The sequence below is a fragment of the Rattus norvegicus genome, chromosome 13, assembly GCF_036323735.1.
Source record: "Rattus norvegicus strain BN/NHsdMcwi chromosome 13, GRCr8, whole genome shotgun sequence".
Lineage (NCBI taxonomy): Eukaryota > Metazoa > Chordata > Mammalia > Rodentia > Muridae > Rattus > Rattus norvegicus.
Window position 1 is genome coordinate 49929868 of NC_086031.1, and position 71258 is coordinate 50001125.

Sequence of the window (71258 nt, forward strand, 5' to 3'; positions counted from 1 at the left end):
CTGATGTAGGAAGAAAGTTTCTCAGTGGCTCTACAACTTTGTTGGAAGGAGGCAGACTCAGAAGGAGGAAAGTTATGATTGGGGCCACCAGGCACATACATACTTCCTTTACGAAAGCCTGAGGAGAGAAGCTAGCAGCAGCAAGGAGAGATGGGTGTGGCTCCCTGCCCCAGCTGGGAGCCCTGGAAGGGACAAGATGGAAGTCCTGTCCAGAAGCCAAGTCACACCCTTCTGCAGGTTCACATTTTCATCAGAATCTTCTCAAATCACTGTCTCCTAGCTGGCCCCGTCCAATCATACGCTTGTCCCCTGTCGCTTTTTGTCCGAATTCTCGCCTTCTCAGGGAGACGGAGAGAGAATTCCTCTGCCTGCAGGTTCATCTCCCAGCACCCAGCACCGCACCCCCGCCCTTCTACAGAGGTCCTGGATCCATTGCTCACAGGGAAAGTTGGAAGCAGTCAAGGGCCAGTTGCAGAGAGGGGATCTGGGAGCACAAACGGAGCTGTAGCCATCCCAGATGACAGGGTGTAAGCCACCAGCGGCTTGGGGAGGCAGGCTGGGAGCCGTGTCTCATCGCTTGGGAAGCCTAGTGCAAGCACCAACAGCTCCCTTGACGCATGCAGTGTGTGTGTGTGTGTGTGTGTGTGTGTGTGTGTGTGTGCACGTGTGTGTGTGTTTAGGGGGTAGTGTGTGTGTCTGTGTGTAGGGGGGGTAGTGTGGGTGCTACTGCCAGAGAAACAACCACTCATACTTGGGAATACATTCCAGCCCCTACTGTGGACCCTCCTCAGGCCAGCAGAGGGGAGGCCAATAGCATACATACCACACACCTGGTACATTTTTCCTGGGAGTCCAGGTCCTGTAAGACCCTGGCCTGGCCTCCTTCTGAGCAAGGAGTAGTCCTTCCTGGCTGTGTCCTATAAGGCCTCCTGGGTGACACCTCCCTGGGGGATGCCAGGTTTCAGGTAGGTCTACTAGATACAGCCAATAGAAAACAAACCACACCACACCTGTGTTATCTGGAACGGGTGAGATCGCCCCTACTCTGTCCTTCCCGAGCCAAGCCCATCTTCTGCCCTCCCTTACCTCTCATAACTGCTGTGACGAGGCATAGGTGGCCCTGCCGTCTGCCCCTTTATGTGTTGTCCTGCAACAGCGTGGAGCTCAGCCTTCCCAGTTCCTGGAAGGAGGCCATCATGATACAGCCTACATGTTACACTGACCTACATAATACAGCCCACTATAAAAGAAATGAAGGAGCTCATGAGGTCCCCAGCTCCTAGACGGAGGCCAACACTACCCACTTCCATGGTGAGACCCACCAGGGAAGGTCCAGAAGGACTCAGAGGGATTCCCAGCTCCTGGATTGCTCGGTGAATTGGGCAGGATCTGCAATGCTGCTAAGGTGAGCGATGGGGACCAGAGCCTTGGTTACTAACAGCAGAGCACAGTTTCCAGTGGGAATCTGAAAGGTGTCAGCTCAGCAAAGCTGGGGACCTTTCCTTTTCTGGCAACAGGGACAGCACAATACTAAATGGAGAGAGACTAGACTGGACCTCCAGGAGCCATCTTTGTGCGCTCACATGCCACCCTTTTCTCTGTGGCATCCCGCCTCTGTCACTGTCCCACAGTTCCCAGGTCAACACACTGGACTCTGATTTCGGGGACTGTGGCTGGGCTGCACCAGGCGACACTGGCATCAGAGATGGCACGGGACACTGGTGTGGAGGGCACCTGATTGCTCCGAGGATCAGGGTCTGCTCTGCAGCCAGAGCTTGAGTTGATTCTCGGTGCTGTAATATATCTTGGTGATGGGTCTCCACACCCTACAGCATAAACCATGACTGCCTGTGAGAGCTGAAAACTGGAGGTAGACAGGCCCTGACTGTTAGTTCCTGGAACTGGAAGCAGGAGGTGAGGGAACAGGGCCTGAGTGTCCTGGGTTGGGGGAAGGTCCACAGAGAGGGAGTTATCCATTGAGAACTGCCAGGGGTAGCATACAGGATGGTTGGATGTAGCTCTGATTAGTGGCCTATGGGACTAGGAAGGGCAAGGGAAGACAGGAGATAGTAGAGCCAGCCAAAGGGGCTGCCCTGAGCTGGCATTGGCCTAACCCCCTGCTGTGAGCCTGCAGCTCCCAGCTCAGCTGCTCCACAAGGACCGCTGGGGCACAGCTCTCCCAGCCTCTCCCTTCGGCCCCTCCCTCACCAGCCTGCACCCAGCCTGTGCCCCACATCTCAGGCACCTCACCCAGGACATCACGTCCTTTGAGTATGACAGAGCTGCTGGCAGCGGAGGCCGCACCCTGAGGTGTCTCTCCGTTCTCCTGGCCAGCCCCACCAGATTCCCCAGGCTGAGACGGGCAAGGAGGGATGGACTAACCCGACTCCATCTTCCAGGGAGAATGTCTTTTCTGGGAGTCCCATGCCAGCTTCTAGCCAGAGCCCCTGGTTAGGCCTGGCTTCCTTCTCACTTTCTTTTCTAGTGTCGTCTTGTCCCTTGATTGGACTCCACAGTCTCATCTAGGTCAACTGAACTGAGGTTCTGAGGGAATTCCACTCTTATTGGTCCCCAAGAGGGACCCTCCCTGACCCTCAGAAATCCCCCCACCCCAACCCCCAGCAGCTCTGGACCTTGAATAGAAGAGATGAGGAGATGATGTGTAGAATGTGCCTCTGGTCTACTGTCTTCTCCACACTGTGTCCAGCAGAAGTAGAGAAGGAAGTCTAAAATCTGCTTGGGATCCCCTAGGGAAAGAAGCAGAAAGGAGGGATTTCAGGGGAGACTATGGAGAACTATGCAAATGTATGGGGGTGGGGTGGCGAGCAGGAAAAGGAGATGGTGCCAGGCTGTCTCAGAGCTTGTCTTCTGTCCCGTATTCAGTCCCTTCCGGTAGACACTCAGAACCAAGCTCCAACCTCCAGAAGACCCCAGAATGAGGGGCTACTCAGACAGAGGACTACAGAAGGCAAATGGGCAGGAGCTGAGAAAGGAGACATCTCTTTCCGGACCAGAAACAAGCCCCGTGGGAACTGCATGCAATTCTCCCCAGAGAGGCTTATAGAGAACAAACAGCGATCTGTGGGCACCCACAACTCCAACCTTACCTCCACATTGCTCCCCTATCTTCAGGCTGTTTCCACATCTTTCCCCTCTATCTGTCACCTTAGAAATCAAGAACCTCTCTATTTCAACTCTAAGGCCGACAGCACCCCCTGGTGGCACACCTGGAACAGCCCGTGATACACGACATTGTCCTAGGAAACCCAAGACCCCGGCCTCCTCCAGCTTTGCCCCACCGCACCCTTCCTCTGTTGCTCGGGCCTCGTGATAACTGCGGCCTGGTTTGGCAACTTTACATCAGCTCCAGAAGCTCCTCCGTGATAGCAGAGAGCAGGGCCACACTGCCCTAAGCCCGCGCGCCCCGGGATGAGGAATGGGGGTGGGTGGGCGTGGCATACGAGATTTAGAAGTAACAGTAGTACCTTGACAGGAAGGCAGCCTTGATACTCACAGAAACTCTAGGAAGATTCGACTAGGAATGGGCTCAACAACTAAAGTTAACTAACTTTCCCAAAACAATGAGACCAGCCCCAATGGAGCCAGGATTAACCAAGACGTCCAGGGAGCCCTGAGCTAGAGATGCCCGTGGAATGCATAGCCGCAGATATAGCATAGCTTGGAAAAGGGAGGTGTGTTCTGCTACTTACTCACTGTGGGACTCCAGGCAAGGACCCCTCTCTGGGCCTTATTTGCTCTCTGAGGGAGTTCGACTACCCTGTTTCCATGATTGTCCTGAGAGCATGCCTAAATGTAGACTTGCCAGGGCCAGGGACCAACAGCTGCCCCACCATCAATACCCACCGAGGACTGAGTGGGGCCCTAGAGTCTTAAGTGATCGTGTTTAAAGCGAACCGACAGACTGTAGGTTAGTGGTCAGGGAAGCAGTCTTCTTGTTCCAGCATTTATTTCCCTTGAAGCCTTGAATCCTTCAGAACCTTTTCTCGCGCCTTAGAAGCTTCAGTTCCTTCTTGGTCACCAGAGGGCGCTCTTACCTACTGCCTCAAGACTGCCCTCCAGGCTTTAGCCAGGACGTGCTTTACTTCCTGTGTCTTATGGCCTCGTGGCTAGAACTGTCCCCCAAGGTGAAGACTTTGGTCTGTGCTCCTCTCAAGAGGCCACCCATCGGCTTTTGTACCAAGTAGGGCCTGATGCTGCCTGGGGCATGCACATAAACTAACAACAAACAAATAACCTAAAACCTGATAGTTGTGTTAGGCTCTGTGAGAGTCTGCCCCTGTTTGATTACCACTGAGTACTGGCCCCAGGCACTGTTTACCATTTTCCTGCCCTGTGTAGTTCTCCTCTCTTGAAGGCATGATTTTGTCACACACAGGCTGGGAAGAGGCTGCTGCTGGGTGGTTCTCATGACCAGTTCCAGATGGTCTGGGTGGCCACCAGATTCCTAGGTCACAGGCATCCTGGGGAAGGTGCCTGCCACAGGGCAGTAGGTAAGACCATGCCAGCTCTGGGCAGGAGGGCACATACTTAGGAAGACAGACTTATAAAATGTTGCGGGGAGCAAAGCCCAGTCCCAACACAGCCACAGTTTCAGAAGCAGAACAAGCAGGGAGAAACCATGTGTAGGTCTAGTCCAGAGAAATAAACAGACACAGATTGGGGTGGGAATTTGGCAATGTCTCTCAGATCTCAGGTCTTGGTCCAGGGGTATAAAAAGGGGTTTCCATGGAGACAGGAGGCCCTGACTTACCTCCTAACATGATGGAGTCTTCTGAGACCAGAGCCACTGACTAAGGATTAGGATGAAGGGACAAAGTGGGTGGGTTGGCAGAATGGGGACCTGCTGTACATTTTCCAAGGTCAGTTACCTCTCTCTTCCAGCAAACCGAGGCTGGCCCCAAAAGAAGCGAACCCTTCACATGGGCTGCCTGTCAGAGGGAGGGGTGTGCTCTGCATGGTGAGAGGTAGGAAGGGCTCCATCTGCTCCTTCAAAGTGTTCTTTAAAGAAAGTTAACATTCTCCTTAGTATAGAGAAGAAAGGTGACCTCGCTCTGAACTGTGAGGTCCTCTAACACCATTGTGGGCAGGCCTAAGGCTCCTTCCTTTTGCTTACATTAGCTCACCCGGTCAGTAGGAAGATTGATCTGGACATAGATTGGGAGATTCATCTTGACCAACATGTCCTCCAAGGCTCAGGTGTCACCTCCTTCAGGAAGGCTTTCTTGATTCCTTAATGTGAGTTAGATGTGCCACAGGTGCTTTCCCATAATCCCCCTGTGCTTATTCAAACCACCATTGACCCAATTGTCCTGAAACTACTTGGTCACTGGCCAGTGGGTCCTGAGGTTAGGGCCATCTAGGTCATAGGCTAAAGCGTTCCCACAACAACCAAATGGGGTCGTAAGTATTGTGTACCCACTGCTTGAGGTAATCTATAAATTAAGGGGACAGTTTGGATGTGGGGAGGGCTTTGAGGCTGGGCAAACATCCACAAGGCTAGAAGTGAGCCTGACCTCTAAGTCTCTTCTAGTCTGTCAGAACTATCGCCACTGGCATTTGCATGGGTAGGGCAGCACAGAGGGTCTCGGGGAGGCCCTAGTTCAACCCAAGAATACTCATCCTCAGAGCATAGTGGGAAGGCAATGCAGGGCCATTCCTGTGGGAGCAATAGCTCTCATTTCTGTTTGAGCCCCAGATGTCTCCTGGGCCTCACACTCCTCAAACCAGAGGCTGGAGTAGAGGCTAGAGGTCAGAGACCAAGTTAGACACTCCAGATAAAAGCTTAATGTCTTTGTCAGTATAACCCAGGGCTATATAGCCTCTGGCTCAGTGTAAGTAGACTTGGTTCTTCCAAAGGACCTGGGCTTGATTCCTAGCACCCATGTAGTAGTAGCTTACAAGAGTTTGAAATGTCAGTTCCAGGAAATCTGATACCCTTTTCTGGCCTCTGCAGGCACCAGACACGAGTGTGGTACTCAGATATACATGCAGAAAAAACACCCATATACAATATATTCCAGCCTCTCTTCTCTATAGAGATGGCCAGTGGGCTTAGCAGCTTTATTCTAGCCCAGAATACCAGTAGCCATTTGTTGAAGAAGTGGTTGGCTAACCCTGTGACTTTTAAATTTGGGCCTGAACCATCTGAAGCTCAGACAGATTTTTATCCCATGGCTACAAGCCACAGCTTTGAACTCAGCAGACCAGGAAGTTACTTTCCTATTTAAGAAAGGTCCCGGGGTGCCAGAGAGATGGCTTGGTGGTAGTTAAGAACCATCTTGCAGAGGACTTAGGTTCAACTCCCAGCACACACATAATGGCTCATAGCCATCCGTAACCCTAGTTCTAGGGGATACAACAGGGACACCTGCATGGATGCAGGCAAAACAGCTATACAAATAAAATAAAACAAATACTTTTTTCTTTTTAAAGGAAGAGAAAGGTCCTACAACATTGCTACATTCCTGCCCACTTAGAGTTACAACAGACACACCACCTCCTCCTGCTAGACTCAGGGACTTATTTTTGTAATTTTGTAATTCTTACAGTCCTTTGAAAGAAGTGATAATTTTGCATCCCTTTTCACTGGTAAAGACGTCCAATCTCAGAGAATTGAAGTTGCTTACTTAACACTGCACAGCTGGTGACTTGGGGCATCAGTTTGACTCTGAGCTTATGTTAGTCATGCCGTACTAATTAGTTGTTAATTATTTGGCTATCTAGTGTATTGTGTTTTATAGAAATAAGGAGGAGAAGGGATATGTTTGCTGGAGGTGCAGTAAGGTATGGCGGGAAGGGGATGCCCCTGCCAGCCCCTGCTGAGGCATTCCTTCCCCCTGAGGGACCAGCGACAGGATGGTGTAGTATAGAATAGAGTTTATTCAGGGAATGGGGAGAGTTGAGAGGGTAGAGACAGAGAAAGGCAGAGAGGGGGGGGAGAGAGGGAGAGAGACAGAGAGAGAGAGAGAGAGAGAGAGAGAGAGAGAGAGAGACAGAGAGAGACAGAGACAGAGAGAGAGACAGAGAGAGAGAGAGAGAGAGAGAGAGAGAGAGAGAGAGAGAGAAGAGGAGTAGAGGCTGGCCATGAGCACATGGAGAGAGACTGGGGGGGAAGTGGAATAGAGGGGGGGTATAAGGGGCAAGAGGACAGAACAAGAGCAAGAGAGCAAAAGAGAGAGGAGGGAACAATAGCACTTTTTACAGTGAGTCAGGAACACCTGGCTATTGCCAGGTAACTGTGGGGTGGAGCTTAGACTAAATTCCAACATACTGTGTGCCAGGCACTACTTTGGGCCTGGAAACAGAGCAATGATCGTGCAAGACAACAACTGATGGAACTAACTGGCGAATTTCCACGAAATAACACACTGTAACAGGTCTCTCGTGTCTTCTTTCTTATATCCTGATTTATATTTTTACATTCCAGATTTTATCCCCCTTCTGGTCCACTGTCTGTTTTACATCCCATACCTCCCCCGCCCACCATCTCCAAGAAGATGTCCCTAACCCCTCCCCCAACCCCATTAGACTTCCCCACTCCCTGGGCCCTCCAGTCTCTTGAGGGTTAGATGCATCTTCTCTGACTGAACCCAGACCCAGCAGTCCTCTGCTGTATATGTGTTGGGGGCTTCATTTCAGCTGGTGTATGCTGCCTTGTTGGTGGTCCAGTGTCTGAGAGAGCTTGGGGGTTAATTGAGACTGCTCTTCCTCCTACATGGTCACCCTCCTCCTCAGTTTCTTCCAGTTTTTCCTTAATTCAACCACAGGGGTCATCAGCTTCTGTCCATTGGTTGGGTGTAAGTATCTGCATGTGACTCTTTCAGCTGCTTGTTAGGTCTTTCAAAGGCAACCCCATCCCTTACTCGATGCCCTGTCTTTCTACTGGAGGTGGGCTCTACAAGTTCCCTCTCTGCACCATAGGACATTTCATCTAAGGTCCCTCCCTTTGAGTCCTGAGAGTCTCTCACCTCCCCAGTTTCTGGTACATTCTGGAGCATCCCCCCTCCCACCTCCTACCTCCCGAGGTTGCCTGTTTCCATTATTTCTGCTGGCCCTCAGAGCTTCAGTCCTTTTTCCCCACCCAATACCTGATCATGTTCCCCTTTTCCTCTCCCTGTCCTCCTTCCCTCCCAGGACCCTCCCTCCTTCCCTCCCCCTCCTGTGATTGCTTTCTTCTTCCTCCCAAGTCAGATGCCTCATCATGCCACAGGGGCACGTGTTCCACTATGTTCATAGCAGCCTTATTTATAATAGCCAGAAGCTGGAAAGAACCCAGATGTCCTTCAATAGAGAAAATGTGGCTCATTTATACAATGGGATACTACTCAGCTATTAAGAACAAGGACATCCTGAGTTTTGCAGGCAAAGGGATGGAACTAGAAAATATCCTGAGTGAGGTAACTCAGACCCAAAATGACATGCATGGTATATACTCACTAATAAGTGGATATTAGCCAAAATAAAAAGTACAGAATACCCAGGATATAGTCCACAGAACTCAAAAAGGTTAACAAGTCGTGGGAGGTTTATTAAAAGGAGAAGTAAGAGGCTGCCTCTGGGTGGGGGAAGCGAAAATAGGGTGGGGGGAGGAAAAGCATGCCTACTCCACCCCCACCAGGGCACACGCTCAGGAGGATGTGTGCTGGAGTACCAATGGGACTGTGTTGCCTGCCTCTGGGCAGCTATTGTTGACATGTCTTATTGTTACAGGATCCCTTGGGGCTGACCATGAAGGTGCCTGATTGCTAACATTGTCCTGGGGTCCCTTTGGGCTGGCCATGGAGGTCCTGATTGCTAACATTGTCCTGGGGTCCCTTTGGGTTGGCCATGGAGGTGCCTGATTGCCAACAACAGCATGTTCTGTGGCTCTGTAGTTCTCACTGAAGGAAGGAATTACAATGCAAACTAATAAAAAAACAACTGTGTCATACTGTCATGGATGTGTGGAGGAAGACACATTAGGGAGGTTGCTGGGAAGAGAGCTGTTGTTTTAGATAAGGTAGCTGAGAGGGGCCTCCAGGAGAAGGTACCATTAGTTTATTGACCTAATGGGGATGTATCAGCCACTGGGTTGTCTGGAGGGTGAATGTTATGAACAGGAAATAGCAGAGAGAGCTGTGTAGCTGGAACAGAGACAATCAAGATTGAGGGCTGGCTGAGAGGGCTGAGTAGGGCCCAGGACAGCCTTCCTAAGATAATGTAGCTGGATATAGCACCAACCTATTGGAAGACACCAATGACACAAATCTCCAAATGTCTGCTCTATTGAGAGTGGGCTTATTGGGCCCTACTTTGGGGTGTTTCCCTTCCCCCTCACTGAGTCTTTCAGCCTGCTATGGCAAGAAGTTGTTTACACCCTTGGCAGCTGCTCTCTACCCCTGGACTTGGGACCAGGACTTTCCAGGACACCTTCCCCCTCGCTGAGCCTTTCTGCTTGTTGTTGTTAAGAAGTTGTTTGCGCTCCTGTTTTGGGGCTGGGACTTTTCACTATGCAGATTTCTCCTGTTTTCTGGTTGGGAATTTACACCTGCTTTATTGTTTTTCCACAGCTTTTGCCTCTGGTATATAAGGAGATTTTAGTAAAGCCCGGACGGCATTCTTTTAACATGAATGACCCGAGTATGTGTTTCGTCTTAAATCTCGCAGGCCTTACGCCCGGTTTTCAGTGTCGTGACATCGTCAGGGCTTTTTTCATCCATCGTGTTATTTCTTCCACCCAACCATGGCAAGCTATGGGTGTGAGGGAGGGACTGTCCGTTCTAACTTAACAAGAATGGAAACTGGGACCCAGAGAGCAGAGTCTGTGGGAAACAAGGTCAAGTGCAGAACTGCGTTCTCTGAGAACTAGGCTTCATCCTGTTCCTGGGAATCCTCTGGCCCATGAAGTCTTCAGACTTTGGGTGGCCCCCTTGGCCAGAGAAAATAGTGGATTCTCCCATTAGGATGTCTGTCCTTTGCCTTCAAAGAGTCAGGGGATGGGAGTGGAGAAACCAGAAAGAAATGAGTTGCTCTTCTTGTTTGCATAAGCTGTTCCTACCCAGAAGTTGTGTTTCTGCCAGTGCTCCCCTCTTTAGAAAGTCCCAGTGCTCCCCTTAGAAGGCTCCAGTGTTCCCCTCTTTAGAAAGCTTCAGTGCTCCCTTTTAGAAGGCTCCAACGTGCCTCAGGAAAAGGTGCCACAGTTAAATGTCAGAGGAGGGAAGGCTCCTGGAGGCCAGGAGCCACAGAGAATGACAGCCAGAATGCCACTGGAGTACAGAATCGCCTTTCAGGATCTCGATCTCACTGGTTATAGAATCTCGATCTCACTGGTTATAGAATCTCAAACAGGAATAAGAAGGGACTTGGGATGGTGCAGGCTTATGAGAAGACAAGAGTTTGTCCAAGTGTAGGCCATGTGCTGCCTCGGTAGAGGGCAGACAGAGCCTCAGATACAACAGGACGAGACCCAGTTGCCAATGTGAGGGAGTGGCAGGAATCTCAGAGAGTTGAATATGGGATTAGATATGAGACAGTTGCAGGAGACTGACTTCATCAGAGAAGCCTTTGGTAGGACACTATTATGACCCCTCTGAAATCCAAGACTGAGTCTGTAGTGGGATTTTAGCAGAACAGTTGTATCTGGCATACATCCTCGGGAGTGATAGCACCTCAGCTTTGAAGTTGACTTTTGAAGTCGTCTTCCTCAGTGATTCTTAGCTGAGATCTTATGGGGTTATTCTTTTGAAGGATTCTTAGAACTTTTGCATAACTTAGAAGACTGCCCTGGCAAATGGCTGAGAATTGCTTAGGTGATTAACCCCTAGGTCAGATGAGAAGTTTCAGTATGAGGAAATTGACCTGCTAAAGGTGCACCTTTTCTGTAACAATAGAAAGAGCTTCTAGGAGGAGGCTGTCAGTGTTCAGTCCTTCAGAGGCGGATTCTCTGCTGCTGTGAAGCCTACATCCATCCTGCAGAGGCTCTCTTTTCTCTGATCAATGGCCCCGGGTAACCCAGAGCACCAACTTAGATCCACAGTAGACGCTTCCTGAGAGCGGCTCCTCTGCACACACAGCCACTCTACAGCTGCTCAGAAACTAACAGCACCCAGCCAACTGTGTGGTTTCGTTTGCTTTCTGCAGTTCTGTGATGTGATGTCCTGAACCATGCTAAGCAGCCATTCGACCACGGATCTGGACCCCTGCCCCTATATTTTGGTACCAGGTCTTGGTGTACAGCCTAGGCTAATCTCAGATTTGCAGTCCCCCTGTAGTTCCGGATATGTGCCATCATGACAGCTGTGGCCAAAAGTCAGGGGCGGATGAGCTCAGGATGCAGAACAAAGCTAAGGTCAAGTGGTTGTTGTGATGATTCAGTAGACAAGCATAACGGCCTGAGTTTGATCACTGGGATCCACATGGTAGGAGGAAAGGATTCACTCCCAAAAGTTGTTCCCTGATCTCAATGGTAGTGTTAGTGTAAGCACACACAGTAATAGTTCACAAGTTGCTCAGAATGATGACTCAAGGCCACTTCCACCCTGCACTCAACTTGCCCGTCACAGCACAATGAAACTATGGGCCCCCTCTGGTTGAAAAGACATTTATATTGGTGTGTTTATTAAAAAAAATAGAGGGGGGGTTGGGGATTTAGCTCAGTGGTAGCTAGTGCTAGGCAAGCACTAGGCCCTGGGTTTGGTCCTCAGCTCCGAAAAAAAAAAAAGACAAAATAATAAAAAAAATAGAGGGGGTATATGTTCTAGGGAGGCATAGTGAGGTATGGGGGAAGGGGGTGCCTGGGCAGGCCCATGCTGAGGTATCTCTTCCCCCTGAGGGCCAGCCACATGACAATATAGTATGGAATAGAGTTTATTCAGAGCATTGGGAGGAGAGTCAAGAGGGTAGTAGAGACAGAGAAAGGCAGAGAGAGAGAGAGAGAGAGAGAGAGAGAGAGAGAGAGAGAGAAGTAGAGGCTGCCCATGAGCATGTGGAGAGAGGGGGGAGGGGAATGAGGAGGGTAAGGGGCTGGAGCAAGAGCAAGAGAGTGAGGAGGGGCAAGCCACCCCTTTTATAGTGAGTCAGGCGCTATAGACAAAATGCTAATATATACGCTGTTGAAGAAGTCAAACATGAGGCCGTTCTAAACCAGGACTGTGTAGTACCTGATCCCTCTCTACCCACTGGAGACTCCACCAGCTTCTGTCTCCCTGTCCTCCAGCTACTCCTCTCTATCCCAAGCAGGGGCTTCTCAGGAACTTAATGGAAGATGCTGTTGGCATTTAGTCCAGGCTCTGCCCCACAGTTACCTGGCAACAGCCAGGTGTGCCTGACTCTCTATAAAAGGAGCTACTTGTCCCCCTCCTCTCTCTCTTGCTTTCCTACCTTGCTCCCTTACCTTCTTCCCCTTCTCTCCTCATTCCCTTCTCTCTCTCCTCTCTCTCTCTCTCTCTCTCTCTCTCTCTCTCTCTCTCCACATGCTCATGGCTAACTCCCCACACCCCCACCCCACCCCGCCTTTCTCTCAACTCCCCTCCCCATGCCCTGAATAAACTCTATTCTATACTATACCTTCCTGTGGCTGGTCCCTCAGGGGGAAGGGATGCCTTAGCTTGGGCCCGCAGAGGCACCCCCTTCCCCCACAGCATACCGTACCTCCACCAAACATATCCCTGGGTTCTCTTTCTTTTTACAAAACACAACAGATGCACGCCCGGTTTACCTAGTACCACCCTGGGGGTGCATGATGGCTCTAACTCTGCTGAGACACTGGGAGTCTGTACAGGAAGGGATTAAAGCAAGGGGCAGCTGGAGTGCCTAGGGCAGAAAGCAGGTGCTACCCGTACAACCTAACTCGAGGATAAACATAGGCTGGGTAATAGCCACAAAGGCTGTGCTGTGAGGGTTATAATTGTTAATGCCACTCCTACACTCAGCTGTGGGGGAAATAGCAATTCCAAAGTGATTATAGAGACCCCACTGCCTTTATAATATTAGCTTCCTATCATTAACATAGCACAGTCATTTATTCATGCACTATTTTTTAAGTAAAGTTTCATAATTTCTCCATGTGGGTTTTGTTCACCTTTTATTCAATTGATTCCTTAGGCATTTCGTGTATTTGTTGCTACCCAAAGTGGTAATATTTTGAATGTGATATTTTCTAGATTGATCTCTGCTGGTTGTGGAAATACAAACTGTTTTTTGTTGTTGTTGTTGTTGTTGTTGTTGTTGTTGTTGTTGTTGTTGTTGTTAGATTCTTTTATCCAGGTTCCTGTTAAATTCTTTGAGTTGTGTGTGTTGTGGAACTCTGTCCTTTTGGCACAGCATAGCCACAGCCATATTGAAATCAGAACAGCTACGGTTTCTCATGAGACCCTCACAAGGGTGGACACACTAACCTGTCATGGATGGAAGGAAGGAGGGAGGGAGGAAAGGAAGGAAGGAGGGACAGAGGAAGGGAGGGAAGGAAGGAGGGAGGGATGGAGGGAGGGAAGGAGGGAGGGAGGGAAGGAAGCAAGAGCTCACAAGGCTCATGGGGCACACAGGCACAAAGGTGTATGAACCCGCATCCCCACGAGCACATAGGTAGGAAGTTAATGAATGCTGCAGTGTTGCCCATGCTCCTGTATGCAGCTCCAGTTAAGTTCCTTGCTGTTCACCAAGCTAGAAAGGGCAGGACCATTTCTTTGCCTAGCTGTTGCCCTCTCTGTCATGAATAGAAACGGACTCCTCAGGAAAGTCCACACGATACTTCATGCCTGAGGAGGGATACCACAGAGCTGGGGAGATGTCCAGTCATATTATTTCCTCTGCTATTATAACCAGGTACACAACCAAGGTTTCTCCATCTGAAGGTGGGGTATCCCTGGGGGGGATTTCTAGGGTGGCTCTCTATGTAGTATGGTATGCTATGCCTTTTCATAATCGAGGTCAACAATGTATGGGGAAGAATGTCCCTAAGTGGCAGATGGACTGGAGAATATATTCTAGTCCTTAAAAGTAACATGTCACAAATAGGCACTAGCTGTAGCTGCGTGGACTTTGCCGTGGGCAATAAGAATTGCCCTCTGGCCTCTGCGGGCACCCACACTCTTGCAGTATACATATACATTGACACAGAACTGAAAATAACTTTAACAACCACAAAGGTGGGGAAAACCCATGATTCAGCATGTACATGGGGTATAGTTACGATCCAATATAGGAAACTGGCAATTCGGGAAACCCCTCATCTAAAATGCTGCTCCTACGAGGCAGGGCTAGCTCTTAAGATGTGCTACTGGGTCATTGATGGCAGGGGGTCTCATGAATATCGGGGACAGAAGACATCACGGGAAGGACAGATCTCACTGGGAATCGCACTTGAGAGAGTGGAGCCTGATGCCCATGTCACTGGGCTGGAGAAATTGCATTCGTAGGAGAGGTGGGTACTGGGTCCCAGAGTGGGACAAACATTGTCTTTACAAGGTAGGAGGGGCTCTGCTGCCTGAATGACTTATACTGACGTGTGGATCGGGCCCCTAAGGTGCCAACAGCACTCAGGAATTGAGAAAAGAAGAAGCAAAGACTGATCTTATTTGGGTCTCATGAAAGCAAGTGTGGCAAGATTTGTAGCAAGGCAGAGTCTGGGGATGGGGGTTGAGTAAAGAGAGCCAAAGCCAGTGCTTTAAAGCCTTAACTACAGTTCGTCAAAGGGGTAGAAAAGGTCTGGGTGATTGCCAAATCACCTCATGCTGTGAAGAGGGAACTCTGTGGAACGGGAGCCACAGCCACCACCCCTCCAAAGGAAGTATTGGCTACATTGCCCACAAGACCCCATGTTGAACTGAAGATCTATTAGTCTCCCACTAATGTGCAGAATAGCTGGGCTTGGATAGGAACCAACGTGCCTTGGCTTCTGGCAGCCCCTGGGGCATTAGAAGCAGCGCGCATCACAGAACAGTGAAGAGGAAAATGATAAAATTTATGAAAGAGGTGGGCAGTTGTGAAACCCCCCTCTCCAATGGCATCCTCTGGGCATTTCTCTCCTGCAGGGGATATCCTGGGAGTGGAGATGGTTCACCCAGCCTGAGATCCTCCCAACAACCCAGTGTAGACGATAATGATGGTGGGTGGGACTGATCCAAGGACTTAGGTCCAATTTAGTAATGGACACAACAGGAGAGAGCACAGGCTGGACCAGGCTGGGCAGACCCTGAAGCAGCATCTCAGGATGGAGGTAGGACAGACAGCTCAAGGAGAATGACTGTGGACTACAGAAAGCTAAGTAAGGTAGTGCCTCCCATCCACAGCGCTGCATTGCTGGGGTTTTTGTTTTGGTTTGTTTTGGTTTTTTGAGGAAACAATAAAGCAGTGGGGTCTTTTCATGGGGCATGGGAGAATTCATCAGATACTACCAATCTGAGTGCTTTACAGATCTAGAGAACTGTCTGAAAGGCAGGAGAGCACCCGTAACAGAGCAAGAACAGGGAGTCAGCCTAAACAGTGTGCAGGGGCCGGGCATGGCGGTGAGATTCGTAGGAGGGTAAGGCACGCATGAGACCCTACAAAGAGACTGATAAAACGCGCACGTGAGGATGTCAGCCAAAGGTGTAAACACAAAAGGCACACACAGAAGTCGAAAAGGTAGTTAAATAGAATCCCAGGGCTACTCTTCCGGATGAGCTGTCCATCAAGGAAACCTCCAAAAGAATTAAGTAACCTACTCTTGCTGCTGCGGCTTACGGCCCAGAACCAGATGCCAAAACTTTCTCGCTGAAGACGCTGTATACTCCGCTTAAGGGACACAGAGAAACGGAGCCAGGCGGGAGATGGGAGCTCCTGCCTTGCTGGATGGCATTTGTAGTTTCAGAGGGGCTATGGAGGCTGTCGGAGAATTGTTGCCAAGGGTCCTACTCAGCTACACAAGCTGTACGTCAGTGCCATTGTACAGTGAGTGAGATAAAGGATAGGTTAGGCTCTGAAGAACAGAGATTAAAGATCAAGAGTGTGACTATATAAATAATCCAAAATAAAACAGCATATAGAAAGAGAGACTGAGGAAACTGAGCAGGGCCCCCTGAGCTGAAAGAGCATATACCAAGCAGTCTGAGCTGAAGGGAAACTGGGGTCTCACAAGGAGAATCAATTTGACTGAATGACAGAAGTGCCTGCACTTGACAGAAACCAAGATGGCCGCAGACCTCTCTACAAACACGACAAGCCAACACTTAATGTTAGTGGTACAGACCCGTCATCGCAGAACTGGGGAAGCTGATGTAAATAAGGCTCGCTGAACATTGTTAAGTTCAAGACAAGCCTAGCTATATAGATAGACTCTTGTTTTAAATGAGCCAAGAAGCCAACAAACCAAGCCAGGCAAACAAAAACAAAAATCCCAAAGCAAGCAAACAAAAGCTATAACCTGGAATTCTATGTCCAATGGGAGGGAATTTTTTTCCCAGGTACTATGGAGATGGCTTAGTAAAGGGCTTGCTGCACACGCATGGGACCGGAACCCAAATCCCCAGAACTTCCTTCTTGTCCTGCTTCAATCACAAGTAAAGGCAGCAGAGAAATCCCAAAGACAAGGCAGCTCCTTCCTCAGCGAGGCAAGAATGGATGACGTCCTGTCATACAAAGGCATTCTGGGGTCACTAAACATCTCTAGTACGATGCTCACCTCAATCAGATATTCTCAGTCACGGAAAGGTGCTCTTGACAGCCATCCCCAGCCCCTTGACCTATGACTTCCACTTCTCCCAAGTCTGCCGTACATTTTGGTGAAGTGGAGACCATAATCAGAAGACGGGCAGAGAAGACTGTGCCCACTAGTCAGGTAACCTGTCAGACCTGGTTGCAACATTCTGGGAGACGGTGGGCTTGGCTTTCTCTAGGGCTCACTCATTCCTCTAGCCCCTGAAAACTCCAGAGCAAATCTCAGGTGTCTTGAGGTATCGGACCACACCTACAGGAGTGTACAGGTGTGCCTGCCTATAGGTGTGGAGGATGGTAGATCACATAGAGGACCCATCCTACCTGTGACATAGGACGGTGAAGCCATGGAGAAATTGGGTGAGTGAATTGGAGCTTTGCATGAGAATCAAATCTTTATGCGCTTGATAGTCTCCTAGCTCTGCTGACAGGAGCCCCCAGAACAGATTGCAGTAGAATTCTCCCCAGTCTAGAGTGTTGCTGGCTCCAGGAAGGGACAACTGGGGGTCACAGTCTCTAAGCATACAACATTTAGGGAAGCTTAAGTCCTTCTGGTCCCAGGGTTTTTGCAGGGCAGAGGCATGTGGAAAGCAGGAGCCAGGCAAAGGGAGCCCCCGCCTCACAGACTGTTTCCCCTATCCTGGCCTTCCTGCCCTGCAGAGGAACACTGTTCTGACTCACTCTGCCCTGTGAGCCCAGACATTCTCTACTCGGAGGCTTTGCTTTGGGGTCCTTCCTTCAATCAACCAGCCCCAAGTTACTGTGCAAAAAAATTCACCTTCAGTTGCTTGTCATTTTAATGAAATACAGACAGTGCCTCCCCTTGGTGCCCTCACCCAGGCCCTCTGCTCTATGACTTTCCATTCCTGGGGTCACTGTGGGCTCAGTTTCCACCCTGTGGACCACTCTCTCTGGAGCTCCTCCAGAGGTGCAGAACAAAGAACAGGAACAGGGTCACTCCAAGCCTTCATTCAGCTCCAGGCTACATCCTCCGCTCTTCTTCTATTTCTTCTCCAAGGACTTCAGCCCTTCTGGTCACTCTCACCAGAAGCCCCCTTGTTCCTGTCTCACCCTGGAACATTTCCTGTCATGCTGGACTGCTCCCCAGGTCAGTGTGGGTATCAGGAGCAAAGCTTCAGAGGTCTGCAATCCATCTCATAGCTGAAGGGTGGGGCAAGGCTAGCATTGCAGATCCAGTGGACTAGGAGTTGTATTCTGCAAGACAAGGAGAATTTCAAATGAGCCTGAAGGGACAGCGGCCCCTCTCACACCTATCCCATTGTGAAGATTCTGAAATACTGGGCCTGGGCTGACACAGAGCCACCAAAGCTTTTCTTATGGGCATGTATTATTCACCTTGATGAACGGAGAGGGCTGATAAGAGGCTCCGCATGGTCTTTTAAATATTCCTATCTGACACAGTTATTAAAGGACTTGCAGAGCAAGAGGCTTATGCCTCATCTTGAGACATGTGCCAGCCCACACGGGGACTCAGGTGGGTAGTGTAGGCCCCTAAAGTAGCCAATGTCTCATTTCACAATTGGGCAAATCAAATCCCAGGAGGTTCTGGGATGGTCAGGTTAACTACATAATAGAACACCCATAGAGGCAGGCAGAAATCCAAGACTCATAGTACACCATCTGAGTCTTCTTGAGAAGCCAGGACCTGAGGCCAGAGGCTACTCATCTGGAACAGAAGTTCCCACTTGGTCCCCTGTCAGGAAGCCATTGTTACCTGTGACGATGAGGGTGGCTGTGCTGATGGCTTGTCCGAGTGGGTTTTTGGCCACGGCCTTGTATTCGCCACTGTCCTTAGGGGACACGCTGGGGATGATGAGGGAGCACACACCCAGCAAGTCGGTGCTGTACATCGCAGGGTTGCTGTCCAAGCTTTGGTCGTTCTTGAACCAGGTGACTTGGGGCTGGGGTGAGCCCTGCACTGCGCAGGTCATGCGGCACTCGCAGCCCTGGGGCAGAAGGTGAGCCCGCAGACCCACCAGGAAGCGGGGTTTCTGGCTCAGGTCAGGTTCCCGGTAGGTTGGAGACTTCACTGAGAACCTGTCTGTGGTGCATTCCCCAGGCAGAAGGAAGGATGGTTAAAAAGCCTGACTGGGATCCAGGTTTGCAGAAGGCCCAGGAGCTGAGTCCTACCACACAGCTCATCTGCACGACCTGACGCTGTTTTTATCCTTTGCCAAAAATTATGTTTGGATTTCTAAAATGGTTTAAAAACTTTAAAATTTATTGTGTACAATCAGGAGAGAGAGAGAGAGAGAGAGAGAGAGAGAGAGAGAGAGAGAGAGAGAGAGGGAGAGAGAGAGGGGCATAAAAACCTCACTACCTACCTTTAGATGATTGTAGCTGACATTTTGATATAGCACTTTCTAGATATTTTTGTATTTTATAGAGGTAATTGTAATCTTTTTTTCCTAACGACCCCTAAAGAGCTACACTTTACTTGACTTATAAAATATTCTTTGTTTTTATAGAAGTACTAATTTGTATTTTTGTTTTTTAAAAATTTTTATTGGGGGGTTGAGGATTTAGCTCAGTGGTAGAGCGCTTGCCTAGCAAGCGCAAGGCCCTGGGTTCGGTCCCCAGCTCGGAAAAAAGAAAAAAAAATTTTTTATTGGATATTTTATGTATCCCATCCCCTTCCCCCTGCTTCTATGGGGATGCCACCCCTCCCACCCACTCATCCCACCTTACCGCCCTAGCATTCCCCTACACTGGGACATCAAACGCTCACAGGACCAAGGGCCTCTCCTCCTATTGAAGTCAGATAAGGCCATCCTCTGCTACATATACAGCTGGAGCCATGGGTCCCTCATGTGTATTCTGGTTGGTGGTTTAGTCCCAGGGACTAACTTGTATTTTTAACTTATTGCTTACTGTTCTCTTTGAGAATTCACCCAAAGGCCCCCATACAGTCCAATACTCACAGCCTGGTTCCTTCTGCACATTGACGTGGGGCCCGACCCGCGTCCAGTACAGTGGGCATCCAGAGCAGGAGGTGGGAGGACCACTACATATCTGGCTAGACGGAAGGGCCCTACTCCACACATTCCACAGCCCACAAGGCAGACAGCTAAGCCCCTCCCTCCCTTTTGAGGGATTCTTACCTCTCTGCTTGGGGATACACCAGGGTTGGCTGGTGTCTGAAGGTTTGCTGGCCCCCAACTCATTCTTGGCCAGCACCCGGAAGTGATACTCATGGCCAGGGAGGACCCCTAGGAGGGTAAAGCGGTTGGTGCGGACATAGTCGGCCACCTCATGCCAGGATCCGTGAGATGAGGACCGCATCAACACTGTATAATGCAAGGGGGTGCCCTGAGCCTCATCCGGAGAGGGTTCCCATTGGACCGTCACTGTCCCAGGCACATTCTCCTGAAGATAGATGGAACCCGGTGCCTGTGGGCATGCTGCGAGAGAGAGGAGGGGGGAGGGGGAGGGGGAGGAAAGGAGAAGAGAAGCCATGTTGCAGAGAAGCCACAGACATAATGCTTGTGTCTTCTCCAGGACCCTGAGCCTCCTGGGGGTCCTACAGAACACAAGTTGTCAGGCAGGTGATGAACCAGAGGGAACCAAGTCTGGGTATACAATTATCTCTGCATGGTGAAAAATATCCCCCAAAGAAGGCTCTTTTTTTTTCTTTTGAGGCAGGTTTTCACCCATATTAAGCCAGGCTAGCCTTAACTCTTGGTTCTGCCTCAGTCTCCCAAGTCTGGTGTTAGCATTCTGTCTAAGCTCCACCCTCACAGTTACCTGGCAATAGCCAGGTATTCCTGACACTATAAAAGGGGCTGCTTGCCTCCTCCTCACTCTCTTACCCTCTTGCTCTCTTACCCTCTTCCCCCCCCTTCCCGTTCCTTCTCTCTACATTCCCTTCCCCACCTCTCTCTCCACATGCTCATGGCTTGCCTCTACTCCTCTCCTCTCTCTCTCTCTCTCTCTCTCTCTCTCTCTCTCTCTCTCTCTCTTTCTCTCTCTCCTGCCCTCTTAACTCCCCTCCCCACATCCTGAATAAACTCTATTCTATGCTATAGCATCCTGAGGTGGTCCCTCAGGGGAAGGATGTCTCCGCATGGCCCGCTGAAGTACCCCCTTTCCTGTACCTCCCCACACCTCCATAGAACATATCCCCACTCTCTTTATCTTTATATAAACACATCATCTGGGACTATAGGAACCCACCACCACAGATGACTTCCAAAAAAATTACCTATTAACTCACTTTTTTTTAATAGATAAAATGACAGGACATGGATAGAAGTTAGAGTTTTCATAAAACCAAATCACTAATGTCTACTGTTAGTCTGTTCCTTCATTTCTGATTATTCAAGGCTGGGGAGTCATTTCAGGGAAGGAACAACCTTCACGTCCACTAGAATCATGGGCAGATTCTTCCCATGGTGTCTGTCAGTGACGCAGTGCTGGGAGCCAGCCACTTTTGCTCTTGGACTCAAACAAAACAAACAAACAAACAAACAAACAAACAAATAAAACCAATGCAGGTAAGAAGTAAGGATGTGGTGTCTCCAAGTTCACAGGTCAGAATGGAGGGGGCTTTCATCGGCTCTCCTTTTACCGGCCTCCTGTGCCTCACCTGCCACACTGATGAAGAAGCTGTAGGTGGCTTCCTTTCCGTGTAGGTTCCTCAGCCTCACCGTGTATCGGCCACAGTCTGAGAGGCTAGCTACAGGAATCAGAAGCTGGGTGAGGCCATCCTTCACAGTGGTCACACTTCTTTTGGGCAAAGGCAAACCGTCCTTCAACCAGGTCACCTCAGGCATGGGGGCAGCCTGAGAGCCAAGAGCAAACGAAAATTGGGAAGAGGAAGGTTTTGTGTTAAGTGTCTGTTCAAATAAATTAGCATATACAATAGTAGGTTTAGTGATGAGTTTTTATTGCGTATGTGTTGCTGAATCTTCCTGATAGTCAAGGCTGTAGTCTTTTTATTTTACACAATTCTCTCTCTCTTCTCTCTCACACTCACGTACACACACACACACACACACACACATACACACACACACACACACACACACACACACACACACACTGGTTTTTTTTTTCTTTCTTCCCTTAAGGCCATCACCCTCTTGCTCCCTGTCCTTTGTGATTCCTTCCTCCCTGATCTTTGCTCTTCATGGAGGAAATTTTGTGAAAGGAAAAGTATATAAATTGACCCTAAAGTAGAGGGTAAGAAGACCGTTCTGAGCTGGAAGAGATGTGCCTTGAGCACAGGGAGATCAACGAGGAAGAGGCTGTCAGGGTTGCGGTGCTGCATGGGGCTAGCCAGTGGGTATGGAAGGATGGTGGCATAGGAAGGCAGGCTTATCCTTAGCTGGGAGGCTCAGTAAAATGGTTCTGGCCCTCAGCCTCATGCCCATGCAGATGTCTAGACATCACTGAGTGAGCTGCTGCTGTTAGATTGTCAATGGCAATGCAGCTGGTTCTGGATTCACGTGAGCGTACTTGGTGGGAGTGAGAAGAAATTAATTAATTGGGAAGACAGTATTCCCTCCCTGAGGCCCATGGTAAGGTAGGGGGTGACTTGGGAATTCCTGCAGGAAGTGGATTAAGCAGCTGGCCCTGAACTGTGGTGACTAAAGAGGAGAGAAGAGTGGCAGGCTTAGGGACCAGGCTGGCATGAGATTTCCTTTCTGCCTGAGCTTTATTAGGAGAATGGATCCTGATCAAGCCACACAGTGGGAAAGCGAGGGATAGTACCTCATACCAGAAGCAGCATGGTCGGCCTTGAGGCTGGAGAGTGTTAGAACATCATGGGATCATTGGGAGAGACAGCATTATGAGAGTAGCAGAATCAGCCATCCAGGGCAGCTTGCGGAGGCAATAAAGTCAGAGAAATCCTCCAAGCAAAGGAGGTCGTCTGCCTTTCCTGTCTTTGGGGGCTGAGCTTGCTTTCCCCTCCCCCCTGAGATCTGTGTAGTTGCAGCCAGAGCTGTCAGTTCTTGTCTCAAGGGCCAAACTGTAAGGAGGCGTGGCCCCATTTCCCCACGTTGTATATCTGATCTCATGGAGAGACCAGTCTCTCGAGCATCAGGCTTATGACAGAACAGTGGCCACTCTCAGCTGGAGAGCCTCTTCAGCTGCAGGATGCTGATGCTACCCACCCCCCCATGGGACCCCCATGGCGGGCACTCTGAGGCTGCTAATAGTAAATTGCCCATGGGGGTGTCCCAAGGGTTTGGGTATTAACAATTCATGGAAAGCACAGAGAACAGGGCCGGGGTTTGCTATCATCACTTTCTCAGCTTAGGGTAAGCTTAGGAAAGAGATGAACTCAATGCCATGTGAGAGGTGAGGAGATTTAAACACAGAGCAGCTAAGATTGTTGGCACTTCATCGAGGCTCTGCCCCGCAGTTACCTGGCAACAGCCAGGCGTGCCTGACTCACTATGAAAGGGGCTGCTTGCCCCCTCCCCATTCTCTTGCCCTCTTCTCCTCTTTCTCTTGCCCCTTATCTTCTTCCCCCCCTCTCCATTCTCTTCCCGCCTCTCTCCCATGCTCATGGGCAACCTCTCCTTCTCCTCCCTCTCCCCCTCCCCCTCCCCCTCTCCCCTTCCCCTTCCTCTCCCTCTTCTGCCTTTCTCTGTCTCTACTCCCTCAACTCCCTTCCCCATGCCCAAACTCTATTCTATACTATCCTATGCCTAGTACCCAGGGGGTACCTCAGCACTGGCCCGCAGAGGCACCCCCTTCTACCTCACCATACAGCACCTCCACCAAACATATTTCTGGCTTCTTTTTTTTTTAAATAAAACACAACAAAGATGCTGTCCAGAGTCAAATTAGCAAGCAACGATGGCATCAGGCAGTCTGTGTTTGACTACCACGCTAGTGACTGTTTGTGGAGTTGTGTGGTGTTGGCATTGGCTAAGGTTTATCTTGAGTCAGACTCCGATCATTTACTTGCACAAAAATATATTCTAAAAGCAAAAATGATTATCTACCTTGCTGGCTCCCTCAGTTCCCTGACGAAGATGGGGAGGGAAGGGGAGGCTCTAACTTGAAGATGCAGTATCAGAAGCCACCACTAGAGGGGTGTGTAGCCCCTGTACACTCGTACCTGAAAGCAGCAGTGTTCAAAGAGGCCAAATGCCAGCTTGCTTGGCCTCAAGAACCATTTTCCTTCCCACCCACCTCACACTGGGCCTGATTCCCAAGACAAGCCAAAGTGGATGACAAGGGCTAAAGAATGATGAGGAAGAAGGAGACTCCAAGATTGTCTCGTTTCCTGGTTGCTCAGGGCCCCCCTTCCCCCCCCCCCCGCCCCAATGCCTATCCAGGTATACTTACTTCGAACGGGACAGGAACTCGAATGCTGTCCCCAACCCTGACCATCAGTGTATCCTTTGTGCTGGAATCCATGAGGAACCTGGGACAGACTAGAACACACAAGATGGCTTGTCACCTCCCTCCGCAGTTGGCTTGCAGCTAGCTCACCCAGGATGTAGATGGAAGGCTGAACCAATGTACTGGCCTGACAGAGAGTGTTTGGGAGGGTGTGTTGGGGAGAAAGGCAGGGAGACAGGACAGCCTTGCGGGTGGATCAAAGTTGCCACCAGGGAAGGTGAAGGTTAGTGTGGAAGGGTGGAAAAACTGCATTTTTGTTTGGAGGTGATAATACCTTTAGCCCAAGTCAGGGAGTGGCCTTGGTCGCATCCATTAAAGGATGGGACCAGGGTAAGCGTCTAAGATTCTGCGCTCCTCCGGAGCTCTTTGCTTTTTATTGTGTCCTTATTGTCACAGTGACAACTAAAGAGAATTGGTACAGTTCACAAAGACAAAGGATCTTCGGCTAGCAATTAAGGCCCAAAGGGAAGCACACTCCCCATTGCAAAACAGGGAGCTGGGCTTGTGCTGTCTCAAACTAAGCAGTGCCCATGCCCCAGAGTCACTTGCTTTAAATCCTGGTCCTGTGTCATAACAAAGGGGAGACCCTGGGTGAAGCATACCGGGTCTTTGCTTTCATTTCCATAAATTGGGGATCAAAAATATTAACCATGTAGGACAGGAGCTGTAAAGAGAATGCTGAGGGACCCCCTCAGCTTGGTGCCCGATGCAACCCCTCTGTTAAGATGGCTGCATAGCAGTCCCTCTCAGGAAGGGTCTATAGGATTCAGGGTGGGGAAAGGGGGTGACGCTCACCAGTGGCAGGCATGGCATGAACCAATGTGTCCAGGGACATGGCCGGACTCCGGCCCCCATCATTCACCGCTGTCACTCGTACAAAGTAGCCTTCTTGTGGCCGAAGCCCCTTGGCTGTGAAGATGGTGCCTGGCACAGTGCCCATGTGGCATGGGCTCCACTGATGGCTGTCTGAACCACACAGCTCGACAATGTATCCCTGAGCTTCATCAGCATCCTGGGCATCTGGCACCATCCAGCTCACGGTGATGCTAGTGTCTGATGTGTCTGTAACCTGGAGATCCCGCACAGGCCCTGGAGGTCCTGGACAAGCACCAAGGAAGCTTCAGGAATGTGTCATCTTCCTCTGAGGAGTCTCTCAACCAGGACTTGGGATTTCCTTCACTTAGGGGTTTCTGCAGAACTGTGGGTCCCTGGCTACCTCCTTAACTCACCCACCAACTTGCCAACCCCTAACTATCCTGTAATCCTTGACGGCTGGTACTTTTAGTTGAGAACCTGTTGTGTTCCATTGTGTCTGGGGGCTAGAGTTCTATGTATGCTGAATTGTAACTTTTAGCTGGGAATGACACCAGCACAGACACAACAGTAGCACTACCTATCCCTGGGGACTGTGGAACAAGGGAATGTCATGACGTGTGTGTGTGTGTGTGTGTGTGTGTGTGTGTGTGTGTGTGTGTGTGTGTGTGATATTTGTATATTATTGCAGTGTGACTGAAGTGACTGAAGTGTGATGTTCTGGTTATCAATGCTGGCTGCACATTAAACATTCTGCCTGTGAGGGACCAGCCTCAAAGGCACTAGGATTGGTAAGGGTCACTGGTATTTCTAAACATGTGATGATGTTTAAAACCACTGGTTTAGGGGGGAGGGGACTTCTCAGCCTTGAATTTGTACTCAAATTACTGAGGAGTTTACAGATCCTAATTCAGGAGTTCTGGGGTGCAGAATAAGAATTCTTCCTTTTTCTTTCTTTCCTTCTTCCTTGTTTCCCTTTCTCCTTCCTTCATTCTTTCCTTCCTTTGTTTCTTCCTGCCTATGTATCTATGTATCTACCTATGTATTATCTGTCTGTCTGTCTGTCTATCTATCTATCTATCTATCTGAAATATGTCTCTCCTTCTGTTCAACTTCTTAATGCTGGGGTTGTGCCACTATACATTTACAAGATGTGCACAGATTCTACAAGAAGTTTCCCAAGTGACATTTCCAGTCTACAGATTTGCTCAGTTGTAAGGGTTAGAAGATAAGGTCTACTTCTGTGGCTGCTGTAGACATTGCACATCTTGTTTCTTCCATCCCCGTCACTGACAAGAGGGCGTCAGAGGGCATCACTGACCAGCGGTCAACAGTGAAACAGGACAGATTTGCTCTCCTTGCAAGGAAAGGACACGTGGGCCAGCTCAGCTCCCTATCCCTTGTAGAGTATTATGTTGTCACTGGAGTTATGCAAGGAGTCTGTCACTTGGTTGATTCTACAAGTGCCTTTATTCTGCTGCCTTGATGGCTTGTCATCAGCAGGCTCATTTGAGGTGCTCAGGGTAGCTAACACCTTCTAAATTCTATGCCTTGGAGTGAAGCATTTAATAGGGCTTTTGTGAGAAGGGTGCTGTCTACTTGAATCCGTGTTTGAATCAAAGTTAAGCAAGTATCTTTCTCCTGCATGGGGCATGGGTATGTGACAAGCTGCTGTCTATCATACTTATCTTTAATGACAGATCTTTTGCTGTTTCTATAGTATAGAGAATGACTCTCAGCATCTCTGATGCGGCTGAGACCTCAGACAGGCAAATGCTGGGCTAGGCTTTGTTCACCAAAGACAGAGGCCGGGGATGGAGGCACCTAGCTCCTCCTGCAATGCTGGCCCCTTTGCACATGATAACCAGCGTGCATTAGATGGAAAACTGAAGCTAAGCTTCCTTGCTGTCTGTTCCCCAGGGATGAGACTCTCCACTAGTGAATGGGTAATACCACTGGGCCAGCATGGACACCAACATTCCTCGAGGCCAAAGAGTGCCTGGCATGATCTTGCCAAGTTCTCATTCCTACTGCCTGGGCCCTGGACCCATTTGATTTTGATCTAGACCCTTTAAGATCCCAGTGGCCTTTCAACCTTGACTTCCAGCCCTTTTGAATATCTCCCTCCAGACTGCCCCATATATATATCTCACACACACACACACACACACACACACACACACACACACACACACACACACATATATACATATATATGTATATATACATACACACACATATTATATATATATCCCAGATTGGTGCCTTACTTACTCATGGGATCTCTGGCAAAGACAGCATCGGATGGAGGCCCAGGCTCTCCAGGGCCCGACAGAGTCACAGCCATGACCCTGAACTCATACTGGCAACCCTGTCGCAGATCCACCACAGTGTACCTCCTTTCTGTGAAGACCACATAACATGTTAGTTTCCCACAGTGGGAACAGAAAACGGAGACATAGTTCAGCACCCCCATAGTCAGGAAAAGACCGAGCATGGAATCTAACACAGCCCCCCTGCCTCGGATCAGCCAAGTGTGACAGAGCCGCTTCCAAGGTGAAAGATGTTTCCATCCCCATCCCATCTGGTTTGCCTCAGCCCTGCCAGAGGGTTGTGATGCCACTTTGAGGTCTCTGCTTCATGCTGCCTTACAGAGTCATAATGCTTAAATACTAAAGGGTGACATTGGAGATAGGGGGATGTGGTCCCCAAGTAGCCTTAACTCCTAAGTGGCATTGCTATTATAGGATGCCTGACAATTTGTTCTGAGCCTGGTGCTGGGCTTCCAGTATACAGAGCACAGACATGCACAGGGTTCCCAAGGCTTCCTTAACACCTGCCTCAGCCTCAGTCTCTTCCAGATTCTTTCTTACCTCTGGAAGCAGCTAGCTTCTAGGATGCTAACTAGAGATGGAGAGAGGATGGAGACCTACAGAGGAAGTGGACTGCTCATGGCCAAAGCCTGAAGTGTGTGTTGGGGGCCGGGAGGGAGGAGAGCTTTCCCTCTGGCTTCCAGTCTGAGACTTCTACCCTAGGGGTCCTCAAGCTTAGCTCTGCTCGGACCTTGCTGGATGAGTCTTTGGGGTTTGGGAGTGGGGTGTTTGGCAGCAGCATCTTTGTCTTCTTCACACAAGATGTCAAGGGCGTGCACTCTCCACCCAGCTGTGACTATCACAAATAGCTCTAGACATTGCTAAATGCCCCCATCATGGGGACAGAACCACATCAGCTCGACTACATTAAACTGATCCGTGCTAGCAACACCAAGGGATCCTATGGCCCGGAGGGACTCTAAGGCAGCTTGGCATGGGGTCAGCGAGAAGCCGCCCTTGGAACAACTCACCAGACACGGGCTGCTCATTCACAGCCATCCAGGTGCTGCTCCCCTTCTTGCGCTTCTCAACCAGGTAGCCCAAGATGTGGGTACTGCCAGGGCCCTGTGGTGCTCCCCACGTGAGAGTGATGCTCTGGCTGGAGGCTGACAGGATTGCTGGAGCAGAAGGGGGCCCCGGGAGAGCTAAGGGCAGAAGGTGCCAGTCAGCAGAGGTTGAGGCAAGCACCAGCTCGAGGGAGGTAATGCTGTGGGAAGAGGGCATGGGGAATCTAGGGACACAGTCGCACTCTGCCTTCTGAAGCATTCCGGCACTGAGTCAGCTTTCCCTGGGACACTATTCTGGCTGCTCTGGGACAGAGATGATAGAACAGAAAATGCTCTCTGGCCTTGGTTGGAGCCAGTTCTCAGATCCTTTGTTCCAGAACAAGGACACACATCAGATAGAGAACAGTGTCGACCAATATGCAGGTCCTGAGAGAAGGGGGCTGTGTGGTTCAGCCTCAAAGAATCCTAAAAGGCCACCAAATCCCATAAGAAGATGTAGTAAAGAGTGTCCACTGTGCTCTACAACGGCACATCTATCCTGTTCCCATCCCTCAAGCAGAGCTAGTGACCCTCAGGCTGTACTCCTGCCACAGTAGAGAGAGCAGAGGAGCCCTGTATCCAAATGCCATCTGTTCTCTCACCCTCAGGAGCTATCAGCACCTCCTCAGACTCCAGGGCATCCCCGGCTCCCTCTGAGGTCACGGCCCGAACACGGAAGGCATACTTCCTGCCCTGCTCCACGATGACATCCGTGAAGCTGGTACTGTCTGGTGGGGGCTCTCCCACCTTCAGCCAAGTGCTCCTTCCAGCCTGTCGCCTCTCCACCACATAGTGTTGTATGACCTGTCCCCCATCGTCCCTCGGGGGTAACCAGCGGAGGCAGACACCTGCTCTGTGGCAAGCCTGAACCTCCAGGGGTCCTTGTGGGGGCCGAGGCTTATCTGAGGACCCATGAAGAGAAGCAGAAGGAGAAAGGAGTCAGAGAAGCTGGGAGGGGGCATGTCACTTAACTCCTCATCATGGGATAAGTCTGCAAGGGGGTGGACAGCCCAGAGTTACACACGGTTCCTGACACAGCCAGAGGCTGAGACAAGGTGGAGATAATGGATAGGTTCGAAATATCTTCTGGTGTCTCTGGTCTCTACTTCCCCAGCCCTGCCTTACGAGATACCATGGAATCTCCAGCCTGTACCCAGCTGCACTCAGTGGCCAGCATGGTCTCCTGCTTAGCACTCCTGTATAGGCAATCTGATGCTGGTGGTACAGATTGGAGGCCACCATTCCACTAATCTTCCCCAGAATCTGTTGTGTTAGAGCTCAGAGAAGCACAACAGGGTCTACCAGCCTCTACCTGGCCTTTACTTATCCTGTCTTCCTATCCAGGGAAGTGGGCCAGTAGGGGCAGCTTTGGATCTTAACTATCAGGCAAATGAAGACCAACATTAGCAGAGTCTATCCCCAGACCCATTCAGACCCCCAGAGAGGCTAGGACCCCAGAACCCTGGGGCCCTGGTTGGAGAAAAGGCAGGGTCAGCACCTATAACTTGCAGGGTGAACTCAGCCTCCACACAGCCTCCCTCACTCTTCAGCCTCACGCTGTACCGGCCACTGTCCTTCCTGCACACACTGGGGAGGCACAGCCGGGTGTAGCCATCTCCCAGAGCAAGTTGGATGCCCTTGTGGTTGCTGCCCGCCACTTCCTTCCCATCTTTCCTCCAGGCAGCCTGGACAGGGAGGCGGCTCTGGAAAGGTATTTTCACAGTGACCGGCTTCCCAGCCTTGAACACCAGTGGCTCTCTCAGTTTCTCGGTCACATCTGGAGCAATGGTGGGGGGATCTGGAGATAAAAACAGAGCAAAAGAATCAGAGAGGACCAAGCCCTGGGCCGCTGGGAATCATGGGAAGAGCCCAGAGAAGGAACTCCCTATCCCACCGCAGGAGGACTAGCAAAGGGAATTGGCCAGGTCTGAAGTAGGAAAGGCTAGGGTTAGACCTCACTAAGAACTTCCTGGTAAGGAAGGAGATACGATGTTAGTTGGGTTGGGAAAGGCATGGATTGGCTTCATAAACAATCATAGACTGAGAAAATTGCAGGCCAGTCATGGATTCAGGGCTTCCACAGAGGGGCATTTTCACTTGGTGCAAAGACTACAGGGCAAAAAAAGGGTTGGGCCTCACCCTGAACGGTCAGACTGGCCTCACTGTGCTGGCGGCCGGCTACAAAAGTGTATCTCCCAGCTTGGGTCCCCTCCACGTGGGTGAGGATCAGTCTGTGTGTGAGCCCATCTTGCTCAAAGATGACCCCATCTTGGGCAGTGAGCTGGAGACAAGGATCACCATGGAGATGGCCACTCCCACTCCATCCAGTTCAGCACTAATAACTGCCCTGTGGACTAGATGGTCATTACCACTTGCCACTGCACCTCTTGGTGCTGCTCAGAGAGACCAGTGAGCCCAGCTGGTCATCAACTCTCAAATCAGCCCTACGGGATGGGCGCTGTTGTGTGTCCCATTTTAAAGATGAGCAACTCATCTGAGGTCACATAATTGCTAACAGCAGAGCAGGGAGCAGGAGTCAGACTTCACTGACACCCCCATGCTGTGCCACCTGATGTGACTGCTTTGATGGGGCTCAGAGAGGCTGTTCAGAAAGACCAGGTGAGACCAATGTGCTTGTACAAGACCTTGGAGGCTGAGTGGTACTCGTGAGAGAGGATGATGAGAGGGTGACATTCATCATCATTTACAATGTGTTTATTAAAAACACGCCACATGCCAACTGTCTAAATGTCTCCCAGGGTAGAAATATCAGTAAAATAGTGAAATGTGCAAACTCCTGTAAAGTGTCTTCTGTTTGCTTCTCTGCTTTGCCGTGTTCCCCGATCCCATTAGTTAGGAAAGAGGGGCTATCGGTGTGAGGTGTCAGTACCTTGACGCCATCCTTGAACCAGGTGCCAGGTCCCAGGTCACTGGAAAGGGTACAGGAGAGTATGGCAGCTTCCCCCAGTTGTACCTCTGTATCAGTCAGACCCTGAGAGAAGTGGTCCATGGAGCCTAGAGAGATACAGAGGAAGTCCCCAAAGCCCACTCTTGGCCTGTGTTGAATTCTGGGGAGCCTCTATGGTCCTTCCCACAGGGCTCAGCCAGATCCAGCCTCTCATTTCCTTGGGCTGGTACACAGATGAGGGAGTTAGGTAGATGGAAAGCACCCCACCACCACCACCGCAGTCCCCGAGTCTTACAGATAGGCATTTGGAGTCACAGAGGCAAGCTAATACTCTGGAACTTTGGATATGGGGTTTCAAGAGCTAATGCCAAGGAGACCTTCGAGTTTCACACAGCTTGGATCCCTTCTGCACAGGGAGAGGAGAGGTGGGGCTGCTCCCTGAATTTGCAAGGGATTCTGGGAAGTGGAGACACTGGTAGGGATGAGTTCCTGTGCTGAAGGTAGAACTGGCACGTAGGCACCCCAGTGTCCAAGGACTCTACCCTCTGGCTTCACCCTATAGGAGTCACCAGCTGGGAGTACCTACCTCGGGCCTCCGAAGAAGAGCAGCCAGGGCCAGGCTTGTATCTGGATCTGGGGCTCTGGGTAGCATCTTGTGCCTGGCCATAGACATCTGACCTGCCCTCTTGGGTATCTCTCCTGCTGCCAAGATGCCTGTGGGGGCCTCGCCTCCTGTCTTCACTCCAAGGTTCTCTCAGAGACCCTCTCTCCTCATTGCCAGTCCAAGTCCCCAGACCTCTGGCCTCCTCTGCGCTCCCTCTCTTTGCTGATCCAACTTCAGTCCCAGCCTGCACCTGGTGCCCACTTCCACAGAGGCCAGGCTTCCTGCCTGACCAGCCAGAGTCTTTCCCTTCCTGACTTTCAGACTTCATTGAGGTCCTGGATCCTTGGATCTTGTCAGTCTCGGCCTTCCAAGACCCTGACTCCTGGAGGGATGCTTTTCCTTCTCCCTGTCCTGTTCCTAGTTGAAGATCTGGCTCCTGGATTCCTCCTGAAACTCTTTTGAAGTCCCTTCTGCCTGATGGACTATATAATTCATTTTGGGGTTCCTGAGGTTTGGAAGTGACACCATCTCCATAGACAGTGGCATCCCTTCTGCCTGGGACACTTGAGCTCTTTGTGAAACCAGCTCTGCCACATATAAACTCTGAGCCTCTGCTCTCCAAGGCACTTGGTCTTTGACATTCGCCAGCAGCCTCTTGGCCAGCTTCACATCCCTTGCCCTTGAAGGCTCCTTGTCCCTCATGGCTTTGCCTGAAAATGGCGCCATTCTCCTGCAGTGTGCTAGAAGTCCTGATGCCGCCTTGAACTCGGTCTTCCCAGCCTGGAGCCACAATGTGGCTTGTGTCTTGCCCACTGTCAGATCCTGACATTACCTTGGTCTCTTCCCCAGGTGTAGAACTTCTGTCTATTGCCTCCCCTACCCCTGGCAAGCTTCCAGAACTTGTTCCTCTCCTCCTGTCATTTGGCAATGAGCCTCCACATCCCTGAGGTGTCACTCCCTGCTGGCCAGCAACTCTACATCTTCCTGCCGCTCCCAAGTCTGATTTATTAAAGTCAAAATCGTTTCCTGACTCCAGAGCAGCTACCCCTGACCTACTCCCATCTTCCACTGTCTCCCTACTATCAAGAAGCCTAGATGTCCCTATAGCTCCTGTTTGGTCTACAGATCTGCCCTCCCCACTGGAAGTCCCTCTAAGAGACCCTTGGCACCCAGAATCATCTTTCCATTCTCTGATACCTGGTTTCCCCACAGAACCAACAGCCCCCCAGGCTTCATGGATTCCAGAGGATCCACAGTCCCTGACACTGTTCTTGGTACCCTGCCCACCTGGAAAGATATATGGCCTTTCTGGTGTCCCCAGCTTAACGGGGCCCATAGCACTGTCCCTGTGTCCTACGCCACCTGTAGTATCCAGCATTCCAGTCACCCCAGAGCCCACCTCTGGCCCTGTTGGATCTGCAAACCCCACCCCTCTGCCTTTCTCTCCACCACCCTGTGCTGCTCCCTGATAAACTGACCCAAGACCCATGGATTCATGTTCTTTGGGTACAGCCAGTGACCCTGGTCCTCCTAACCTCCCTGAACCATCTGCAAGGTGCCTTTTACTTTCTGATCCCATTTCCCTGGGCCCCACTGAGCTTCCCCTGAAACCAGCCCCATTCTTGGATTCCATTCTTCCTATTTCCCCCAAGCCATCCTTTAAACCCGACTCATTCCATGGCAAAATGTCTCCAGAATGATGTAAGCCACCTGCCCCATCCCTTAATGAAATAAGTTCAGAAGCTCCAAAACCATTCTTACAACCTGTCGGACCCCCTAATTTCCCAGCCCTGTGGCTCTCAGTGTTGCTCTTATAACTTGCCTCATTCTCTGACCCCATAATTCCAGAACACCCAAGATCATTCCTATAGTCTGGTTTACACCCCGAACCCACGGCCCCAGAGCCCCAAGTTCCATTTTTACAACTTGCCTCACTTGCTGGTCCCATTCCTCTGAGGCCTGATGAGCCATCTCTAAATACTACCTCACCATCTGGCCCTGTTCTTTCAGGCCCAAGACCCTTTGATTCTTCTCCATAAGTTGTTCTATCATCAGCTCCCCAAGGCTCTGGAATTCCTGAATCATCTCTATAACCTAATGCATTGCCAGACACTTGAGCCCAGTGGCCCTCTGAACCAGCCTCAGCATAGGGAGATGGCGCCTCGGGGTGCCTGGCTTTGTCCCAATTCCCAGTTCCAACTGCAGAGGTCCTGCCACCAAGTAATCTGATCTGTTCACCATCACCTTCCTTGTTCCTTCTCCCCAGAGACCCTGGTTCCATGGATAACGGAACCCCAGTGCTATTGCCAAAGTCTCCTTCTCTAAAGTCCCCCGGGACTCTGAAGTTCTCATAATCTTCAGTGTGACCCCAAGAACTTAATCCTCCAGTGTCCCCTGGTTCTGCTTCCATATATCCCTCTCCAACATTTCCCATGGCTCCAGAGTCTTTTATACCATCTCCACCCACAGATCCCACTGCCTCAGAATTCCCTAAGCCACGTACACAGTGGTGCTTCCCACCGTGGCCTGTTTGACCATGGCCTTGAAATACATCCCTACGCTGAGCTTCACTAATGGGCATTCCTCGAAGGCCTCCCTCGCCATTTCTGAGGCTGGCCTCTCTTCCAGGCACCTTTCCTGCAGGACCATACTGACCTTTGCTTCCAGACCACAATCCCCCAGGCACCCCCGAACCATGACTGTAAGTATCCCACTTCCCAGACTCTGTCTCTGCAGGTGCCCCACAGGTGGTTCTGCAACCAATATCAAGGCCAGATCCTGTCCCTTCTAGCATCCCGGAGCCATCCTGATATGTAGCTCCATTCCTAGAAGCCATCCCTTCGGAATACTCCCAGCCCTCCTCGTTCCCAGACTCTGCCCACCCTGGACCTCGGAAGCCATCCTTACAGCCCATCCCACCGCTGGACCCTTTTTCTCGGGACCTCCCTGACCCATTCCAGAAGTCTTCCTTGGACCTGACTGCCCCTGGGTCTCTTAATCCTTCCATGTGTCCCAGTGTTCCCCCAGAGTCCTGGACACCCAGGCCTTTGGATGTAAGTAGCCTGTGGTTTCTGGCATCTATCCTCTGACTAGGCATCATCTGGGCAGCTACTTGGGAGCCGTCCATGCTCCCTTCCTTCCCACCAGACACCAGCACTCCAGACCCACAGTAGCCCCCTATCTTTCTAAGACTGGACCATGAATCATCCTGAGGACCCATGTTTTCATACTCTGTACTACTTGGTGTCCCTACTTCCCTCTGTCCCACTGTCCAGCCCTGAGGAAACTGGAGGCCTCTGGAACTTTCCTCTGTCCTGCCCAAGGCTCCAGCTGAGCCTTGACCATTCCTTCCCTGGAGCTCTTGTAGGTCACCTTTCCAATTTCTGAGATCTTCTGGTCCTTCAGGGCCAGTTTTGTAGCCCCTCCCTACAACACCATGACCACCTGCACCCTGGAAAGAGCCCTCAGCTTTGGCCTCAGGACTCATACACCCCAGAAGCTTCCTGTCTCCAGACTGTGATGATTTCTGGGTGTCATTGCCAGCAGATGTCTGTCCTGGATATTGCCCTGCTACCCAGGACACCCCAACTTCTCCATGGCCGGCATCTTCACTTGCCTGACCACCCCAGTACTCAGGGCCCATGCCTGCCTTGGAGCTGTGAGCTCCTCCTCTAGGAAACTCTGGGCCACAAGGACTTCCTGCCCTGTTGCTTCCTCGAGCTTCCTCGAGGCGGGCTCCGTTATTCCATCTCATTGCTGCTCCCGTCTCCCTTCTCGGGTCACCCCTTCCTTCCATTGTGTCCAGACAATCACCTTGCATTTCTGTCCTCTCCTTTTTTAGCTGAAACCCCTGAGCATCTGACTGGGACCCCCACAGCACCCTTTGCCCTGCCCCAGCTCCCAGCTGGGGGTCACGGAGTTGTCCCTGGCCATGTCTGTCCAGTTCACTGCCATGGCCCTCTCTGTGTTGTTTTCCTTCTCCCCAGCTCTCAAGCCTTCCGTCCTGAGGGTGGCTGGAGCTACCCCTCCATCCTCCTGCTGTCTCCCATCTGCTGTTCTCATTGTCTCTGCCATGCCCTCGATCTCTCTCCAAGAAGCCCAAATCTGATTCTGTGTCCCCTCCCTGGGGATGCAGCCTTCTGGGAAGGTTTTCACTCCAGTCCCCCTCTCTGTGTGGCTGACTGTCCCCTGAAAGAGTGACCTTGCCTTGCTCTGCTTCCAGAAAGCCCTTTTTGTCCTGCCCAGATCCCCAAGTGGAATTAGCTATGTCTTCATCCATCACCAAGGAACAGCCATGTTTGCCAAAGGCACCCCTGCCTGAGCCTGCTGTGAGCTGTGCCCCACTAGTCTCCTTGAGGGAACCCTGCTCTCTGGATTGCCCTCCCTTGATGCTGATGCCTCCAGAGTCTTCTGCTTCGGAGGCCAGAGCTTCTGGAGTCTGCAGCCGGTAGTCAGTATCTGTGGTCTGAGGGCCTTTATCCTTCCCACCTTCCGTGAGGTGTTAATTACACAGAGGTCATTAATCCATAGAGAGACAAGAGAAAAGACCCTGTTAAATGAGGGCAAGGCACCTGTCTGACATGGCTGCTTTGCCTAGCCCCCACCCTCCCTAGTGAAGAAGCTGCCCATTGGAGGAGAAATTTAAAAACAAATAAACAAAAACCGAGGATGTTTTAGCCCATTGGTAGATACATCTATCACCCCCTCCCCCAGGTCTGTATCCACAAGCCACCCCATCCTGCCATGTGGGTCATGTGGTTTGGGTACATAAGTTCATGTGTCAAAGTTGCGAACTTATCAAGCTGCTGTGGGTTTCAGAAGACCCATTTGTCCCACTGTCTGCCTCGCCTGTGCCCAGTTAACAGTCTCTTGGGGGATCATATTGCCCCCAGATGCCAATGCTTGAGAGGATGAGGGTGCTTCCTGGTCCAGCTCAGGGCTTCTTATCCACATTAAACATGGGTCACTGGCATAAGCCCTATCCAAAGTCTTGGGGGTCATCCTGTATCTGAGGCTCCTGAGTAACCCCAAGAGGTCTAATGGAGTTCAAACAGCTGAGCTTGGCAGACCATGAACACTCTGTGTTGTACTCAATCAAGAATAGATCTAGGGGTTGGGGATTTAGCTCAGTGGTAGAGCGCTTGCCTAGCAAGCGCAAGGCCCTGGGTTCGGTCCCCAGCTCTGAAAAAAAAAGAAAAAAAAAAAGAATAGATCTAAGGAGCCTTCCTCATTCTCTCTGAGTGACAGAAGTAACAGAAGCAGATGACAAAGGGAAGGAAACCCTCATGCCTGCACTCTTGAGTCTTGGTCTTGGTAAAGGCAGGGGAATTCAGAAGTATGGCCACTCACCTTCGACCACCAGCCAGGCACTGGAGGCATGGAGCCCAGTGTTCAGCGAGTAGAGGCCCATATCTGAGCAACTGGCCCCCTTCACAACCAGCCGGTGGGTTAGCCCATCAGGAGACACAAATACTTCATATTTGTCACTGAGCCTCAGTGGTCGGTGCTGGAAATGCCAGGTAGCATTGGGACAAGGGTTGGAGAGGGTACATTCAAAGACTGCATCACCCCGTTCCTCACAGCGGGCCTCTGCCAATGGGACCACCACTCTAGGGGGAATGGCTGCCATAGAGACAGGAAAGAGGATGTATCAGCTTTGTAATGTGACACGGGGATGTCTGGGCACTGGGGCTAGGAATTAAGAAACCTAGTTCAGAGCAGTTTGCCACAATCTTCCTGTCACTTCAGCTAGGTTATCTCCTCACCCAGTTTCTATAGCCACCACCAGGTCCTTATGAAAGCATCAGTACCCTCATACACACAAAATGCAGGGTTGTAGTCATATCATGATCACCGAGAGACCTTAAATTCTCCTTTTACAAATAAGAAGACTGAGGTTTAAGAAATTAAAAGACCTAGGTATAGCAGAATATATAAGATGATAATGCCAGCTACTGGGTAGGACAAGAGGAAGGATCACAAGTTCAAGGCCAGCTTGTAGCATAGTAGGTTTGTGGCCAACCTGGACAGCTTTAGGGAGAGCCTTCCTCAAAAATAAAATAAAGGACTGGGGGGACTGACATTTGCCAAGAATGAGCTAGGCCCTAGGCTTGTTCCATCCTGACAGCTAAGAAGTGGCCCACCCCCCAAGGCCATGCTCCCCTGCCCATAAAACATTGTTCTTGGGCTTTCAAAGCCCATCCTAGCACTCTAGGCTGCTGAGTGACCCTTTCTTTCCCTTCTTGTTCTCCAGTCTTGGTTCAGCCTTGTTCTTTATGACCTATCTTCCCAAGGCTTCCTCATCGTGGTCTCTCCTTGTTCTTCTCAGAGGCCCCTGGTCAGGTGCTGTATAGATGGTGTAGGCACAGGACCTCATGGACACAGGACAGAGTTCAAGGAGGGACACAAGGTAGGGAAGGAACATAAGTATCAGGAGTAGAAGAGAACTGGGTTGCATGGGCCTGTCTAGCCCAGGTGGAAATTCTTGCTTGGGAATTGTGGGAGAGGCAGACATTTATCAGAAGGGGTGATGTTGTAGCAAAAGGGCATAGTCTGGGTCTGATCTGAAAATAATCAGCTACAACAGAAGGTCTGTGGGCAAGGGCATGTCATATATAATTGTGTCCCTGAAGCACTCTGTAGAGCCTATCTGGGTACAAACAAGAGACATATCTAAGTGTGTCCCTCCTCCTAGTTGTCTTTGCATTGTGGCCTTGTGGCTTGTATCCCTCTCCATAACACCAGCCTGGGCCCTCTGCTCTCCCCTGTGCAAATGTTTGTGATGACAAACACTCACCGCTGGGCTCTAGCTCTGTGGAGAAGACCACAGCATCCTCCACCATAACCTGGTAAAGGCCAGCATCCTCCGGCCGCAGGTCCTGGATCTGGAAGTGGTAGCGTTTCCCCAGCCGTCTCAGACAGTGCTTGGTCTGGTTATCAACACCGTAGGGGATCATCTCACCATCCTGAAGCCAGGAAAGGATGGTTCAGGGCCTCAGAGGGTCCAAAGGAGGGCCTCCTATCCTAGCCTCACTCTGGTTACTGGCCCAGGTCAAAGACATGATCCTAGAACCATAAAAGATGTGGGGGTTGTGGGATCAGTGCACATCTAAGGATGTCCAGACCTCATCCTATGAGTGGAAAAAACTATGCCGTTTATGCAGAGGCCCTCAAGATTGCTAATACAAGTTGTGCTTGGAAGAGAGTTGCTACACAGACCTGTGTGTTAGCAGGAGAGCGCCCTACGACCCGGGATCAGCTCATTCAATCACCCAGAAAAATGTTCGTAGAATGTCTTCAGGGATGCACAAAATGCAGACATTTATACACACACTCACCCTTGCTGAACTGTATACAGATTTGCTCTTTGCCGAGAACTGACAATCGCTAACACTTATCAGCTGCCCACTGCGTGTCACGCACTATTTCAGGTACTTGAGATATTACAATAAAAGAAAGCCAAGAAGAACAAAGTGGGATAAAGGGGTGATGGGCTCAGAAGCCCCAGGGTGGAGTGGGGAGCTCAGCAGAAGCACTTGGGTGAGATGAGAGAGTTAACCACACGGCTGTCAGAGATGAGCGTGCTAGGCACAAGGAGCAGCGACAGAGAGCGGGCAACAAGGCCAAGGAGTAAGAACGGGCAGCAAGGAAGGAGAGAGGCAGGCGGGAGGAGCCGGGCCACAGGAACAGACAAGCATGCACAGTGTCATTTGGGCATCGTAGTCGTCCATGAAGTAGCGCTTCTGATCCCTCATTTCAAAAATTAGGAAGCTGAGGCCCAAGAAAGATGTCTAGCCTGAGGTGGTGGACCAGGGTGAGTTTGGCTGCAGAAGGGTTGCATGCTTTGTAGCCCCCAGTCCCACATACCCACCCCGGCCTCACATGGTTGGCACGTGCTCAGAACTCTGTTTTTACCTTGCTCTGGCATTAGACTCTCTATATAGTCACAGACCTGACTCAAGGAGAAGTTTCTGGAAACTGCTCACATAGGGCGGGACCTAACTCTAACTTGGAACCCCATGGGTGAATGCTTACCACCAGGGTGTTCTAGATGATTCCATGGGATCCATCACTTACCTTCCAGGACCGGCAACCCCTGTCAGGGCCTCTAGCCTCACCTTGTACAGGTAAATCTTGCTCTCGAGTTCCTTGAGATCCAGCTCCAGGTTAAACGTAGCGACCCCTTCCTTGGTGACCTTGATGTGCCTCAAGTTGGCAATGGCATTGACATACTAGAGAGTGGACAAACCCATTAAAGGAGTGCAGAATCTGGTCTCAGCCCTGGCCCACAATGTCCCTGAAGAGCAGGAATTTATGGAGGTTTCAAGTGAGGATACTTAAACCCTCAAGAAAGAAAATTCAAAGATAAGAAGTCAGGTGAGGTAGGGCTCTGGGTGTCCATTCATCTGTTCACCCTGCTAATAAACATTAGGCGAACACCACTTGGCAAAGTTGTGTGCTAAGGGGGCTGGAGAGATGGCTCAGTGAATATGAGCACTGACTGCTCTTCCAGAGGTCCTGAGTTCAAATCCCAGCAACCACATGGTTGCTCACAACCATCTGTAATGAGACTTCTGGTGTGTCTGAAGACAGCTACAGCGTCTTTAGCTATTCATATACATAAAATAAATAAATAAATCTTACAAAACAAAACTGTAGGGGTTGGGGATTTAGCTCAGTGGTAGAGCACTTGCCTAGCAAACGCAAGGCCCTGGGTTCGGTCCCCAGTTCCGAAAAAAAAAAAGAAAAAGAAACAAATAAGCAAACAAAAAAACCAAACTGTATGCTAGGCCCTGTGTTGATACAGGTAAGAACAGTTGAAAGAAATGCTGAGGCCCTTGATAAAAAGCTACTTTCAGAATAATGAAGACCAGTTGCTTTTCAATCCCAAGTGAAAAAAAAAGACTTATGTCAAGTTAGACGCAAGAAGGAACTTCCTATGTAGATTATAAGATGCTGGAATCAGAGTACTAGAAATAAGGCCCCATGTCTGGGAATGATAACAAGGATGACGAGGACGACAAGGGACATTTACTAGACCCTTACTATGTGCTAGGCACTGGGCTAATTGCTGTAAACACATTTTCTTACTTATTTTCTCAGCAAACAAGTTAGATTTTGCTAGAATCTTTGTTTTTCCTATGAGGACATCAAGACACTGAAGCCCTAACTTTTCTAAAGTTCAGAGTTTAGTAAGCATCACGCCCAGGTATCAAAACCCAGAGCAAGCTTAGAAGACTGGATCCCTAGCAGGACCTCTCTTCTCGGTGGGGATAGTAGACTGTCTATTCCGATGGGTTCTCCAGGGCCAGCCCCAGGTGTGATGCTCTTCCAGACCTTGTGCTCCAGGTGGGGGATGGGGGCAGGGCCAGGATACCTGGGCCATCCTGTCCTCCTGTTTCTTCTTCATCTCCTGCAACTTGCGCAGCATGCCCCGGAAGTCGACGATGCCATACTGCATACAGATCTTCTCATAGTCCTTACGGTCTGCAGTCATCAACAGCTGCCACACCTGCTCAGACTCCGTCTTCTTATCGGGGGTTGGAGGTGGGGCCCTGGGGATCAAGGCAAGTGAGTCAGAGGCCAGGAGGTCAGAGGTGTCCTGGGTATTGACCCGCTGACCCTGGCCATCAGAGGGGTCTAGGGTAGCCACACTGGGCATACTTGAAGGGCAGGCACAGAGACTGAAATCTCTGGGGTTGACCACTATCTCAAGTGGAAGGGACTGGATGAGGCAAGCCTTACCCTGGGGTATCAGCTTGTAGAAGACTTTGGGCTCCTACAAACTGGTGGTGTTGATTTCTGAGCGAGGTTAGAATCGGATTGTTCTGCCGCTTTAAGCCATATTTGTTTTAATTACTGCTCAAGTGGGCCCTCCCATTTTGCAACAGGACTGAGGGGAAAGAAAACTAGGCCATGAGCTAGATCCAGGGTGCTCAGTTCTGTGCTCTTCTGTCCTCCCGTCTACTAATGGCAGTCTAGCTCCTTCCTTGGATCAGAAGTAGAAAGTCAGCCCAACTTCCTTATAGAAGGAGTCCAGGTGGGGACCATATGAGCTTCCAAAATCCCCCAGACAGCCCCAGACCTACCTCTTTTTCAGCATCTTCCGGCAGTCCATCAGCTCCTTCCTGAGGTCTAGAAAATAAAGATTAAGTCTTGAATCCTAGGTGGGATGTCTGGGTTCCAAAGAAAGGTTATATGCATCAGGGGTGATGAACAGTGTTTTCATTTCTTACGTTCTGATAATGCCCACAAGTGTATGTATGTGTGTGTGTGGTTATATTAAACGGGGAGCAACATGCAAAGGCCCTCAGAGGGGGGTTCCGACCACTCTACCTACCCTCCTGAGGTTCCTTTTGCCTTTTTCGGTTCTTCCGAAAACCCACTGGACCATCCAAGGAAGAGAGGAGAGAGGTGGTGCGGACAGACAGGGAGAGAAGCAAGACACTTGGATGGTCTTCCTGGGAAAAGCATCAAGCCCAGAGCCCTGGCCTCCCACCTATTCTAAGGCACAACATTACAGCAAAAGGAAGAGATGAGGGTGGGGTCTTCATGAGCTTTGATACCTCAAAGCTTCACCGTGAGCATCGTTTCATGAGGGGGAGACTCACTCACATGTCTACAGGGAAATTGACAGGGATAAGAGAAGCAACCACCGACAACCACAGCAAGCTCGGGGCATCCAAAGAGCATCTGAGAGTTGCCAGTACAGAGGAGGGGACCCAAACTGCCAAATACACCAGAGTCTGCTTTTTCACTGTTTCCACAGACATTCATAATCCTCTTCTTTATCGTCCGCCCCCAATGGAGGGTCTAGGGAAACCCAGTGCACACTTTCCCCTTGCAAGCAACAGCTTTCAGGTGACAGAGTTCTAGCCAATGGCATGTTAACCAAAAGCTCTGCTTTTGAGTTTTAAGCTTTTGCTCCCTTTATGGAAGAGGTGGGTGTACTTGTGCCTCCCCGTTCCCTCTCCTCCTGCTTGAGTGTGGAATAAGTTTGAACCTTCAGTGGTCAGTCAGCCTGCTAAGGATAGGAGACCTTATCGAGCAGAGAGACAAGAACTCAATCTCTCTCCTATGACAGCTCAGAGATGTAAATGAGCCCTAAACTCTAATCTCAGAATTTCTTACTATGTGAGATAATTTTAGTATCTGTATTTCTTAAACTTCTTTTAGGATTTTTTTGGGTCCTTAGGGACAAGATGAATGTCAACGTACTTGAGAGACTAGTTTGCTTTCTCTAGAGGTATCAGTCTTCCCATTATCATAACTCAAAACCTTAAGGATTTCCAAACACCTGGCAGACCAAACCAAGCATGTCTGAGATAGAATCTAGTCTTCGTGTTCTCATCTGTCCCCTCTGATATAGACAAAATATCTCTTATAGAGTGAGAAAACTGAGATCCAGGTGGAAAAAGAAACTGACTTTGTAGAAGATGCAGGACTAGAAACCAACATCTGGGTCCTGGCCCCATTCAGAGCATCTGCCACAGGGTGTGGCTGAAGGTGTGCCTTTTAGGCACTTGCAAGCTGAGGGTCACTGGGTGGAACCAGGGTTCCTGCAAGTGATGGGGAAACAGTAGCAACAGCCTCTGGGACCTCTCTCCTCTCCTGTCACCCTGTGGTTCCTCTGAGAGAGTTCTCTAGACAAAGTTGCTGCCCTATTTGATAGGCACATGGGACAAACTCACCTTCGATGACAGTAAGCCTCACTGAGCACGTGGCTTCTCCATAGGCATTCAGGGCAGTGCAGCGGTACAGATCCGAATCCTCTCCAGTCAGCTTGTTGATCTGTGGAGAGAGGCGGAGGGCAAGGGAAGGGGGCTAGCACTGACTGCATTTATTCCATGTGCTGCCCATGGTTGTGTGTTGGAAGTATGAGGGCATACAGACATAGCTTTTCCCCTCTGAAACTCGGTCTTTATCAAGAAATACAGACACCAAAACAAACTCTGGATTCAGACAGAGGGCAGATGCTCTTGCCATCAAGGGCAATATGGGTTGCAGAAAGAGCTTGCACTGGGGGAGAGTGAGTGAATCAGCACTGAAGAAGGTTGGTCTCTGCCATGCATTACTGCTATGGGATCTTGGGCAAGTTCCCTGGCCTCTGCATTTTAATTTTCTTCACTGATAAGATGGGAATGAGAATATCTTAAAAAGTAGAGGATGATCAGATTAACTCATGTCCTCAGGCCTGACACGTGTGAGTGTTCCACGGTTAGTGTCTAGAATATTATTAATATATTAACCACAATTGCTTAAGGGTGCAGATGCTGTTTGACTGGCAGTAGGGTGCACTCCAGTACACCCCCTTTAAGCTGAAGGTATTATCAGTTGAAAATGCATTTAGTAACAGCTACCTACAAAATTTGCTCTAGCCTTGTCTACTTTAATGTGGGATAGCACACCCAAGAGCGAGATGATTAAGTCCATTTTATATATTTTCTAAATATCTCATGTAAGCCAGTGAACACAACATGCTATAGAATACGGTTATCCTCTGACCAGTGGAGGCTGCAGGTAGCGGCCATTGCTCAGAGTGGCTCGCACACACATATTTCTAACCCGTGAAGAGATCAAACTGAAAAATTGAAAACTTGGTGTGTGGTTTCTACTCAATGCACATTGCTTTTCCACTAACACAAGAGCAAAAACTGCAAGTGGAACCACGATACGTCAAGAGCTGTCGGTACTCAGTTTAGGGTGGGACACCGACCAGTGGTTCTCAACCTTCTTACTGCCGTGGCTCTTTACTATTGACCCTCACGTTGTGGTGACCCCCCCTCCCAAGCAAACACTTTTTTGTTGCTACTTTATGACTGTAGCTTTGCTACTGTTATGGATTGTAATGTAATGATCTGATATGCAGGCTAGCTGATGTATGACCCCTGTGAAAATGTTGTTTGACTGCCTGAAGGGGTCGCGACCCACATGTTGAGAACCATGGGCTAGACACGTTCTGGGAAGTTCTACTCTCTAGACTTCCTTAAAGTGTGTACTATAATTATGCTTTTCCGAGGGTGAAGAAGTGAAGACAGTAAGAGGCAAGTAACCAGCTTTCCAAAGCCAAAACTGGAGGCCTAGGACTGTGGTCCAGTACGGTCCAGGTGGTCTCCTGATTAGTAGAGAGACAATAACAAATCCACTAGGCTTCTCCTGGCTCAGAGACCTTGAAAGTAGACCCAACTGTGGGGACTATCTCTTCTTCACCTGGGGACTGGACGACATCAAGAATTTAAGGGACTAGGAAGAGACCTATGAACCATGGGTAGGAGTGGCTGTGGGCTCACCTGTAGCACATGCTCCTCTCTACCAGGAGCAGAGGAAATCTGGTACTTGCTGGAGTTGCTGAGGTCTCCTTTGGTGCTCTGCCAGTGCACATCGGGTCTGGGCTCCCCACAGACCACCGCACGAAAGATGGCATTTTTTCCTGGGGCAGGAAGAAGCAACATGGGCGGTAGAGAGGTAACATGTTATTTGGATTTAAACTTACAGCACCCTGCCTGTTGTAGTCATCCCGAAGAAGTACCTGACTGTGATCTGTGATCCCCTTACTTGGGACTCATAATGTCAGATGGAATCCACAGTTTCCAGGTACCCAGAAGTAGTGCTGGCCTGACTTCCATCGTGCAGAGGCCTGGTGTCCCCAAGAAAGATGCGGCTGGGTGCTCTGTGGTGGTGGTGGTGATGGTACGCAGGGATGGAGTGGGAATCAGATTTCTTTAGGGGTGTGTGTGTGTGTGTGTGTGTGTGTGTGTGTGTGTGTGTGTGTAATGTTGTTAACTAAAGTTTACGGCAAGGACCATTGCTAAGGAAGGAACACCAATTCCACATGGTTTCCTGTGGCCTTTTAACAGTGGTGCTCCTGAGTCAAGACTGGCCTATGAGCCACAAGCTGTGTGGCTCTTTAGGGTAAGGTTAGAAGAAACAGTGTGTTGTGTGCTCATGTGTGTGTGTATCTGTGTGTGCGTCTTGTGTATATGTGTGTGTGTGTGTGTGTGTGAGAGAGAGAGAGAGAGAGAGAGAGAAAGAGAGAGAGAGAGAGAGAGAGAGAGAGAGAGAGAGAGAGAGAGGAGACCACAGAGATCAAGTGTCTTCCTTGTTCGTGTTCTATTTTTAAAACATTATTTTTCCTTCATTTTTATTTTACGTGTATGGGCGCTTGTCTTAATGTTTGTCTGTGTGTGTGATGCCCTCAGAGGCCAGAGGAGGGCATCAGCTCCCCCTAGAACCTGCATTACAAATGGCGTGAGTGGCCACATGGGTTCTGGGAACCAAACCATGGTCCTCTGGAAGAACAGACATCTTAACCCTTGAGCCATCTTCCCAGCCTTCTTTACTAAATTTTTGAGACACCATCTCAAGATCTGAAACCCAATTGGCTAGACAGGCTATCCAAAAAGGCCCTGAAACCCTGCTGATTCTCTCCCCCTCAGTGTGCAGACTGTGTGGACCCCAGCGTCCAGCTTTCTATGTAAATACCAGGAAACCAAACTTAAATCCTCAAGCTTACGGAGCAGACACCTTACTGGCAGCCAGGGAGAAGAGAGCTTTAGCCTCTTCCTGTAGAAGACGTAGAGACAAGGAGAGGAGAGAAATGAACCTGGGGACCTGATCCCCATTTAGCATTGGCCAGCCTTTCTCCCCCCACATGAACATAGCATGGACTCTCTCACTCCTTTCCCCATTGTCACCTCTGGCTCCTGTCCCTCCTAGGAATCCAGGCAGACAGACAGATGCCACTTGAATATAGGAAGGATGGATACATAGGTGACAGACAAAGGAGGGACTGGATGCCCAGAAAGGTTAGGTGGCCAAGCCTTGTGCTTTCTAGGGAGTGGGAGAGCAGGAGCCATGACTCCCCCCAGCAGTATCCAATAGGGCCTCACCCTCTGGTAGAGCCAAGGTGACAGGCTTCTGCTTGAAGTCTGGTGTGCTGCAGCCTTCTGGGATCTCGTCCACCAGCTGCCTGATGCTCACTCCTGGGATGGAGGACTTCTTGGGGGGCTTTCCTGGGGAAAGTAGGGGGAGTTTATCTTGACCTTCCTCTGATTCAGCCAAGGTAGGCATGTCCTGCCCACTTGCCCATTGTAAGCAATGCTTTATGCTTTCTAGTGGAAATCCGGTGGTTCCTCTCTGGCTGTGGGCCCCAGGAGGACTCTGGGTGTGTGGCTAGAGAAAAGCTAGGTAAAGTAGGGTGGAAAGGGCCATTCCTCAGGAAGCAGGAGTTCAGTTCCCATGGAGGCTCAGTAAAATGGAGCAAACTCCAAAGTCCACATCGAAAAAGCAGAGGTGGCGTGTTCCCAAAGAGCTCTGGGCCCTACCTCCTCCCTGCCTTCTGGCCATGTGAGGAACCGCAATGTGGGTAGAGGGGCAGTTAGCTCTCTTACCAGCCATAGGTCCAGCTTCTTTGTGCTCCTCTGGGTGGAAACTGATCTCCTGAGGATGACAGATGAATTGCCTATGATAGCCCATGATAGCCCATTTTGCTAGCACTCCACCCATCCCGTACCACCAGGGACACCAGCCATGATCTAAGGTGAATGTTGGGGGGCAGGCAGGTGATGCCCCTAAGAAGTTGTCTAACTGCTAAAATGAAAACGATTAGCTCCTGCTATTCCCTAGAATGGCTCCACTAGACCAATTTCCCAGAGAAGAAGTAGGTGCTGCCCAGTTCCTGAGGAAAGGAAACCATGATGCCAGGACTGTATAATCTATTGCTAGCCTGGGTTCCTGGTAGGACCCAAGCCCATCACCATTCAGAGAGTAAAACCGAACTCATTCAGGAATGAGCAGTGACTTCCCAACTTTGGAATGCAAATTCTCCACCGATCTCTTAGATTTTCTACTGGGGCCCAGGAGCCTTCTGCCTCCGTCTTTAACCAGCGTGGAATCCTTCAGACCTCAAGGACTGTGGGGATGAGACCAGATTTAATGACTCCGAAGCCTTCTCTCCCCCAGGTCAATAAGATCATCAGAAACCCATTCACCGCCTTCTGAGCTTATGAACGACAGGGTCAGGTAAACAGGAGTCTACCACAGTTTCTTTCAAGCCCTTTCACTATCATCCTCCCCACCTCCAACTTCCTTAATTGCCTCCATCTGCTATTGCCTGTGTGAGAAGGAGTAGGGTAGGCTTTGGGATTGGATGAGAGCCATGAATGAGTTAAAGGGAGAATCCTCCAGCAATCCCACCTAGCACCTGAGAGGTTGAAGCATGGCCAGGCTGTTCTGTTTGGGGGAGCTATACCTGCTGCCCAAACAACTCCATCATTGATATAAAATCACACATGACAGAGCAAATTCAGTACTTTCTTGCACAACTGCCCCCACGCTGGCACTTCTGGCCCCCTGTGCAGCCTAGTCATGCCCCCCTGTGTGTGGAATGTCACTGTGTGCCAACCGCGTTCTGGAGCGGTCACTAACACCACAGGAGACACAGCCACTGCAGGAAAGGAGTCACAAGGGTGGACAGGAGAGAAGATGACTCCAATGAGCAGGGCTCAGCTGGCTATACTAAGTGGGGGTAGATACCCCAAGATCTCCTTTCTTCCCTCCCTTAGGTCAGTATCCGATTGACTGAAGCACACAGGCGCCCAGTCACACCAGAGGTGAACACAGCAGAGCCACCGCCACCATGAGATCCTGTGGCTATTTGCCACATGTCAAGTAATTCAGATACCAGTCCCTTACCTTCGGTTCCTGTGGGTCCAGTTAAGAATCAATGATGCAGGAGCCTGTGATGCTCAAGGGTCCAGAGTCATGCTACTTCAGGAATACTCTAGAAGAAACAAATCCAAAGACTAATGAGTGAGAGGCATATCTGGCTGGAGAACAGAGGGATATAGGCTTAATCAGAAAGAATGGGAAAGGGGTTTAATTCTTTCCTATGTGATTTATTCCACATCCAGGAAGACTCCTAAGTCTTCTCAAAAGCACTCATTTCAGTCTATCTCAACCAGATTCTGCGTTCCGGGCCTCAGGCTGTGTCTCCCTTAACCCTTCCCAGGGCCCATAGGTCTCACCCACTGCCCCAGAAGCTGTTCCGTTATGACATCTTAGGTCCCTGATACCTTCAACTTCTCAACAGAAAGGAACAACCAAACAGGATTCCTCTCAACTGCTTTGGCCTTGAGGTCGATACTCTAGACTGCTAGTAAGATTTTTAACTTAGTTGTCGTATTATATTCTCTAACAGGCAGCGCCTGGAAAATCAGAAATTCACTTCTGCAGGATTTTCCAAAGATACTGGTTTCCCTAGAAGTATCCGAAATGGCACCCCAGCCTGTGATCAGTCAGCCAGACAGCAATGGGGCTGTTCTGAGGCCCAGTGTCTGCTCTTTCCTGCTCAGGAAATCTAGAGCACAGCCCAGAGCCTTCCTCTGACCACTCCAAGCCAGGTGGACAGCCAGGTACACAGTGTCACCCACCTGCATGGCCCACCAGCCTCCAGCCTCCCTCCACACACTCTTCCTTCTCGGTTTCCAGTTGCTGCTGGCTGCCAGGGACTCTGAGCCGACTGGCGGTGGACAGGCAGAACTGGAACAGATGTAGGTCACTGCAAGCGCCTTGCTTGCTCTCTCTGCCCCTCCCACTCACCCCACCTACTCCTCCTCCTGTGGCCTGGGCTTGGCAGGGTGAGGCCCCCAGAGCTAAGGGACCAGTTGGGGAGAAGGCCAGATATGGAAGGGTCCTATGGCATCTACTGGCCCAGCTCATGTTTTGCAGAGCCTTAAGCTCTTTGCCCGATCAGCTGAGGGGACATTTACCCATGATGCCTCATTTATTTGATCTCTTTGAGTGGGGGATGTTCTCATCATGCCCAGCCTCAGTTTTTCAGTTAAGCTCATCCCTTGGGACCCTTGACACAGTAAGTCACACTGATACATAAAGCCACTGTCCTTTTGATAATTGTATCCCATTGTGGTACCGAACAGTCAACAGACTTTGAGATTGAGTCACAAGACCCAGGGAGACTGAAGTGCGGAGCCCAAAAGCTAAGCCCCAGACTCAGGTACTGTTAGGCCCTGGGTATACATGTGTAAGCAAACAATGAGTCTTCCCCTCATGAAGTTTAATAGAACAGAAGGATAGTGACCATCCAGTTACAAACTGAACAGGCTCTAAAAGAACCAAGAGCAAACCAAAGATACCTGAAGGTAGGAAGCTACAAAAGGGCAGCCCCAGTTCAGTCTGGACAGGTAAGGTCTAGAAGACACTATAGGATCCTAGCTTACCCGAAGAGGGCTGCTGAGTTATGACAGAATCCAACTTGAGTTTGAAAACACTCACTCTGGCTGTGTGGAGAAGGAACTGGAGGAAGATGGACAACAGATAAAGTTTGGTTCTCAGCGGGCAGTTCCATAGACCCCTGGCATTCCGACTTATGGTAAAAGGTGGAGAGGGGGCTATGAACATGAGAGAATCCTTGGTATTTCGGGTGTTTCTGTTGGTCCTCAGGGAGGTGACGCACTCTTCTCTGAGGCCTAGAGATGGCCTTGAGTTAGATTTCACTGCAGACTAGCCTCTCTCTCCCATGTTTTAGGATGTCAAGGATGTTTCTGCTCTGTGTACCACATTACATTTAGATCTGTTTCACTGTAGCAAGAAAGGAAGTTTGGGTCGCCCAGAAACAAAATAAGTCAAGTAATTTCTCTGACCTCACAGCCTATTATCAAATATGATACACAGAAACATTTAGTAGGCTGTGTGAAAGTGAGAGCCTCCAGCTGTGTAGGAGGTCCCGTGCAAGACATCGATTGTTTTCCCTATTGCTGGCATCCAGAAAGGGAAAGGATGGAGCGCCAGCCCCTTCTGGATCTCCCAGTCTCCCAGTTATCACTCAAGCCAACAGATCTAGGGTTATGACCTTTTCTTCCCCAGTGACTTTCCTATACACAGATGTCATTGGTGACCCTTCCCACTATTGCTGGTGGCACACACACCACCTGACGTGTGTGTGTGTGTGTGTGTGTGTGTGTGAGTGTGTGTGTGTGTCTTCCAAGTCTTTGCCTTCATTGAGTAGAGAATAAGGCAGAGGATTTGCCTGTACTCTCCACTCTTCCTTTAAGCTAAAGCTGTCCTGTCTCCACAGGAGAGAAATGCATTGTATGGAAAGCAGCAGGAGGCCCAGGAACCATAAAGGCTCCCTTTTGGGACCCTTTAACCCCCCATAACATAGAATTAATGATAGGGTCTCTGACATACCCATGTTAACATGCAATGGCCCTGTCATTTCAGGGCGAATTGCATAGACTTGAAAAGCAGGTAATTCCATGTAACTTGGAGAGTTTAAATTGACTCTGGGGTTACTGGGGTTCTATGCTATGGTGTAAACGCCTTTGCTCAGCTCCATGAGCCAACCAAGGGTGCTCCACATCCTCCTCTCATCCTCATGGGTCCAAGGAGAGGGGTTTTAAAAATCATAGTTCTAATTAAAGTCTTAAAAGCACATACCATACATCACACACACACACACACACACACACACACACACACACACGGGGTGGGGGGCAGGGCTGGATTCTCATGAGAAGCAGAAAACCACATATTTATTCCCTGTGCAGATGACATCAGGGGATGGGACTCCACTCACCACAGTCTTCTCCTGGGAGGTCTGAGTTAAGAGAGCTGATCAAAACATGGTCATTCCCAGAGCCTCACACCTGTCCTCCCTAGGTCATTGTCAGGGATGCTTCTGGGGCTACCACTTCCTGAGAACCATCTGCCCTTCCCAGTCTCCCAGCTCCACTTCAGGACAATGTGCCTCCCTATCTCAGTCCATCCCAGCATCAAGCCAACCTCAGTGTAACGAATCCCGTTTAGCCTCAACGGGATGAAGACCTTGGAGACCCCAAGGACACTGTCATACTTGCAAAGCTGCTTTCAGTCACAGAGTAACTAAAAAGGCCTTGCCAAGTAAGCGTCGCTGACCTCAGAGTTTGCCTAGCATGTACAGGGCCCTGGGTCCCATCCTTGGCTAAAACAAAGGAGTTGGGGGAGGCTATACCAGGAACTGTCACTAGTTGAAAAGGCTCTGACTACTGCAATTTTTAAGCCTTCTTTACAAATGGACAATGTTCATAAGTATTTCCACTTAACCAATTGCTACATTTAACTCACAAATGCAAAATGCCTTACGATGTAATCGTGCCATTCGTGGGTTGTGACAGGGTTTATTTGGTGGTTAATTTTTGGTTCCTGCCTGTGGGGTGATACAGGGATGCTGGTGACAGGTAGAAGCGAGCATCCTCTCCTTTACTCTTGCCACTGGCTTCTCTGAAGCTGTGAGGCCAAACTCACTAAAAATGGCATTGGGGGCTCTTGGGGGAGCACACCCACATCACATCAGCCCCAGAAGATGTTCCCCCTGGGAAGGAAGCAGGAGGGTATCCTAGGAAGTCATCTTTCCCTTCTCTATGACCAAACTATCGGCCGTGCCCCATTCACCATGACCATGATGCAAGAGGAGCAAACCTACCGGGAAGGCGCCCTTGAACCATCTTCCCCTAGAACTGTGATGAGGGCGGAGCCCACTCTGACCTCATGGTAACCATGCAACAAGCCCATGACAACCACACTGCTGTCACTCTGGCACATCAGTCTCCTGAGAAGACGCTCTGGATGGGCAAGAGATGGAGAAGGAGGCTACTTGGAAGCCCTGCTGGAGAGCCCCGGAATCCTCACCCAGTTCTTAGCTAAATTATACCTGAAGCAACCTTGAAAACTGTGTTGTTAGGTGGAAAGACTAGATCCGGATGAGCCTGGGGTGCTGAGTAAGAAGCACTGAGGCCATTTGGGTGAATTGGGTGAAAGGCAAGCGAACCTGAGGCAGAGCAGGGGAGCTAGGAGCTGAGCTCAATGGCGCACGCCTTTAATCTCAGCACTCGGGAGTCGGAGGCAGGTGGATCTCTGTGAGTTCACGTCAGCCTGGTCTACAGAGCGAGTTCTGGGACAGCTGGAACGAGTGAGATGTTGTCTCAAAAATAAATACATAAAACAAAATAAACAGCTTAGACAAAGAGTCGGGGAGTTGGGAACCTTGATCCCTGGAACTGGCCCAGCAGACCAGCCTGACAGACTATTGGAAACAAACTCCACCAGGGCTAAGTTAGCAGAGGAATCTTTCTTCCTGCCCCCACCCACCACAAGGATCCAGTGTTCAACAAACATAAGCTTTTGATAACATTCAAAGCCCTTCTGCCCACTGACCCCTCCTCACCTGACTTGTTCTCCAACCCAACAGGCTGACCTGTCTCCTGACTTCATTCTCCCTCCTGTCTGAAAGGCTGTCCTTGCCCTGTGATCCCCATATCAAGTGACATTTCCACATGACTGTATCCATTCACTTGAGTTTCATGTCTCAGGACTGTCCTAGAGGCATGCTCTGTCTCCCTCAGTCCTGGGAATATTACAAGGGACAGAAAGTACCTCTCATTCCTTGGACAAGACTGAACCCCCCCTAGGGCATCTTTACTAACAGAGCCTTTCCCTAGGCTAGAGTCCCAGTAATGAAGAGAAGCTATGTGCTCTTTTCCCGTCCCCATCCTGGACAGAGAAGCTCTGTTTATAAAGAAAAGAGTCCTGGTAAACCACTTGCTTAGCGGATACCATATAGGAGCCTCAAGAATGTCTTTCTCCAGAGTAAGAAAGAGCTCAACGTTATATTATCTTGTGGGCTTCATAAGGAAGGCTGTGAAGTGTTCTCTGTACTTTGCTATGGCATTTGGTGTTCATTTGAATGCTGAGGAGACACAGAGGTGCATAATCAGAGAAATAAAATATTCCATCTTAGAAAGAGCCCCTAGGTATGTCGCTCCATCTCCATCTACTGGCCTGACACTCCTGAAGGTAGAGGTGACATCTTCTATAACAGACCAGGGACACCAAGGGTAAGGACAAGGACCCCCCAACCCCTGTACTTAAGCCTGGACACACATTCAGGGAAAGTTTGAAGCTTGTGGACTGATGGAGCTGGCATGATGGAGACCTAGAGAGGGCATGTGTTGTCATTGGGAACCTTCGTTCCTGCTGACCAGGTGGGACCCAGGATCATGGGAAAGAGATACCATGGCCCAATCCCCCTGCCTCCACCATGGCTTCTCCCTTAGGATCAGCTGTTTTTCCTCTGGCATCAACTTCCCAGATTCCCAGAAGACTAACCACATGCAGCTGGTATTAAAGATCAGGTTGAAACCCTATCCCTGTCCAGTGGCTTGGCCCTGGAGCTCCGGCTAGTGTTGGGTACCAGAGACACAGTTAGGCTGAGGACTCAGGGAGCTGGCTAGGAAAGACTAGGTCCCTTATGTTTGGGGGCAGCTATGCCACTGGGAGTTAAATCCCCTGACTAAGAAATTTAGGGACAGCACCCTCCCCCAAGAGCTGGAAGATGGGGAGACCCTTCCCTGATCAAAAAGTTAGCCCTCTAATTCCCATGTGTGATGTTAGAGGCAGACACTTGCTATCTGGGGAGACAATCGTCAGGTCACCAGTAGAAAGCATCTGTTACTGCTGTGGTTGATTCTAATGACTACTCTCCAAAGCCAAGATAGAAACTAAAACGCTTTAAGTGTGCACAGTGTATAACTGTGCAAGGCATATGATGTTGTGATCTCTTGTTATCTCCTTCGGTTGTTCTCTTTCCACCATGGGTTACAGGAAAGACGCTTGCACAATGTTGTCTCGGCTTAGCCCAGTCATTTTCAGAGCTTCACTGTGGACTTTGATAGTCAATGAAAAGTAACAGAGCTCTTGCCATTCTGATGATCTTATCCATGTACGAAAATTAAATGAGGGCCCGTGCTGACTGGCTCTTTTCTCACCTCAAAGTAAAAGCCATTCGAGAGGGATCGGGTCTTGTTCATTGAGTTGGAAATTGTTCTTGGAGAAAACAGAAACGTGGAGAGTTTCCATTCTAGTTAAGTCTCTGCTGCTTTGATCAAACTGTGACCAAGAACAACCTGGAGGAACAAAGGGTTTATTTGGTTTTGAAAGTCATAGTCCATTATGAAGGGGAGCTAGGGCAGGAGCTCAAGGCAGGAACCAGGAGGCAGGAACCAAAGCAGAGATCAGGGAAGAGTGCTGCTTCGAGGCTTGTTCTTCATCCCCTGCTCTGTCCACTTTCTTATAGAACCCAGGCCCACCTGCCAAGGAGTGACACCACCCACAGTGGGCTGGCCCTCCAAAATCAATCATTAATGAAGAAAATACCCCACAGACATACCCTAAGCATGTCACATAAGTTTGGCACATTCCTCGGGAGGTGGGGTTCCTGTCCCCATTTTGTAGGTAGGGAATTGTGAATGAGGGGAAGTGAGGGTAGCATGAGCATCAGCTGGTGATACAGGACTGCTGGGAGTGAGCCAAGTACAACGACTCTACTCTCTGGGCAGGGCCTTGACCATGTATAAAACAAAACAGGGAGAGGGAGGGAGACGGGGGAGAGGGAGAGGGAGAGGGAGAGGGAGAGGGAGACAGAGAGGGGAGGGAGAAAAAGAGGGAGACGGAGAGGGAGAGGGAGAGGGAGAGGGAGAGGGAGAGGGAGAGGGAGAGCACCCTCCCCCAAGAGCTGGGTATCTTTCATCAGCAGAGGACTATTGTTAGTGCTGGTTGTCAAAGGCAGGAAGTCCTCGTTTAGCTCTGTGATACCCCTTACTGCTGCGCTGTCCAGCTGCCCTGCACACATTGGTTGATTTCAGACACACAGTGTGCTCCTCTCTCTTAGGACCGTTTCTCCCCTTTCCTGAGACTCTCCTGCTTCCCTCTTCCCAGCTTTTAATTCTGGAAAGTTCCAGGGAGTTCCTCGGCTAACTTAGAGTAGGCCCTGGGGGAGCACTTTGTCAACCTGCTTTGTTAGAGGCCTGTTCCCAGGGGACTGACAGGAGCCAGCTGAATCTCATTAATGCCCATGACGGAAAAGGACTTTGGTGCCTGGTGACTGATTTGTGCCCCTGATCAGGACTCACTTGGCAGTGTGCCAGCATGGTGGCTTCACAGAACTGAGTGCCCAAAGATCTGATGTTCGCAGTTGTGTCTCTCCTGGAGTTAATGATTGTATTTTCCATTGCCGATGCTACAGGAAGTTCTCCAGGACTCTCAGACCTATTTGCTCACATTGCACAGTGTGATCTGACCCACAGGAATGAGGAATGGTTCCCTGAGCCTCATGCTTCCCCCAGGAGTTATCTCTGTCTCCTCATGGTGCATCTACAGATGGCAGTATGAAGGTTTTCTTTAGCTTCTATCCCAGCCCTCGGCACCTTCACTGTAGGAAGCAGAGATAACTTGACTCCCAAGGCAGAGAAACAAAACAACAAAACCCCTACAATTTCAAATGCTTATTTTTTAATAGGGCTCCCTGTCAACCAATATTCACAGAGATCATGAATGTGAGGCCAAACTGGGCTACATAGTGGGTTCCAGGCTGGCTTGTGCTGTATAGCAAAGAAACTGGCCTTTATGTCCTGGGTGGTGTGAGAATTTAAAGAAAGGAATTCTCCATTCCTGGCTGACTTCCTGAGATCAGTTTGAACCAACTTTTGGCTGAAACAGACCAAGACCACAAGCAAAGTAGAAATTAAGATATTTGGGATCGACGAGCCTTGAACTAGCAGTGACATCACTTCCTAGCCTGCACTGTGGACGTTCAGGATCCTTCAGAAATGATGAGGGGTTTACAATTATGCGAACCTGGGTTCAGGACTTGCCTCTGGCATTTCCCAGTCATGACTTAAACACACTGACAATGCCCCACTTGTGAAAGAGACATCAGTGGAAAGGGCCTTTGGACCAGATGGACCTCAGGTTTGAATTCCACTTACTACCTGCCAGCTATGAATGGATGAAGAGGACTTGACTAAACAGAGAGGGAGTGAGCAGGTTTGAGGGGAGAGGCAAGTGGATGGCCGCCATGTTAGACTATAGGGTCGGTTGGCTTTAACTATGAGTGGAAAGCCACTGCAGGGTTTGGGGCAGGAGGATGCCATATACCCCTACTTTTATTTAATTTTACCCAAAAGTAGGGATAGATGGAGGGAGGGTAGGTCTGTTGGCCACACATTCTAGAAGACAGAGGACCAGCATGGGCAGAAGTGGTGAGCAGGCCCAGAGCATGTGTGTGGGGGCCATGAGATCTACTGCCATGCCAGGTTCATCACTCTAGAATGGAGTAATTGTTGGTATTGCTGTCTAACCCACCAAGGAAGAGTTCTCCGGGGCAAGGGTCCCACGTTTATCACATTGGACAATGAGTTTCCTACACTGAGTCTAACTTAGTGCCATGGTGAAGGAAGATGTGTCTGGCCAGCTTCTTGGCAAGCTGTACCGATGGCCTCTTCTCCACCCTCCCCTTTAGCCCAGTCGGTCTGACTGCACAGCAATGCAGGTTAGCTAGATGGATGGGGATGCAGCCGCTGGACAAAGGCAGCAGAGAATGAGAGAAATGTAGAGACAGAAGCCGAGGGGAGAGGAGACTCTCAGGTTTCTATTGCTGTAGTAAACACCATGACCAAACACAACTTGGGAAGGAAAGGGTTTATTTGGCTTACTCTTTATCACTGTCCACCATGAAGTGATGTAAGGGAGGAAGCAAGGTAGGAACCTGGAGGGAGGAACTAACAGAAACCAAGGAATGCTGCTTCCTCCCCTGTTCCACATGGCTTGTACAACCCAGGACAATCTGCCTAGGATAGCACCGCCCACAGTGGGCTGGGCCTTCCCATGTCAATCACTAATCAAGAAAAAGCCCCCACAAGCTTGCCTACAAGCCAATCAGAGGTAGGCATTTTCTCAATTGAAATTATCTATCGCTTCCTGAATGCCCCTGGCTTGCGAAAACACAAAACTAACCTGGACAAAGAGAAAGACATGCTTAGCCTGAAAAATCACGGGGAGGCATGCTGGGTAGTAAGTTGCAAGGTTCAGGTCCAAAGATGAGGAAATGGAGTCTCGGCTTTTTCATATGATAACCCATGGCTAGCATTGGTGGAGATGATCCTCGCTGAGATGAGCCACACGGGCTCACTGGCTCAGCGCGGACAGACTGCATCAGGACCTCTGAAAGCTGTGTGTTTGAGGACATATATTCTCCATAGGTACCAAGGACTCAAGTTCCATGCGGGCTTGCTGTTGGTAGGTAGCCTGTTAGTTCTTGGGTAGGGAAGAAACGGCTCTGTGAGGGTAGTGATACCAGGGTTGAAGGGGCGCGGGTGAGAGCAAGGGTAAGGGAAGCTGGTAAAAGTGAGACAGGCTGCAGTGTGTGTTTGTGTGTGTGTGTGTGTGTGTGTGTGTGTGTGCGCGCGCGCGTGCGTGTGTGTGTGTGTGTGTGTGTGTGTGCGCGCTTCAGAGAGAGCCAGGAGGAGACTGTGACTGGGGTCTGCAGGAGGAGAAGCAAGGGAGACACCGAAAGGAGCCAGAAAGTGGAGCTGTCGTCCTGTCTGAAAGACATGCCAGGAATTCTTCCTTCAAAACTAGTTATCCCGTTGGGGGATGGAGAGCTGGTGGGAGAGGGATGAGGATGGAGGGCGCATGCCTTTAATCCTAGCACTCCAGAGGCAGAGGCAGACAGATCTTCAAAGGCAGAGTTCAAAGGTAACCTTGATTTACAGAAGTTCCAGGACAGCCAGGACTACACAGAGAAACCCTGTCTTGAAAAACAACCAAAAATACCCAACCCAAACCAAAACAGCTGGTGATCCTTAATCATGGCTATCACTTTAGATCCCTGTCCTGGGTAAGGACTCTGATGTGATCAGCGTGTCACAGTTGTGGTCACTCATGCCTCAACTACAACTTACATTGCTACTGTTGGCTCACTCATGCAAGAAAAACCCGTACTTAGTACTTAGTTCAATATGTGCACACACACACACACACACACACACACACACACACACACACACACACACACACAAACCCCTTTGGCTTCATGGAGATTTACTCTTAAGAGAATAATAATAATAATAATAATAATAATAATAATAATAATACTTTAAAAGGGGGCTGGGGATTTAGCTCAGTGGTAGAGCGCTTACCTAGGAAGCGCAAGGCCCTGGGTTCGGTCCCCAGCTCCGGAAAAAAAGAAAAAAAAAGAACCAAAAAAAAATAATACTTTAAAAGATAATTATAAGTTCTCTCTCAGAGCCTCCTTCCTCCTCTATTTTTCTTCAGTATCTGAGCTAAAGAGAGAAAACCCTGGAACTGTTGAGTTTTACTCTAGCCTAACCTGTAGGTACTGAATTCTAGTCCTTCTGACAGAGGACCCCCTTCCTACCACTAAGCCATGTGTGATCCCTGAATTCGTATCTTTCTTTCTATCTGTTAGAAACCGTTTGGTTCAACTCCCCGTGGCTTGTCTCCCTCTTCAGTCCGTCTCCAGCCACCTTAGCATCCATGAGCACTGGCTAAGCATCGGCTGCACATCTTGCCACCTGTGCATGCTCATCACAATCCCCATGAGAGCCCCAAGGAAAGGATGAGGTCTTCTCTCTCTGCTCTCCCCCACAGTGCCTCAACCTGGGTGTTGCCCAGGAATTACTCAGCCTCAAGGGAGATGTGATCCATAAGGGCAGAGAGCAGAGCAGATTAAGCCCATCACGTGTTTACCAAATGATAGCACTGAGGCACAGCAAGGGGTGGGCAGGAGAGAAAACATGGACACCCCAGACTACGGGTGCTGGGGCTAAGCTCACTGCCCAGAAAAGCTGATCTCGGAACTTGAGACAGACAGACCTACGCTACGATCTGGCCTGGAACAACTGCCACTAACTACAGATTTAGCGCCTCTTGCTGTGGCCATGAATGAGCTGTCTGGGTGGTGAGTTGATTGCTCAGCTTTTCTGCTAGGGATGATCTGTAAGGAGAGGAGAAAGAAGAAGCCAGACTCATCAGGGAATGAGCAAGGGGTGGGCGAAGGGGGCTTTTCCATGGCACGAAGTTGTGGAGACGCTGGAAATAAGGAAACCTGGAAAAATAAAAACCAAGCCCCTGTCCAAAGGGCCAGTCAAGGAAGCAGAGGTTTGGAGACAGAAAGAGAATTCTGTATTTGTTTGCAATCAATTTTAATACCAATAAGCATGCTTTCCTTGTAACCAAGGCTTGCTTTGGTCATAACCATAGTCTGGCTGAGCTGCCAGGATGGCTCATTGTGGTTGCCCCCAAGAATGCATCAAAAGTCATCTCACCCAGCAACAAGCCTGATACTGCACACGGGATGCACTTATGGCCACTTACAGTGGGCCTAAAACAAAGGAGGTAAAAAGAGATCAGGGATAGTTTGCAAAGAGATGAGAGAGAGATAGGCTTGGTGAGAGGTGGTCAGAGCAGACTGGAGACAACGGCTCTCCTCTCCTCTCCCGCTCTCCATCATAGGTGGTTATTAAGCAGAGACATGATGGGACACCAAGTCCTCAATGTCACCTTCCACCTATGTCCCAGGCTCTACAATAGACCTCTCTGCCCCTCCCTCATTCTAGGAGCATTCGGGAGTATCTGGAAAGTTCTTCCTGCCTTATAGGAGACATTGCTCTGTCCCAGGGATGTTACCTGAGCTTCTATAGTACACCTTGGCTCATGTCCTCCCCAGTGGTGGGAGGCAATGCTGAAGGCTTCCTTTAAGTTGACAAAGCATGAAACCCTTAACCCTAACTGTAAGTGGAGCCATTTGAAGGACACGGTGAGTCCCCACTCAGCCCTTTCAGAGAAAACCAGAAGCTTCTTCCAATGATAAAAGGGAAAGTTTGGTTCTATGACGACGAAGGGCCTCTGCTCCTTCATACTTCTTAGACACATTACAGGGAACATAATGGATGTGTTGCTATGATACTTATGGGAACACTCAGTCACCCACGGACACCAGTTCAATAAACATCTACAGAGCAACTGCCATATGCCATGTTGTGCTAAGAGCTGGTGTCCTTGTCTTCACATGGTTTTGGGTCCAACTTGCTCTGAGAGTATTCAGAGAAGACAGTAAAGGCAGGAGAGATGACTCGGAGGTAAAAGAACACGGGCTGCTCTTCCAGATGCTCCTGGTTCAATTCCCAGCACCAACATGGTAGCTCACACCTGTCTGTAACTCCAGTTCCAGGGGATCTGATGCCCTCAAACAGACATACAAGCAAAACACCAATGCATGCCCATGCAAACACACACGCACACACACACACACACACACACACACACACACACACACGCGCACGCACACACACATACACACACACGCACGCACTCGCGCGCGCACACACACAGAGAGAGAGAGAGAGAGAGAGAGAGAGAGAGAATCATCGAGAGGAAACAGTGATTCAGTGATTCAGGGGTTGTAACAATGACCGTGGGGGGACTAGGAAGATCTGATGAGAACAGACACAGTGACCCCAGTCAAGACTTCAGAAAGGGGACAATCTGGGAAGCTTCCTGAAGGAGCTGGAGGGATAAAAAGGGTTAAGCTAAGGGCTGAGGTTGGGAGAGACCGAGACGTAGATGCTTCAGAGTGTCACAAAGGAATCAAAGCAAGTCCAGCCCATTGGAGATGATCCCTCAAGAATCCTCTCCAGCAAGAACTTCCAAAAGGCTATTGAGCAGCAGGCCCCAGATAGTGAGCTCCTCTGTAGTCACACACAAACTGGCAAGGACTTACTTTGCCCTTTTTTCCTGAGTCCGTTAGGAAGGGTGTAGTCAGGTTGTGAGCTCCAACACAGGACACAAGGTGTTTGTCTTGTGGGACTCCTTCCCTATGGAGGCAGCTGTCTAAGCAGGTCAGGGGTGAACATAGCTTCCTAAACACCTACAGGGATCCTTACTCTTGAGACGGCATCCTAGCCATCGGTTTCTGTCTACTCATGGTCTCTGGTGTGAAGGAGAGGCAAGATTCCCTATTGTACACATCCGGGGTGAACCTCATCCAGTTAGCATCATACACAGAAACTGTTGGCACACCACTGCAGCCTGTTAACGTGCCCACACAGCTCCCATCCCAAATTGCCCTGTCAGGGAGCAGCAAACCATGGCTTGCAGACCAATCGTGCTGTTTTCACACCACTCATAGCCTCATTTTTGTGTAATATGTATTATATTCATAAATCGTTTGATCTCACCGAGAAGCTGGTTCTGGAAACGGGAATGACCCCTCCTCTACTTTAGACTGCAGTCTGGGGTTGCCCCTCAAACTGTGGCAGGAGGGAAGAGAACATCAAATTAATCCAAGAGAAAAAGCACTGTGTCCTTTGAAAGAGCTAGAATGTAAACTATTTCCAACAGAGGTCATAAACCGTCTATCCCATGATATAAAAGTGCCTGCAGTGGGGGAGAAATGCTGATTGAGTCCCGTGAAGTTCAGCCGTGAAGAGAAAGATCAATCAGGACTGCCCCAACTTCCCCAGTCGGTTTCTGCTGAATGTTAGATGATGGACAATTTGATGATGTTGTCTCTATCTGTTGCTTTGTTCATCCCAGGGGACACTCTGGGCTGCCCGGGAACTCCAGCTGGTTGGCTTAGAGGGATTTTTCCTTGTTGATTTCAGCTGCATATTTTGAGTGTTTGATTTGGAGAAGTTTTACTATCTATCTATCTATCTATCTATCTATCTATCTATCTATCTATCATCTATCTATATATCATCTATCTTTCTATCTATCATCTATTCATCTTATAGTCTATCTCAGCCATCCATCCATTATTTATTTTTTTACTTTAATTTGCTATGTACTTACTAAACTTACTCAAAACTAGAAGTATGACTATTGTAATTCATTCTCCACCCATACAGAACGCTTCATCACAATTGCAAAACCCAGTGTGGTCTGCATATAATATTCACTCTGACACTTCGTGGCAGGAGTCTGCAGAACTCTGGGCTAGAACAACTGTGTATTTTAAATCCTTGTATGTGCCCCCAACAAATCCCTGAAAATCTGACTCAGAAACTCCATCTTACCAAATGTCCTGACCTCGTAAACTGTCAACCCTGAAACACATGGGCAAGAAACATGAGGAACCTTCTGGGGAGAATTACATTATGTGCCCATGCAGGTGCCAGAGGTTGTTGTTAGGAGTTTTCTTCAGTTGATATCCATATTAATTTTGGAAACAGGATCTCTCACTGAACCTGGAGCTCATGGATTTAGCTAGACTGACTGACCAGCAAGCCCAGAGATCCTCCTGGCACCCCCACCCCCTTCTCTAGCTCAGGGATTACAGGTGTGAACCAGTTTGCCTGGCTCCTTTACATGGGTACTGGGGATCAAACTCACATGCTCATACGAGTGCAGTAAGCACCTTACTGCCTGTGCCAAATCCCCTTTACAAAGGAAAGCTGTCAACTGGGCGTTCAAGAGGACATTCTGAAGAGCAGCGAGAACTGACCTCTTAACTCCTGCCTCTGTGTCAGCGGACACTGGATGATGCAAGGGTCCCTTTAAAGGTCTGACAAAAGATTATGAGCAAGAAGTGTCAGGTGACAAAAAGTACTGAGGTATAGGGAGGCAAGAAAGAGGACTCCATATTCTGTGACCTGTGAAGTAGAGAAGTCCTGTCAAATACTGCTTTTTTTTCCTTACTATCTAATCAGCACTCCTAATCCCACAGAGTTGGTACAAGTCTCTCCTGGTACAACAACCAAATTCAATCAGGAAGCATGGGCCAGACTGTTAGATGGTAAAGAAAGAGAAACAGGTGGAATCCTCCAAGGAGATAGATTCATTCTTTCTAGGTGGCTCTGAGAGTGGACTGTGGAGTCTGGATTGGAAACCCAGCTCTGACACATACTTGCTCTATGACTTTTGCCATGTAATGTAATTTCCTGGCACATCACTTTTTATAGTTGTGATAGTTAATACTGCTTATGAACTTGACAAGATGTAGAAGACAAGATTCTAAGAGGCAAACTTTGAGGCATGTCTGTGAGAGATGATCTTGATGAGGCTGATTCAGGTGGGAAGACCTATTCTAAAAGTGGGTGGCACCATTCCCTAGGCTTGAATCTTGGACTGTATAAAAAGGGAAATGCTAGCTGAGAATTCATTGCTCTCTTCATACTCGCTTTGGGTACAATGTAACCATCTGTGTCATGCACCTGCTGTCATGGCTTTCCCAGCATGATGGGCTGAATCCTAGGAGTTTGAACCAAAATAAACCTCCCTACCTTAAGTTGTTTCATTATTTTATCACAGCAATGGGAAAAGTAAGTAATAAGTGCATATAAAACAGGGTATAATAACGTTTATTTCATAGAGTTTGGAGGATTCTAAATGGGTATTTGTATAATTCATAAAGGAGTGGCTGGTAGATACACAGTGGCTACTAAACACATCCAAGTTATTAAGTCCTCTCTCCTGACTTATACTCCCTTGCTCTTGCTCTAGAGTCAAGAGTAAATAAGCGCTCTGCAACAGAACGCTTGTCTAGTACAAAGGGGCCTCGGTTCAATCCCCAACATTACAAAAATAAATAGAAAAGATAGTTAGTTGGAAAAAAAACCAACACAGTTCCCCATGACTTCCAACAAGTGGTGGATCCTGATAACTCCTTGTTTGGCTGACGTATACCCTAATAGTAGAACACCCTGAGATCTTGGGTCTTTTCCTATCATTTCCTTAACACTAGGCTGGTGTATTGGTTTCTTTTCTCCTTGGTGTGAGGGAATACTTGACAAGAGCATCTTAAGGAAGGAAATGTTTATTTTTGACTCATAGTCCAAGGATATCATCCATCATGACAGGAAAATCATGGCAGCTGAGGTGTGACGAAGCTGGTCACACACATCTGCACGCAGAAAGCAGAGCGATGGGTACTGAAGCTTTGTTTGCTTTCTCCTGTTGTTTATTCGAGGACCCAAGTCCGTGAAAGGGTGGCACCCACCTCAAAGGTGGGTCTTCAAACCTTAACTAACTCTCACAGACAGGTCATTGTAGACACTGCCAAGTTGATAATCAATATTAACCGTAAGTCCACTCCTTGTCAACTTGATCATCAACTTGATGATTAAAACCTCACTTTTGGGTGATAACCTTCCGCCTTGTCTCCATAGACTCATGGACATCTTATAATGTATCCAGCCCAACTTCATAAACACTCATAGTCCTTCTGTGAGGTTTTTTTTAATGCACTTGTATATGTGTATTTGAGGGTATGCCGTCTGTGAGCAGGTACCTGTGGAGACCAGAAGAAGATATCCCACAGCTAGAGTTACAGGTAGTCATGGCCTGCCCAACATGAGTGCTAGAATCCAAACTTGGGTCCTCTGTGTCTTAGTAAGGTTTCTATTGTTGTTAAAAGATACCATGACCATGACAACTCTTAAATGGAAAGCATTTATTTGGGGCTGGTTCACAGTTTCAGAGGTTAAGTCCATTATCGTCATGGTGGGAGACATGGCAGTGTGCAGGCAAACATGGCACTGGAGAAGGAGCTGAGAGTTCTACATCTTTTTTTTTTTTTTTTTTTTTTGGTTTTTTTTTTCGGAGCTGGGGACGAGAGTTCTACATCTTGATCTGCAGGCAGCAGAAGTGAATTGTGAGCCTCTAGACTGACTTGAGCTTCTGAGACTTCAATGCCAGCCCCTACAGCTCAAACAGGCCACACCTACTCCAACCAGACCACACCTCCTCCAAGGCCACACCTTCTCCAACAAGGCTACATTTCCTGATAGTGCCATTCATTATGGGCCAAGCATTTAACATTAAGCATTTAGCATTAAGTCTCTGGGGCCATTCCTATTCAAACCACCACACTCTGAAAGAGCAGCGCTGTCTTTAACAGTTCTAATATTGTTCAAATGTGAACCTGAAAAATCTTTTTTAAGACTCAGGCAATGTCTTGACTATGAGCCTCTGGATCAACACACAGTAAAATTCCAACTCCTGAAGGGAGGAATCCATGACAAGAAATATCAGTAAGGCAAACACAGAATTCTGTCCATTATCTGGGGCTCCTGGTGGAATAATCATGTAGATTCCAAAAGGCCAGGCATCGTGGCACACATGTTCAATCTCAGCACTCAGGAGCAGAGGCTGGTGGATTTCTGTGAGTTCAAGACCAACATAGTCTACATAATGAGTTCCAGGACAGCCAGAGCTATAAAGTGAGAACTTGTCTTGAGATAAACAAAGAAGAGAGAAAAGATTCCAGAAGGCTTTAGTAGCTCCACTCTTTCAACTCTCTTGGCTACACACAGGTATCCTATTTCTTAGGTCAGTTTTACTTTGTGCCTAAGGCTTTCTTTGGCAAACATCCCATGGCCCTATTATCTCCAACATCCTGCCATCTCTATTCTAACTTAAGCTTCATCTTACTGGCTTCATACAGTGGCTAGTTTCCTTAACAAGCATAGCTTCTTCCTCAGCATCAGCCTTGTCTGCAATGTCAAATTCCACCCTCTCCTCTTTAAGGGGCACATTTCTCATATCTTGCTTCCTAACTGTTCCTGCTATCTTTACTCCTCTGTAGCTGTAAACCTGGGTAAGCGCAGTGAACAACAACCATGCCACTGCCGGATGTTAATGCCAGCTTCTTTTGAAAGTTCCTCTGCCAAACCAACTAAGTGATAACTTTAAAATTCTGACTCAGTCAAGTTCTCAGGACATAGACAGATGCAGCCAGATTCTTTGTCATATGAATGGCCTGTGGCCCAGTTCCCAACATTCCTCTTTCCCTTTGAAACCTCGTGAGCAACACACACACACACACACACACACACACACACACACACACACACACATACACACACACTGTTTACATCTCTCCCAACATCCTGGCCTTCCAGACTCCTGTCAGAATGGCCTACTAAGTTCATCTTGTGGTATTCTAGCATTTTTCCAGCTCCAAGTTCCATTTTTTCCCCCACATTCTTCACACAAACCAGTTCCAATATGGTCAGATTTATCCCAGCCACAACCTCCCTCTGGTATTTGTTATTTTTTCTGGTTGCTATAGTGTCTGTAATGTTTGACAGAAGCAACTTAAGGGAGGAAGGGTCACTTTGGATCACAGGACACATCCATCGTGCAGGGCTCATGGCATCAGGAGGGACATGAGTAGTCACGTTGCATCCACAGCCAAGAGGCAGCAAGAGATGAAGAGCCTACGTCTAGCTCGCTTTCTCCTGGACCTCAGGCAGCAGGATAGTGCTATCCACAATTACCCTGCGTTTTCCCATCTCAATTAGTTTAGGAAATCCTTCACAGACATGTTGAAGGTTTGTTTCCTGTGATTCTAGATCCCTTCAAGTTAATAATCAGTACTGACCATCATAGATATTTAAAAGTCTTTGAAGTATGAGAAAACTAGTCCGCCAGAGTCCTGGTCTTGACCCTAATAGATCCAAGAAGGGTCTGAGATCTCAGTGGTAGGTGTTCTGAATGTCTAAGGCTTGGAGAAATACAGACACCATTAGAGGTCACAGAAAGAGATGTATGTTCTTGGACATAGGACTGATATATTGAGCCCAGCGATCTTGCTGCTCATATCATACTGTCCCCTTACCAGGAAAGACCTCTCTGAGTATCCAGTGACAGATGCTCTGATATGGGGAAAAAGCTTCCTCTGTGTAACTAGCAATGTAGACTAGAGAACTCTCCTCACAGCCCCTTGATATTTCCGGTAGGGCCTTCCAAACTCCAGGCTCTGCTCCTTTATAAAAAGAATTTCATTCTTATTTTTAATTATAGAAATTGAAAGGTCATATAGGTATGTGAGTACACACATCCATGGTGACCAAAGTGCTGGGTCTCCTGGAACTGGATTACAAATGGATGGACTTGTCCAACCTGTCATGGATGCTAGAAGTCAAACTTGAGTCCTCTGAAAGGGCACTCAAATGCACTCTAACTGTTGGGCCATCTCTCCAGCCCCCAGGCTCAAATTTTTTTTTATTTGCAATGATAGGGACCAAACCTAGGGTCCCTATCCTATAGATTAAAGCCCTGTAACTTCTATTAAATAGCTTTTAACAAAGAAAAATAAAGGTATCCATTAAGCACGTAATGTCTCCCAGACGTTGAGTTAGTATCTCATTCATCTTTGGACATTTAGTAGAGGACGGGGCAGGGCTGAATGAGACACCAATTATATGTCCTCATGTCATGTCCCTTCTGGGACTGATTTTCATGTGTCATGGTAACTGTAGGAAACAACCCCTCCCCCCATATTTCCTCCTCCCTCCCAAAGATGGCAGGCTGTGTCTTTCCCAGGCTGAGCCAGCTGCAGTTGGCTGTGATTAATGGCGTCTATTAACAGCAAGTTGTAAACAGATCAAGTACAAGGTGCCCATGAAGATCTCACCTCACCAAACCCCTCACCACCCCATGACTACTCTTTAACTCCTGAGGCCCCTGCTTCTCCCAGCCTGAGAAACGTGGTCTAGGGGATGGCTTTACTAGAGGACTTCAAAATGCTTTGGAAGTAGGAAACAAACCTATGGGGCAAAGTCCAGCATCCTAAAATTGGTTTCAGTGGGTCAGAGCTTTGGTGAGGTCCAGATCAGGCAAGCCGATTTACAGCACTCTCAAAGAACCATCGGGGCTGCCTCTGGGCTGCCTGGACTTGGGCAAATTGCCTCCCCATCTCTGGGCCTCAGTTTCCCTACTGAGTGAGCGATTGGTTCAAAACAATTTCCAAACTCCTGCTGTAATCATTAAAGTCACAGGGATCCTCATGGAAATCACTAAGTCCCTGCAAGTAAGCAGGCTCACTCTAATTCCCCAACCAGCTACCACTATCTGCCCAAGCAATTAGTTCGGTTTCCTTCTGGCTAATTATAACCGATTTAAAAAACGAATCACAATTTCTTGGGGGAGCATCCAGAGGAGGATGTGAGTGAGACTCTCAGTTTAGAAGAACCCATAACTTTCTAAAGATTCCCACCTTTATCAAACGGAATAAGGACGTGTCTAGGGGTGAGCTTAACCCATTTGAACAGATGAGAAAACAGGCCCCCAAAGACACCTTGATGGCCGGTGAGTGGCAGCTGGAGAGATTAGGATCAGTGAGTCTGGGTCGGCCTCTGGTCTCTCAATGCTCCCCAGAACACCAACTGAAAGCCTTTAATGCCAGGAGACCCAGCCAACTATGAATGCAATCTGAGGTAGGTAATCTCTGCGTGTGAAGTGATTATGTGTAAAAACAGCGGATTAGTGTGTCCGTGCAGTTATGTCTCCTGGGATCAGCAGGACCAAGCCTCCTACCCCGCCCCAGGACAAAGAGCAATGACCTCCCTAGTGCAATGCAAGGCCACCAGAGCCCCCGCCTGGAGCTCAGAAACCCGCACACGCTGCTGTAGGTCTTCAGCCGGTTTTCCGCAGCGCAGGTAGCCTATTGCCTTCTGGGCAAGGACGCGTGGGTTGAGGTCCTAACCTGGGGCCCGCTCACCCCCACAGCAGGAAAACACAGAGGCTCTGCAGCAGGATCCTCTCTACTCAGAAATCCTTCCAAACTCTGAGAAAGGCCAGAGCCAGTGGGCGCCGGCTGCACGGCAGACGCTCAGGGAGATGTGTCACATTTTTCTCCGGGTTAATTGCCTCAGGCTGGGAATCTGAGCTGTATCTGTCTCGGGCACAACAAGCCTTGTCGCCTGGTGGGAGAATCTTAATCTTTCTCAGGTGACAGCTGCTGGCCCGGGACAGAAATGTCCTTATTCTGGGGGCGCCACCTGTTGCCCAAAGCTGCAAAAGGACCCAGGAGTCTAGATCTGAGGTGGAGCCTCTCGGAATAGAGTGACGGGGATTGGACAGATGTAATGTCAGATTACCCGTAGGCGGGGCTAGGGTGGGACTTGACCTAGAAGGAATTCCCTCCTGGTGAGCCCCACCCACTTTATCCCTGAAGCACACACAGCATTTGCCCTTTGCGTCTACGTGGGCAAATATTTAACCTTTCAATTTTTGCAGTGGCTTGTGAGTCTGGGTGTCCTGCAGAGTTCGACACATAATAGGCACCCGATACCTGTTTGTTGAATGTGTGAGTCCATCAGCTTGTCTGTCTCCTAGGGAAGTGATGTTCTCAGCCTAGCAGATATTTCATCACATGGTTATGACTTGTCACGTGCGCCACTAAGTAATATGTTAAGCATCCAGAAGGGCGTGTTTATCACTTTTAAAGATAAGTTAGAGAAGATCGACCCTCTTTCTTTTTTAATTTTTTAAAAGTTTGTGTGTTTGTTTAATTTTATCTATATGAATACACTGTAGCTGCCTTCAGACACACCAGAAGAGGGCATCGGATCTCATTACAGATGGTTTTGAGCCACCATGTGGTTGTTGGGATTTGAACTCAGGACCTCTGGAAGGGCAATCAGTGCTGTAATCAGTGCTACCCAGTGTGGAGTCCAGTCTCCTTCTGGCTGCCTTCAGATCAAGATGTGGAATCTTCAGATCACCTCTCCCACTATGTTTGACTACATTCTGCCATGTTTCCCCCCACGAAGATAATGGGGTATACCTCTGAAACTGTAAGCCAGCTGTAACGAAATGTTTACTTTTATTAGAGTTGTCTTCATGATAATCTCTAAACAGCAATAAAACCCCAAGACAGCCACTTTTATGTATTTATGTCACATGTTCTTTACAGCAATCTAAGAAGCACAGAAAGCTGTTACTGTGGCCATTGCTGTAGCTTTGCCTGAGAACGTGTTGAGACGTATTTTGAACTCACTTGGAAAAGGTTGGAAAAGCCCGAGAATGCTGGTAAGCACAATTTAACTAGCAGTTCCAGTGGGAACTAAGAAGGCAGAATCAGACAACAGTGTGTACAGCAAAGACTGTGCTCACAGGGCTGGAGATTTGACTGAGCATTTAGGAGTGCTGGCTGCTCTTCCAGAGGACCTGGGTTTGATTCCCGGCACTCACTGAGTGGTTCACAATTATCTGTAACTCCAGTTCCAGAGACTCCAGTGCTGTCTAATGGCCTCCAGGGGCCACTGTGCACACTCATGTTGCACAGACATAGATGTAGGCAAAACATGCACATACATAAAATAAAAAGAAATAAAATGGCTAGAAATGGAGCCTTTGGGATGGGATTAGCTCACCAGGGTTTGAACCACATGAATTAATTAATCAATCAATTCATATCTCAATGAGTCTAAAGAAGGGCTTTGTTAGAAGAATTAACTCCTGTGCTCCCTCCCTCCCTCCTGCCCGCCCTCCCTGTCTCTTTCCTTCTTGTCCATGAAGAAAGTTACAGTTTATCATATACCCTATCCCACCCCGGACCTGGCAAACAACATTATCATAGTTCCTAAAACAATGGAGTCAAGTGCCCACTCGCTTTGTAACTGGGAGCCAACATCAATATTTCTTTCTGTAAGTTGACTTTTTCAGGGTTTTGTCACTAGAAGGAAGCTTGGTCAGCACATGCATTTTATTGTACAGCTATTACAGCTCCATGAAGAAAAAGCAAAAAAGAAGGAGGAGGAGGAGGAGGAGGAAGAGGAGGAAGAAGAAGAGGAGGAAGAGGAGGA

At 49.3% G+C, this 71258-nt stretch overlaps 1 protein-coding gene across 1 annotated transcript; it reads right to left on the bottom strand.

Annotated features, from left to right (window-relative positions):
* Nucleotides 1–17462: 17462 nt before the first annotated feature.
* Nucleotides 17463–49336, bottom strand: Igfn1 (immunoglobulin-like and fibronectin type III domain containing 1). The gene is made up of 25 exons (XM_008769584.4): nt 49242–49336; nt 48505–48592; nt 47202–47250; nt 46701–46823; nt 45102–45241; nt 43503–43602; nt 42152–42196; nt 41901–41946; nt 41189–41366; nt 39930–40043; nt 38609–38777; nt 37162–37434; nt 31795–36300; nt 31191–31315; nt 30440–30581; nt 29799–30098; nt 28903–29202; nt 28226–28399; nt 27157–27285; nt 24865–25167; nt 24013–24101; nt 21296–21491; nt 19812–20111; nt 18425–18751; nt 17463–17904 (listed from the first exon to the last, which is right to left on the bottom strand). The coding sequence occupies exons 3-25, from the start codon at nt 47206–47208 to the stop codon at nt 17891–17893; spliced, it is 8100 nt and encodes a 2699-aa protein (XP_008767806.2). The 5' UTR covers nt 47209–47250; nt 48505–48592; nt 49242–49336; the 3' UTR covers nt 17463–17890.
* Between the last annotated feature and the right edge of the window lie 21922 nt (nt 49337–71258).

What these genes read in the sequence shown, in the direction of transcription:
- Igfn1 (XM_008769584.4), bottom strand. An exon ending in GGTGCTGATAGCTCCTGAGG is followed by an intron (nt 28,400 to 28,902) that starts GTGAGAGAACAG and finishes TTCTGCCCTTAG; the next exon opens with CTCTCCCGGGGCCCCCTTCT. An exon ending in GTGTATCCCCAAGCAGAGAG is followed by an intron (nt 18,752 to 19,811) that starts GTAAGAATCCCT and finishes AATGCACCACAG; the next exon opens with ACAGGTTCTCAGTGAAGTCT.